Source organism: Sus scrofa, chromosome 9 (assembly GCF_054392235.1).
Source record: "Sus scrofa isolate SSC_HxYL_T2T_F1_AM1 chromosome 9, Sscrofa_HxYL_maternal_Yorkshire_Landrace_v2.0, whole genome shotgun sequence".
NCBI classification, from domain to species: domain Eukaryota; kingdom Metazoa; phylum Chordata; class Mammalia; order Artiodactyla; family Suidae; genus Sus; species Sus scrofa.
The window spans coordinates 46,801,962-46,873,012 of record NC_139391.1 but is presented as its reverse complement, the minus strand read 5'-3'; the positions used below and the strand labels follow the sequence as shown (position 1 = coordinate 46,873,012).

The 71,051-nt window shown below is 50.8% G+C and overlaps 1 long non-coding RNA gene across 3 annotated transcripts; it reads right to left on the bottom strand.

The window, feature by feature from the left end:
• Nucleotides 1–16,932: 16,932 nt before the first annotated feature.
• On the bottom strand, nucleotides 16,933–60,276 carry LOC102161637 (uncharacterized). 3 transcript variants are annotated; one of them, XR_014816730.1, is made up of 9 exons: nucleotides 60,085–60,276; nucleotides 59,759–59,872; nucleotides 59,205–59,452; nucleotides 58,731–58,964; nucleotides 40,064–40,207; nucleotides 27,642–27,826; nucleotides 27,022–27,103; nucleotides 26,185–26,245; nucleotides 16,933–18,973 (listed from the first exon to the last, which is right to left on the bottom strand). It is a non-coding gene; the product is annotated as an uncharacterized LOC102161637 (long non-coding RNA). The 3 variants fall into 3 exon arrangements; XR_001298841.3 differs by lacking the exons at nucleotides 16,933–18,973; nucleotides 26,185–26,245; nucleotides 27,022–27,103; ... (1 more) ...; nucleotides 40,064–40,207; nucleotides 60,085–60,276 and having other exon boundaries at nucleotides 58,730–58,964; nucleotides 59,759–59,987; XR_014816731.1 differs by lacking the exons at nucleotides 16,933–18,973; nucleotides 26,185–26,245; nucleotides 27,022–27,103; ... (1 more) ...; nucleotides 40,064–40,207; nucleotides 60,085–60,276 and having other exon boundaries at nucleotides 58,730–58,964; nucleotides 59,205–59,395; nucleotides 59,759–59,987.
• Nucleotides 60,277–71,051: the final 10,775 nt, after the last annotated feature.

Sequence of the window (71,051 nt, the reverse complement as noted above, 5' to 3'; positions counted from 1 at the left end):
AAAAAGAGAGAGATGAAAAAGGGAAACAGGTGTCTCCAAGTTTCTGCTGGGGGGATATTCCTGAGACTTTGCTGGCTCTGAGCCCTCTTCCCAGCCCTGACCCCCAGGGCCTGGGGCAGAACCAAGAGCAGGGGACAGTGGTGACCCCAGGATGGGGTGCAGCCCCCTGCTCTTCGGCCAGGCCTGCCCTCCAAGGGAGGCTGCTTGGAAGTTGGCACAGGGCTCTGGAGTTAATAAATGTTGACATTTGAAGAGTAGGAGCCATGGGGGTGTTTTATTGGTGTTAATGTGATGTGGGCAGGATTAGTGACTCCCCAGATTGCTCTCTGGAATAGAGCAAGTATAGACCGAATGGGTCTCCTCTCCCCCTCCTGCCACTCAATTTAGGATTTGATTAAAAGTGCCATCCTGGTGATGGAGACAGAATTGAATTAGCGGCCTGTTGTCTCTGCATCTGCCATGGGGGGAAGGGAGGGCAAGGGGGGGTGCCTCTGATCCTCTCTGCCCTGCCTCCCTGCCTTTCTTCCTGGGAGCTGGGGTGGCCAGCACCCCAAACTTCTCTCTGCAGACCTGCACCTCCCCCAGACCTGAGGCCCAGAAGCGTCTTCTGCCCCCCACCCTTCTCTCCCCCTCCCTCCTTACCACGAGGGCTCAGCCCTCCGCACTTCCCTGCGGCTCTCTGGCAAAGGATCCTGCAATTATTTTCCCTGTAAGAGAATTGCTAACTGGGCAGGTGAGGACTAATCCTCCTATCACACCCTAGGGACCTGTTTCTCCTGATCAAGTGTTCCCTGCTTGGTCCTAGAGGCCAAATGGCTCTCAGATTAAAAACCAGAACGGAGACCAAGGGTCCCAGGAGGCCAGGCTGGCTTGCATTTCCCTGGCTCCACCACAAAGAGAAAACGGGCTGCCACCTGGGGCCAGGCAGGAGCTGGGGGCAGCAAGGGGCCCGTGAGGCCATCTAGCCCTTGGCTGTTCCAGATAAGCAGCTCCAGCACTGTAAACAGGCCTTGTTTTCACACTGCTTATAGGTTTCTCAACACTTTCCTTGCTGTTCTCCAAGATATTCATAGACTTCCCAGCCAGGCCCTTCCTCCGGCTGCTCCTGCAGGGCCCAGGCTGCAATCCAACCCCCTTCTCACTACCCTGCCTCCTCCACCCTGCCACTACCCCTTGCTGCTACCCTCACTCCCACATGGGCCACCAGGTACCCAGCTTCCCATGGGCCACACAGCCCTGCTCCCTCTGAGCTTCACCCCGTTGGGTCTTCTGGGTCCTCTGGGGAGGACGATCCCCAGTCCTTCCTGCAGGTCACATTCCAGACCTGCTCAGGCCAGGCCAGAAGAAGGCCCCGGGGAGGGTGTCTGTGTGTGTGTGCAGGTGCAGGTGCGTGAACGGGAGCCAGAGGCAAGGTGCGTGTAAGGACAGGATGGCTTGTGTCCTGTTTGGCCTCAGCTTTCTAAACACTGGAGACTATCCCCCAAAGAAGCCTCCAGAATCCAGCCAGGCTGTGCCTCCACCCAGTCTGTGCTATGCCCACAATGGCCACCAGGAATTGAACAGTAACCATTGCCTCGCACTGAGCTTGAAGATTTGCACGAACTCTTTTATTTAATACTAGCAACAACCCAAATGAGAAAGGTTCTGTAACTATTCCCATTTTACAGATAAGAAAAACTGAGCAGTTCTGCCCAAGGAAAAGAAAGCAATTGACCAACTCGGAAATGGCCCCAGGTCTGTCTGCCTCCATAGCTCAAGGCAAACCCCTTGGCTGGGGGAAGGCTGGCCCACGCCCAGGGCAGTGAGTTAAATGTCCACAGCTGGTTCCCTATTAATTCCTTCCCAATCACCCCCATGAGGTGCCCCAAATGTGCTATCTTCCAGGCCGATGTCCTTGGCCCTCAGAGAGACCCACACTCACTTGGACCAGGTGCCCGGGCTCTGCACGCCACATCTCAGCAAGCCAGGGAACTTAAAAAAATTTTTTTTGACTTTTTATTATAGAAATTTCAGAAGTTGATATAATGAACCCCATGTACCACCACCCAGCTTCAAAACTTATCAACACTTTGTTAATTTCATTTCATTTTTATCCCCACATATATTTTTTTCTGAAGTACTTTTGCTTTTTTTTTTTTGGCTGGTTTTTTTTTTTTTTTTGCTTTTTCTTTCTAGGGCCACACATGGAGATTCCCAGGCTAGGGATCAAATCAGAGCTGTAGCCGCTGGCCTACACCACAGCTACAGCAATGTCAGATCTGAGCCTCATCTGCGACCTCCACCACAGCTCACAGCAACGCCAGATCCTTAACCCACTGAGCAAGGCCAGGGATAGAACCCTCAACCTCATGGATGCTAGTCAGATTCGTTAACCACTGAGCCATGATGGGAACTCCTCCGAAGTATTTTTTTTTTTTGCTATTTCTTGGGCCGCTCTCGCGGCATATGGAGGTTCCCAGGCTAGGGGTCCAATTGGAGCTGCAGCCACCGGCCTACGCCAGAGCCACAGCAACGCTGGATCCAAGCCGCGTCTGCGACCTACACCACAGCTCACGGCAACGCCGGATCTTTAACCCGCTGAGCAAGGGCAGGGATCAAACCCGCAACCTCATGGTTCCTAGTCGGATTCGTTAACCACTGCACCACCACGGGAACTCCTTCCGAAGTATTTTAAAGCAAATCTCAGACATTTTATTTCACCTGTAAATACCTCCATAGGTATCTCTAACAGATAAGGACTTACTTCCCTTTAACCTAATTGCAATACTTTTAACACACCTAACATAATTAGCAATGGTTCCTTAAGAATATTTAATAATCAGTCTATGGGCAAATTTCCCCAGTTGCCTCAATGATGACTTTCTACAGTTGGTTTGTTCAAATCTGGATCTGGCAAACAAGTTCTCCTGCCCATGACATCTGGCTGATGTCTCTTCAGTATTTAAGAGCCTCGCTCCATCTTCAGGCAGGTCTTCGGTCCTATAGAGTGGCCCACCATCTTCACAGCAGGTTTAGCATCCTCTTCGGTCCCAGAGATCCTCTGGGATCACATCTTTCTCCTGCTTAAAACCCCTGCGCATTCTTTAAGTTTTTGTTTGTTGGAAAAAAAATTTTTTTCCCCTTCTATTTTAAATGATATTCTTGCTGGATAGAGTATTCTAGGTTGCATATTTTTTCCTTTTAGCACTTTAAATATCTCTTGCCATTCCCTCCTGGCCTGTGGTGTTTCTGTAGAGAAATCAGCTGATCCGGACAAAACTCTACTTAAAAGAGACACGTGCACCCGCATGTTCATTGCAGCCCTATTCACAATAGCCAAGACATGGAAACAACCCAAATGTCCATCGACAGATGATTGGATTCGGAAGACGTGGTATATATACACAATGGAATACTACTCAGCCATAAAAAAGAATGACATAATGCCATTTGCAGCAACATGGATGGAACTAGAGAATCTCATACTGAGTGAAATGAGTCAGAAAGACAAAGACAAATACCATATGATATCACTTATAACTGGAATCTAATATCCAGCACAAATGAACATCTCCTCAGAAAAGAAAATCAGGGACTTGGAGAAGAGACTTGTGGCTGCCTGATGGGAGGGGGAGGGAGTGGGAGGGATCGGGAGCTTGGGCTTATCAGACACAACTTGGAATAGATTTACAAGGAGATCCTGCTGAATAGCATTGAGAACTTTGTCTAGATACTCACGTTGCAACAGAAGAAAGGCTGGGGGAAAAATGTAATTGTAATGTATACATGTAAGGATAACCTGACCCCCTTGCTGTACAGTGGGAAAATTAAAAAAAAAAAAAAAAAAAAACCCTGCGCAGCTTCCCCATTGCCCTGAAAGAAAAGTCCTCACCCGCTTTGGGCCCATGAGGACCTGCATATGAATGGTTCCTGATTCCCTTTCAAACTGCACGGGCCTCCTGCCTGCCCCTCCTGCTTCAGTCCCTTTAAGATCTGCTCCAGTCCCATAGGCTAATCTTCCTTACTTTGAACCTGGGGAGAGGGGGGTTGGGGAGGGCTCTGCAGGCATGGCCTTCTCCCTTGAACCCTCTCTCCAGGCTCCACGCTGTGGCGCCAGCCAGCTCTTCCTGGTCCTTGGTCTTCCACCGCCTTTTCGTCCCCTCCCCAGAGAGAGGCCTGCCCGGGTCCCCTTGCCTAAACAGAGCCCTCCTCTAGCAGCTTGTCTCTGTCTCTGTTTTGTGTCCTTTGCACTTTTCAGCATCAGTAGTTAGTTTTGCTGTTTGTTGCTTTCGTTGTTTTAACTGCCTCCTTCCTCCTCCACTAACCCAGAATGCAGGCTTTCTGAAGGCAGTCTGTGTCTGTCCAGTATCTCCTAGACCTAAAACAGGACTCAGAACAGAGTAGATGCTCCAGAGAGAATAAATGGAAGAAGGCGGGGAGAAAGAAGAGGTTTCTATTTTAGAGCGTTTCAATCTGGTTGGAGAGGCGGGACCGCAAGAATGCAAGACATTTTAATCAGTCAAAATCTATGAAGCACCAGCTACTAACTTCCACGATCTTCCAAGCGTGGAGGGAATATCTTGGGTGTTAACGGTGCTCAGGTTGAAGGATAACGGGGCGCACTTTCTAAGTCTGGGTGGAAATACTGACACAAGACTTCACAGGGGAGAGGGTCCTGAGCTGAGCCTCCGTCAGAAAAGTCTCTCAGGGAGTTCCCATAATGGCTCAGTGGTAACGAACCCCACTAGGGTCCATGAGGGTGCAGGTCGATCCCTGGCCTCGCTCAGTGGGTTAAGGATCCGGGGTTCCCGTGAGCTGTGGTGTAGGTCGCAGACATGGCTTGGATCCGGCATTGCTGTGACTGTGGTGTAGGCAGGCAGTTATAGCTCCGACTGGACCCCTAGCCTGGGAATCTCCATATGCCACGGGTACAGCCCTAAAAAGACAAAACATATATATGTTAGAAAAGTTCCTCAACTTTGCTTGGGGTCCATGTTTTCACAGGAGGCCTGGAAGGGAGGGAGGGCCAGGGTTTGTGGGTGCCCCCTTTCGAGAGATGAGGAAGTTGAGACTCAACTATTTGCCCAGATCCCAAGGCTGGTAGGGGACAGAACTGAGACTGGAGCCCATGGGTTGTGACTCCTCCCCGCCCTGCTGGCAGGCAGGCACAGTGGGGAGGAGGGCAGAAGGGAGGAAGGGGCGGGGGACCCCTCAGGAGAAGGCCAGCAGAACAGGATAATAAACTAAGCCAGGGAGGGTGCCTCCCGAACTGTAGACCCAGGTGGGAAAGACTCCATCAGTCCTGTCCCATCAGGTGGGGCCAGAACCTAAGCGGGGGCAGATGGGAGCACTCCCTGTGCCTGGCTCTGGGCCGTAGCCTCTGGAAGCCTCCTTCTCAGAACCTCAGGCTCCCTCCTTTATGGCATAGTTATTTTTAATTTAGACAAAAGACCTCACTTGGCCTTTTATGGTCCCATTCAGTTAAGCTTTTTGTCTTTTAACCAGAGCTGACTGTTTTTACTGTTTTGATCTCTACTGTTTTATTAAGTAATCCTTTAGCTTTTTTTTTTTTTTCCTGATCTTATTTATTTTCCTTTTTGCTTTTTGCTTTTAAATGCAACCAGAGAGGCAGCAGTATCAGCAAAGTGAGGCCAAGAGGAGGCTAATGAGACCGGGGGCCCTAGACCCCAAGCCCTGGCTCCAAATGTAGCTCCCCAGAAAGACCCAAGTTCCCACTTACAATGAGCCACTTTAACAGCACAGAGATGCACAGGGCAGAGGACTCACGGAAGATAAGGTCAGCCCTCCATGGCCCAGGGGTCTTACTGGAACAGGGCATTTTAGCTTATTTCTGGGAGGGTAAGTGACATCTTGATGAATTTATTTTGACATGAAGATACTTGATGTGGCCTTTAAAGCAGCCATTAAACTTAGCTTGCTCTCGGGGCCAAGTCGCATGCAAAGCAGACAGTTCACCAGGTAAGTGGCAAAGGGGTCTCTGTGGCAAACATTCCTGGGGAGTCAGTATCAGACCCACTACCTTTGTGGGCAGCTGCATCACTACATCTCCTGTGTCAAACCTGAGTTAAATGTCCTTCCATTCTAATGCTTGGGGTTTTGTTTATTTAGATATATGGGCACCCTTTAAACACTTAGTGTTGTCTGTATTTTGAAATCTATGTAAATGGTTTAAACCATCACTTCTTTCTCCTCTGACATTTTTTTTCTCTGGGTTGCCTGCGAGATCTTCCCAAGTTGCTGAACAGAGATGCAGGTCATTACTTCTGACTGCTGAGTGGCATCCTGTCACATGCCACTGCCACATTTTACATACCATCCTCAGTGAAGGACACCAGGCAGGCTCAGAGCTCCACTATCACAACCGGTGCTTCCTTGTGCACGTGTCCTGGGGTCGAGACTCCTTGAGGCCGTTCATCCACCAGGGTAGGGCTCATGAGGGCAGGTGGACCCTCAGTGCTAAGGGCAGCCTGATTCCTCTGTGCACAGCTCACTCTTCCCACCAACAGGGGCTGGGGGCTTCTCTTCCCCACCTCCTCACTAGTACTTGATATGATTCCAACTTTCTCATTTTCACCCATGCCAGGGGTAAAATGGTACCTTATTTTAATTTGTTCAAAGAGGTTCAGCTACTCTTTGGAGAGTTATTAGCTCTTCAAGGGGCCACTTCTATGAAGGGCCCATTTATAGCCTCTTCCCTTTTTTCTACTAGATCCTTGTGTTTTTCTTATGGGCTTGCAGTTATTTGTATAAGCTGCGTATTAAACCTTTGTCGGCTTTAGACTTCTAAAAATATCCCAGTCTGTTACCTCTCTGTTAATTTTGTTTATACTGTTTTTTAAAAAACAGAAATCTCTAAAGTTGATGTGATCATCTCCATTTATTTTCTGCCTTATGTTTGGGGTTTTTTAAAAAATCTTTTCTAAGAAATGCTGACTGTGAAGTTTATAGCTATTTTTAAAACTTTTTCATCTCTTTGTGTTTATAATTTTACCTTTTACATTTAGATCTATCTCCTTTTAGATTTTTTTTAAACACAGTATTGAGTAGGAATCTAACTCAATTTCCAAAAACCGAGTCATTTTTTCCCAGTACCCTTTAATAATAATTCATCATTCTCACTAACTTGTGATGCTACCTCTATCATACTAAGTTCCCTTGTAGGTTTGCTTATTTAGACTTGTTTTCATTCATTTAGTTTGTTTATGTATGTCTAGATCTGGTCTTGGTCCCTTCTCTGTTCTTTTATCTTATTTGTCTGTTCCTATGCCAATAACATCGTGCTTTTGTTATTATACTTTTATTGTAATCAGTTTGGTTGTCAGCAGAACAAATGTTGCCTCTTTGTTGATTCTGTTTTAATTGGATTAATTATTTGTGGGGTTCAATTCTTCTACATAAATTTTATAATCAATTTTTTAATTCTCTAAAATTCCTACTGGAATTTAATTGATGTGGAAATTAATTTGGGGCTAATAGACATCTTCCCAAGATTAAGTCATTCCAAATATGGATATAGTATTTCTTTTTATTTAAGTCTTTCTCTTAATGGCTTTAGTAAAGTTTAATGTTTTTTTCCCTTCGTGGTCTTGTGCCTTTGTTGTTCATCCCTAGGGCCTTTGTGGTTTTCATTGCTATTATAAGAGACTAGTCTACTGTCCTCTCCACGGTCCTGGAAGGGACCTAGAAATGTGACCATGTTATTGTCAGATTGTGAAAGTAGAGTATTTTACCCGCAGATGGTAAAGTCTGCTGTCTCTTTCCATTCCAGCCTCCTCTCCACTGCACCTCCCCTACTGTTGGGCAGAATTGGAATGATCACAAGTATTTGGGGTGGGGGGTGAGGCCGGCCAGCTAAAGGAAATGTGAGCTGGGGATACATCTAATTTGGGATTTATGGGGTGTAGTCACATGGTCACAGTCACTTCCATGTATGGTTAACTCATTGCTAGGCATGACTAGAATGGCTTCCAAGAATTCATGGAATTTCTTCTAGCCACCATCTTGACTTCTCAGACATCTAGATATAAAGGTGCAGAGCTCTAAGTGAGGTGGTTAATTAATTTCTTAAATAATATATTGCTTTTCTGTTTGTGCCATTCATTGTGCTGTTCGGGGGTTTTTTGTCTTTGTTTTTTTTCAGTTAGTTGTGATTTCTTTTTCTTTTCTTTTCTTTCTTTCTTTTTTTTTTTTTTTTTTTTTTTTTTTTTTTTTTTTGTCTTTTTGCCATTTCTTGGGCTGCTCTTGCGGCATATGGAGGTTCCCAGGCTGGGGTCGAATGGGAGCTGTAGCTGCCGGCCTACACCACAGCCACAGCAACTTGGGATCTGAGCTGTGTCTGCAACCTACACCACAGCTCGCGGCAACGCTGGATCCCCAACCCACTGAGCAAGGCCAGGGATCGAACCAGGAACCCCATGGTTCCTAGTCGAATTCTTTAACCACTGAGCCATGACGGGAACTCCAGTGATTTCTTATTCTAAACAAATATTTATTTTATACCTAATTTTGGATGTGTGATTTTATTTCTCTTAAAGAGGGCTCCCCAAATTGCATAAACTTCTGCCCTCAAAACTGGATTCGTACTCTAGATATTGTCAATGATATTAATGCTTTCTATATTCAAATGTCTACATTGATTTAGATCTAGCAACTTAGCTAAACTCTCTTATTAGTTTGAAAAGTTGTCTGTTGACTCCTTTGAGTTTTCTCATTCAATTATCATATTATCTGCTAATAGTAATTATTTTATCTCTTTCTTTCAAGTAGTTATATTTTTAATTTCTTTCTCCTAGCTTATTGCATTGGTCAAGACCTTCAGTATTTTGCTGAACAGAATGTCAGCAATAGTGGACATTAAAAGGAATATATCAAAGGTTTCTTATTTAGGTATGATGTTTACCAAAGGATTTGGTTGGCTAGTCTCTATCAAGTTAGACAAGTTCCTATTTTCCTGAGAGTTTTTAAAAATTATTTACTAATGAAATAAAGTTTAATTGAAATGCAGCCTTGTCCGTTCATTTACATATTGTCTATGACTGCTTTCACCTCGCAGTGGCAGAGTTATAAGACAGACACTCTCTAGCCCATAAAGCCTAAAATGTTTATTATCTCACCCTTTCCAAGAAAGTTTCCAACTCCTGCTTTAAAGTGATAAATTATATTGATAGACTTTCTAATAGTGAACTATTTTCAAACTGCTGAGATAAATTTTTCCCATCCAAAGTGCTTTTTTAATTCATTGCAGCATAACCTACATTCAGTAAAGTAATCTTAGATGTACAGCTTGACAAATTTTTACATATGTATACATCCATTTAAATACCACTCAAACCAAGCCAATGAATATTTCCAGCATGGCACTGACTCTCTCATTCCCCCAACTGTCTGTATTGCTAACTGCTCACCCCCCAAGGTAATGACTCTTCTGAACTCTCTCTCTCTATAGATTGATTTTGCCTGTCTTGAAATTCTCAGAAATGATACATAGAGTAGTCTTATGTATCTGGCTTTTCATTCAAATATAGACTGTTATGTATAGCGGTAGTTAGCTTTTTAAAATATTATTTAATATTCCATTATTTGAATAAGATGCATTGATTTTTAATACAGTATTAGATTCCATTGATCTTTAATGAGGTTTCTTTTACATCTATATTCTTAAAAGTGGTCTAAAATTTCCTTTTCTTCTAATGTTCTTTTCTTTTTGGTGTCAGGTTCATGCTAAGTTATATCAAGATCATGAAATGATCTGGACATCTTTCTAGCTTTTCTATTTTTGGAACAATTTGTGTCAGATACTAATTATTTATTCCTCAAAATTTCAGTAGAATTTAGCTAGAAAAACTTATAAAATATCCCAAGGTTTTTGTGGTAGCAGGGTGATTTTTAATTTGTCATTTTGGTTAGTCTTCAAGTATTCTATTTATCTTGTGCCAATTTCAGCATTATATATTTTCCAGAAATATGTGTCTTTCACCAAAGTTTTCAAATGTATATTGTTGTATTACACATATAGCTGTTCTAATATTTTATATTTTAAAATCTTAGTTCTATCTCCTGCTTAATTCTATAGTTTGCTAATTTGAAAAACTTCTCTCTTGTTTCTTAATGTTTATTTTATGAGTCTTTTCCAAAAAATTTTGGTTTTTTTTAAAGTCATTTGTATTGTTTTGGCTACTCCTAGTATTGTTCTTTATTTCACTGATATCTGCTCTAATCCTTATTATTTCCTTCGTGTTCATTTGGGATTTCTCTATTGTTTTTTCCCTCCAGATTTGAATACATAGCTCATTGTTCTCAGTCTTTCTTGTTTTCTGATGGATGTGTTTAAAGCTATAAATTTTCCTCTTGGTACTGCTTTATTTGTAGTACATAAGTCTTGACATACAGAGCTTTTCTTGACATTCAATTCTAAGTAATTCATAATTTTCCTTAAGACTTTCTCGTTAGTCCAAAGGCTCTCTGGTAGTATGTTTTTATTTTTCAGACATGTAAGATATTTTGGCTATTCTTTTGGTCTCTTCCTACATCTTGTCTTTCCTGACTGCTATCATGGATGACATTGTCTGGATTTTAATGCCAGATTTAATATATATTTATCATTTATTCAGGTAACAATAAAATTTAATCAATTCTTTTTCAATCTTATTTTTCTTATATAAGAAAAAATCACTTTCTTTTTTTTGTTACTGGAATATATTCTGCATACATCTTTATGCCTGAGGATATCTTTATTTTGCCTTCACTGTTAAATAAATATTTAGCTGTATATAAAATTCAACTGTTTATAGATATAATTTGATTGTCACCCCATTGTCACTCTGATTCTACTTATTTGTAGGTGACCTGCTTTTTCTCTATGGAAGTTTTCTCTGTGTTTCTGATGCTCTCAGACTTCTCCTTAATGCATCTGTGTACGAGACTTTTCTCTTCTCTGTTTAGTTCAGCACTCTCTTAACCCTTTCTGTCTGAAGGCTTATATGTTCCTTTAATTTTGGAAAAAGTTAAGTCACTGTTTCTTTCAATATTTTCTTTCTTCTATTAACTCTTTTATCTTTTCCAGAGACTCAAGACAGACATTTATTAGTGCTTGTATTTCTATCCTGTGTCTCTTAATTTCCCATAGTCTTTCTTCCTATCTGAATTGAAAAAAAACTGTTTTCCCCCCAGTGTCTCTTTCACTCTCCCACTATTACCTCACTCACAACATTTCTGACACCAGATGAGTAGGTGATCCCCACACCAAGCAATTCTGCAACACCAGTTGAGTGTCCTGCAGTTTCACTCAGTTCTGACACCATCTAAACAGAGATAGTGTCACTTCCCACAGGTTAAGGGCCCAGTCCCACAAGCCCACCCCCCATTTCAAAAGCCCATCAGAAGTTGGACACAACTTCTGTCCAAGCTGGCTACAAATCAGAGGTTCCCACACCCCCTTCCTCACATCTGGTTAATTTGCTAGAGTGGCTCACAGAGTTCAGGGAAACACTTATTCATATTTATTAGTTTATTAAAGGATATGATAAAGGATACAGATGAACAGCCAGATGGAGAGATACATCATGCAAGGTCTGGGAGAGTCCTGAACGCAGGAGCTTCTGTCTCAGTGGAGCTGGGATGTCTCATCCTCCTGGTATGTGGATGTGTTCGCCAATCTGGAAGCTCTCCAAAGCCCACACTTGGGGGATTTTTATGGAAGCATCCTCAAATAGGCATGATCAGTTAACTCTATTTCCAGCCCCTCACCCCTCTCTAGAGAAGCAGGGTGGGGGAACCGAAAATTCCAAGCTTCTAATCATGGCTTGGTCTTTCTGGTGACCATCCCCATGCAGGAGTCATCTGGGAGCCCACCCAGAATCACCTCATAAAACAAAGGACACCCCTGTCGCTTAGGAAATTACAGGAGATTTAGGACCTTGGTGTCAGGAACCGGATCAAAGACCAAATATTAGAAAAAAGATGTTCCCATTACTCTTATCACTTAGGAAACCACAAGGGTCTTAGGAGCTCAGTGCCAGGAACCCAGACCCGAGACCAATATGTGTATTTTCAGTTAGCTCACACTATCCCTGGAAGAGATCCTTGACCCCTGCTTATCCTCATATTCCACAGAGTTGGGTTTAGTTGAAATGAATGTTCTCCACAGCCAAGTCTCCATCCCAGCTGGTCCCTCTGCCACTGCTGCTGGAGATGTCGGGAAGAGTCCATTTCTAGGATCCCCGTTCCCAGGACCCTTCATTCACTCACTCATTCAAGAACATTTATTCCTTTCTGCTCTGTGCCAGACCCTGTCCTGGGTCTTGGAGGCACTTGGTCATAATTATTTCTCCAACACACTCACTGCTCTCTTCCTTGCTTAAAATTCTGCTCCAGCCACTCCGCATGCCAGGTGTGCTCCCCTCACAGGGTTCTTCCCCTTGCTGTTCCCTGCGCCAGAATGTCCTTCTCTTTCTCATCCTTCCTGTCCCTGCCGATGTTTGTATTGATGACTTCCTCTCATGATTCAAGTCTCAGTTCAAACACTACCTCCTCAAAGAGACCATCCCTGGACACCACCTAAAATAGTCAGCCCTCTGGCCACTCCACTTTATCATGTTTAATTTATATATAAATGTGTGTGTGTGTGTGGCATTTACCACTCCTGGAAATTAGGATAGGCCAGGCGAAGCTGCAGTATAAAACAGGGGATCTTTCCCTAACAGTGGTGGGAGTCAGAGTCAACATTAATTCAGAATTTATCATGTGCCGGACACTTCACTTAGCATCTTCTATGTCATCGTGTTTAATTTACACAACATGCATACAGTGTACATATTACTGCGATCCACACTGCACAGATGGGGACTCTGAGTCTCAGGGCTCTAGAATATGGTAGAGTCAGGATCTAATCTGAGTCTGTGTGGCCCCAGAACCCCTGTGTTCTCAACAAGGATGAAATGGGATGGAGGAGAAGGGCTCATCTTTCTCTCTGCCTCTCTCCCTTCTGCTAATGCTCAACTCTCAGAGCCTATCTGGATGTTAGCCCACAATGACCAGGGCATCTGGAGCTTGGAGGGCACATGGTCTGGGAACTTTCCTATGCAGTGGACAGCTTGCTCCTTGAAAGGGGCTTTTCTCTCTGATGGTCCCCATCTCTCTCCCTCCAACAGTACAGGGTTGGGGGAAGGATTTCAAAAGACCTCCTTCCATTAAAAATCTAGAAAGGACTTCCTGTTGTGGCTCAACGGTAACAAACCCAACTAGTATCCATGAGGACAAGGGTTCCATCCCTGGACTCACTCAGTGGGTTAAAGGATGCAGCATTTCCATGAGCTGTGGTGTAGGTGGCAGATGCAGCTTGGATCCTGCGTTGCTGTGGCTATGGCATAGGCTGGTGGTTACAGCGCTGATTCAACCCCTAATCTGGGAACTTCCATATGCTGTGGGTGCAGCCCTAAAAAAAAGAATCTAGAGAAAAACCCCAGGCTCCTCACTAACCACAGGTTCCTTTTGGCCATGATCTTGTACAGGTTTAACCTTATCCCCCTTCCCAATCCTACAAGCTCAATACACACAAGGAAAATCAGGGCTCCCCAACCTGACCTGAGCCCACCACTTCCATGGGTTCCCCATCGAGAGGGCGCCCCAGGCCCTGCGCACCACTGAGGGGAGAGGCCATAACCAGAGCTCGCCCAGTGCTCCTGGTTTGTTTCTCCTGCTCCCTCTGGGTGGCGGAACTGCCGTGTCCTTGGGTCTTTTCCTGCTTGTCTCCCACATCCCTTCAGACAGAGGAGGCCCACACCTGCCCCGGGGCTAGAAAGGGCTATGCTCAAGTGGACAGAGCTATGGCCAGTCCCTTCCCAGGCACCTTGGCTCTGCCGGCTGCTGGTAGCAGAGGCATGGGAAGCTACCATGGTGCCTGTCCCTCCCTGGTCAGGAGAGGCTTGGGTAAGATGACATCATGATACTCCCTGGGCCTCACTGCCAAGAGATTTTCCAGTCTGCAGAGATTTCCTGCCCTTTCTTCTGTCCCATGACCATGGCAACTCTTGGAGGTCAGCAGAGAAGGGAGTATTCATTCCCATTGTATAGATGAGAAAACTGAGGCTCAGCAAGGAACAGTTACATACCAAAGGCTACGCTGTGACCTTGAATCAGTGGTCCAGCCTGAACCGTCTTCTTCCATCTCACATGAAAGCGTGCGTGTTCACATGGGTGTGTGTGCCCAGATGTGTGTTCACACATGGGCACACGTGAAGTGTTTAAATATCCTTGTTATGCAAGCCTCCCTGACAAGAGCAGTGTAAGGGTCATGGCCAGGGAGTGTCTCCTTAGGCCGGGCCCCGGGGCTCCAGATTCTGTTCCCTGCAAGTATGACCTCCTCCCCCACTGCCTGCTGCCCCCCTCTCCTGCCCAACCTCCCCCTCCCTCCAGCAGAGGTCTTCCTCCTCCTCCTCTTCCTCCCTCAACCGGGATCCCTAACAGGCTTTGCTTATGTCGCCAGCAGAGCTATGCAGGCACTGAATGGCCACCAGCCCACTCACACTGCAATGCACTGGGCCCTGCTTCTCCATGCTCTCTTCCCTCTCTGAGTGCAAATATAGGATGTTCACCTTGGATCTGGCCTATGTCTCTCCTGAGAAAACCACCCCTCCTCTCCATGTCAATGCAACTGGGCGCCTCCCCCCCGCCCCCCGCCCCCGGCCTCTCATTCCCCCCAGCCCAGGATGGCCCTCCCTCACGGGGAGAACAAAGCACATCCCCTCTACCCATGCATCATGTTTGGGGGAAGCCTCGCTCCACTCTCACTCCCTCTGCAGCGAGCAGAGAGCCAGGGCCTCCTTTCTTGCTAGTCAGTTTTCCAGTTCAGCTTATCTGCATCTTCATAGGGTGTTCTCTTGTCAGAGGAGCCCGGGGCTGTGTGTGTGACACCAGGTTAAAAAAATGCTGCATCCTTCCCATCCCCCCAGTTCCCCATCCTCTTGCTGAGGACAGTCAAGTGTCTCTCTGGCCTTCACAGAAGATGCTGCCGTATTGTCACCTGTCTTTATTTGATTAGTGTCTTACTCAAAATGCCTAGGGCCATCACTCCACAGCGAGAGACAGAGAGAGGACAAGTGCTCCCTTTGCCTTTTGCTGCCTGAGCGGCTGGCCCCTGAAAGGCAGCTGGGGTGGGGGAGGCTGGACCACAGGAAGCAGGGTGGGGAGATGGCGCGGTATGAGGTCAGGGAGGCAGGCAGAGGAGAACGAGAGGCCAAGCGTTTCAAAGATCGAGGTTTCCAGAGTATAAACATTTCCATGCATCTTGTGTCCAACTCCACTTGCTGCCATGACCCACAGAGGCCTCGCCAAGCTCCCGTAATAGAAGCTGATGCAACACCGGTCACGCAGGAGAAAACTCAAGTTCTGGTGGCTCCCCTGGTGAACACTTGTGCCACTGCACCTGAGGTCCTGGATCCTCCATGGCCTCTGTGAACACAGGCAGACCAGAGGCTCAAGAGCCATCTGGCAAATAAGAACCTCAGAGCCTCAGAACCCCAGAAAGATGTGGCTCTGTCCAGGCAGCCCTGCTCCACAGCCGGAAAATCAGCTTGCAATTGCTACCTTCAATGACGGGTCCTTGGCACCACCCTATCATCTTATTCCATTTCTGAGCAGTCCTATGAGAGAGCTGGTCTTCTTCTCATTTTCCAGATAAGGAAACTGAGGCTCAGGAAACCAGAGGACTTTCTCAAGGTCACAGTCAGCAAGCGGTGGAAACAAGATGCAAAACTGAATCTTCTGACAACAGTGGCAATCCCACCCCCACCATGACTCGAGCTAACCCTGACAGTGGCCAAAAGGATGGGCCCTGCTCACCTTCCAGGGCACATCGAGAACAGAGCAGTCAGGAGCCAGGAGGTCCACCCACCAGCTCAAACAGGTGTCTCCTGGTGCGGCCGTCTTCCTTCACAGGTAGCTGTGGACCGAGCTGATGTTAGCTCGGTCTCAGTGAACAACAGCTGTGACACACAGCCTCGCGCTCACTCCCAGCAGCCTGGCACACGCACCCGTGCACCGAGCTCGCCACCATCCCCTCTCACACCCCCACCTGCATCCCCTGGGAATCTATTCAAATCTACTCAACAGAACAGCCAGGAGACGAAGATAAACCCGTATCAACACTGTGTTTCTCTTCATCTCTTTCCTTGTGAAAAAAAAAAGGAAAAAAAAGAGGAACCATACAAAGCCTCATCCAATATGCACTGGGAATCATCCTGACATGATCCCAGGAAAATAAGTTCTTTTCAAAGCCACGGTTCCAGCGCATCCTCTCCTGAGACTGAGAGCGGGCGGAGCGGGCTGTGTGCGGGGCTCCGTGGCTGGCAGGGGCACTTGGCGGTAAGGCTTAATTACGATTCACGGAGCTGCGTGGAGGAGATGGTTTAAAGCCACTTAATTAGTGTAGGAATATACCACCATAATTATGCTGAAATATGGCCGAATTAACCTATGGAATTAACCATTCCCTGGTCAGGAATGCCAGAGACATTAATAGTCTATGAAACCACCCAGTCCTCTCTCTGGCATAGCTTTGGGGGTCCACAGGCCTGGGAGGGCACAGACTGAGGAGAAGGGGGCTTGCCCTGCAGGATGATGATTTTCCAAATATATGAGGCGGGCAGGGAAAGGAAAAAGGGAATCATATTTGCCGAGCACCAATTATAAGCCAAGCAGTGTTGTAATCCATTTCTTATTGGATCCTCAACATAATCCTTTAAGACAGGAATTAAAGCTTAGAGAGGTTCATTAACAAACCCAAAGTCACACAGCCAGGAAATAGCCAAGCTAGAATTCAGTCTCTAGTCAGGCTGCTCCAAAGGCCACGTTCTTCCCGTTATTCCTCACTGCCTTTGGCAGGCACGAAAGAGTTGGGGAAATAGACGAAATAAAGAAAAGAAGCCCTTTCAACTCTAAGGAGGAATCATTTCTTCTGATATTGTCAAAAAATAGAGTCATTCAAACTTCCTACAGGCAGGTTCCAGTTACCAAGTGTGTTGTGCAGGTTGGACACAGCACAACCCTAGGAATCCCCGCTCACTTGGGCCACCTCCGGAATGACATCTCCTAGGGAACACAGTGCCTGCACAGCCATTCACACCAGTCCTTGGAGATCACAATCCAGGTGACTCTAATTTGCTTTTGCACTTAAGTCTCCAGCCCCAACCCTACTTTGAGCCCAGATGTTAGCCCAAAGCCAGAGAAGCCACATCTCGGATAATACTTAACAAAGCAGCATTTGAACCCAGTCCTCCCCCTGGGGACCCTCCAGTGCCCAGGGACACTCAGACTCCAGGGATGAAAGTCCAGAGCCCTCCAGGGGGAGCCCGAGAGCCAGACTGCTGCCTCCCAGCCTGTCTGGCCGGCAGGTCGAGGAATATTCCAACAACGTCTTCATTCTTCCCTGATCAAAGGAGCTGGGATTGAACCTGCTGTAATCATCCGTCGGGGAGTTTGCTTAAAATTCCCCTAATTACGGGAGAGCAGAAAATTGCTACGCCTCAGACTGAATAGAGAAATCGAAGGCGCCCTGCTCCCAGCTGCCTTGGGGGGAGACAAGCCAGGATGGGAACAGAAAAGCTGCGAGAGGCGAGGGGGGCGGGTACTACGGATGACAGCGATGGGAGGGAGAAAGGCACTCCCGGTCCGTGCCAGGCAGTGGGAGAGGAAGGAGAGAGCCAGCTGCAAGGGGGTCACCCAGGCTGGGTCAGGTGATGCGCACCACCCACCTCCCACTCCCCTGCCCAGAGAAGGGTACGGGGAGTGAGAAGGGTGGGCTCATGGGGAAGAATCTCTCCTCAAGGGGCTGCCCTTCAGGAGAGACTAGGGGACACTGCAACTCTGGCTTAGTTTAGAAAGTAGATTCTCGAACGTCCTCTCTGCCAGGGAAGGAAAGGAAAGAGCAGGTGGACAGGTCTGGCTGGGCAGGCTGCCCCCAGGCACCCTCTCTGGGCTCTGCCCTCTACACGCAGGAGGAGGGTCTAGAGAGAGGGAGGCGATAGGATCCCACCTTCAGGGAGTCCCTGTGTCTAATGGGGCAGACTGAACAAGCATCTCAACCAAACAAAAGACTCAAGCCCTAGACATAAGTGATGGCACACGATGGCCCTGAACCTCAGAAAGAGGGGGTGGAAGGTGCTGCACTGGGTGGAGTCAGGAGGGGAAGGCAAGTACTGAGCAGGAGAAGACAGGGGTGGAGGAGGAAGGACGGGGAAGGGAGGGGATCGCTTGGAGGAACCTGCAAAGTACAAAGGGGTCGTGGTTACCATGTTGAGGGAGGAAAACAAGACCCAGGGAGGTGAAGTCACTCATCTAAGTGACAGAGCTCTTCCGTGGCTGAGCTGGGCCTCAAACTCCTAGTCTGTGCATTATACCCCTCTCCCCAACAACCCATGCGGCAGGAGTGGTGGGCAGGGGGCTGGCCAGGAGATGGACCCCTAGAAGGAAATAAGAGGCCCATTCTCCGACCAGTAGATGTTGATTGTAAGGAGCAAACCGAATTCCAAAGGGGGTCCCCTTTGCTAGCCTGGCCCCATGCAGAGCTCCCAGGCTCCCCACCCCCAATACGTTGAAAAAGGTCGATGCTCCATGACACTCATGTCTTCCCAGGGACTTAGTTCCTCCAGCGGGTCCCTGCACCGGGCCACCTGGGTCCTCTACGGCCCCGACGGCACTCTTGTGTTTGTCCCAGTTACAGGTGTGGCTGGGACTCGGGGACTGCAAGTTATAGAATCCACTTGGGCCAGCATTTGAATAAAAGGGGAAGTTTACAAAAGGGACACAGGAGTGTGGTACAGAGCAGGAATGCAGTCAAGACTCAGTCAAGGACACCAAGGACAGGGGCTCCTGCACCCGCTCCCCATCTCGCACCCACACCCCTGTCTCGTCCTCAGCTTCTTCTCCGCACACCTGGGCGGACCTCCAAATCCAAGGTGGCCACTCAGGGCTCCCGAACCTGCAGGGGGAGAGATAAAGAAGAGCATGGAGAGACCCAATCCCAATAGCCCAGAGACAGAATCCTGAGCATCTCGGCTTGGCTCAAGCACCTGTTCTAGTCTGATCCGCCTCAGGCCAAGGGGTCTGGTTGCACTGAACAAAGGCTGCAGCATGCCCTCTATTGTGTGTGAGCAGGTCGGCTCAGAGGCCACCGGGAGTCAGCCAGTAACTAATTCCACAGCCAGATGTGCTTGGGACAGGCCTGGGGGTGGGGATGCGGGCTTGCCTGTCTCAGCAGGTGCCCTCAAGGGAGCCGAAGCCTCCACCTGGTGTGTCAGACACCACAGCTATGGCTGAGGCAAATCCTCGAGCAGGAATGAGGGGTGCGGGCTCGGTCTGGGCCCCTGGCCCCAAGGGAGCCAAGCTGTGCCACAGCAAGCCAGTCTGTGAGGGCTGGAGCCTGGCCCGGGGCCTGTGGGAAGGCAGGCCAGCTTCTTGGGCTCCAGGGTGGTTATCTGAGGCTGGGAAACCTGTACTTTAGAAACTTGACTGTTTTCATGGTGTTTGTATTTTCTGTAATTACTTCCCTTTTGTTCTCCCTCAGTATTTATGGAAGTCCTTTGTGAAAATGCCAGCAGATCCCAGCAATGCGGAGAGGAACCAGCAAAAGGGTTTGTGTCTCTTCCTGGGCTCAAGGTAAAAGAGACACATCCCCTGGAGCCTGGGAGGGGTGGTGGCAGGAACACGGCCAGGAGAAGTGGGTGGGGGGGACGATGACGGCACTGGGAGGGTCCCCCTCCCCTGGGGTCTTTCCAAACTCTTTCTCACATGTGGGGAGGCCCTGGGCTTCCTTTGAACAAAGTCTGTCACCCTGAATTGGCGACTGAGCAAGCTGGCCGAGCTGCCCACTGACTGTCCAACCCATCCTGGGGGGCAGCCAAAGCCACCTCAGGCCAGTCTTGCAGGTGAACCCCTGAGGAAACTGTTCCCTGAGCCCTGAGTGCTCCCTGGATGCTGGGGCAGGGAGGGGTCTTTATAGGTGCCAGCCCAGGAGAGCAGCCCTGCCCTGGGACCCCGGGGATGGGAGTTTGGGCACCTGGGATAAGCCTTCCCTTGATCCCAGTCTCCGCTTGGTTCTGAATCTTCCTCCAAGCTCATCTTCCCCAGCCCTGACTTTTTGCTGGACCCCCTTTAAAAATTCCACACAGGTATCAGAGCCAAGTTAGGGTGGGGCTAGTGGGGGGGGCCCTCAGTTTCACCCTGAGTCTAAGGGTTGCCTGTGGCAAGGAGATGGACAAGGCTTTGGGGTAGATCAGAGGTACCTCTGTGGTTTCGAGAAGAGGAAGAGATGAAGGTCCAAAGCGGTAGAAAGGACCAGGGATAGAGTCACAGAGGCCTTCACCCTCTGGCGTTCAATTATTTGTGAGCAAATTGTCACCCATGTGTCATTGGAAGGTTCTGGCCCTGCCCCTCCCCCCCACCAACGCCCCCCCCCCCCCAGCCGCTATGGCCATTCCTGGCCAGATGGAGTTGTCCTAGGTGGCTGAGCAGCCCCCAGGAGTGAGGTGTCTGCAGGCAGAGAACCAGCAATGACATGGGACATTAGGTGCTGATGGCTTTGCCAAGCGAGAGATTTGCAATTAAGGATGCAGTGGGTTCCTCTGGGGGCTGTTGTCAGACAAAGATCCAGAACAAGAGCCAGGAAGCTGGGGCCTCTTTGAAAGCAGCTGGAGTGAGAAGCCGGGACAGGGCTGTGTGGGTACAGCCTCCGTTTCCTCAGCAAGTCCGCCAGCAAGAGAAACAAACATCATAATAACACTTGCATTTACTCAGTGCCCAGCATGCCCCACTGGAAGGTGGGAGTACGGTTATCTCCAGTCTACACAGAAGGCAAGGAAACCAGAGGTTGGAGGTTAACTTGCCTGGGGCGCAAAGTTAGTGGAGATGGAATTCAGGCCTGGCTCCATCTGGCACCAAAGTCAGGACTCAGAGCCGCCCCCAACTGCGGCGCCCTCTTCTAAGAGTTCCCCAGCCTGCGCTCACCTGGTGCCCAGGGACACAGGCAGCACTGCCCAGCCTGGGGCTTGAGGCTTCGTGGGGGTGGGGAGCTCACCCAGACTCCCAGCAGCCTCTCTGCTGACACCACCTCTCCACCCTGGTGTGAGGGAGGAAGAGGAGGAACAGCTGGCCTGGGTGACAGGTGGAGGCCATTCCAGGGGAGGTGGCTGACCCAGGAAGGTGAGAGGTGAGGAGGGGCACATATGTCACCTCGAAGCCTGTATCTGAGCTCCCCACTCACCTTGCTCAAACCTCCCACTTTGGGGAACCTCTAACCCCAGTCCTCTCGCCTCGGGCTTCGTGCAGTGACATCATTGTCACTAACAAGCTCTTCCTTATCTATCCCAAACATGCGCAAAGGAGGGGCACCTGCACTGCCACCCCCAGCCCTGCGCATTTGCACATGCCTGCCATGCCCTAAAATGACCTTGAGGATCAGGTGATGTATGGGAAGCAGCCTGTAAAAAACTGTGCCCTTTTTAGGAACCAATGGTTTCGCAGAGTGGAGAAGGTGGAGAGGGTGGGGGAAGGGAGAGGTGAGATGGGAAACGAGATGCTCAGATGCCCCCACACTAGGCAGGGTTGCCTCACGGCAGAGCTGGCAGCTGTCAGGGCACTGACCTGGGCATTGGGGAGCAGCTGAAAGGAGGCCAAGGGCCAGAGAGACTGAGTCATCCAGTCTTGGCTCAAACCTGCTCCCTCAAGACTGGGCTCTGAACCTGTCCTGGAAACACTCTTCCCACAAACTGCCCATCTGGGGCCCCGTTCCATCTGGTTGGAGCCCAAGGAGGTGAAGCACCATTGAGTTCCGAGGCTGCCCATCCTGCTGGTGCAGGATCCACTCTCAACAGCAAAGCCCCACCCAGGGGCTGACGAGAACCCTGAGAGAAGGGGAGAGCATCTGGGCTCAGCAAGGGAACACAGAGGGAGGGACTTCAAGAGGACACCCAGCTTGGCCTAGAATACCAGGCCCTTCATCCCCAGCAGCCCAAACCTTATCCATCTTTCAAAACCCAGCAGAAATGCCACCTCCTCCGTGAGCCTTTCCTGACCTCCAAGAGAAGTTTTCTCTCTTCCTGAGTGCTTTATATAACCCCACTGATCTCGCGAGACTTGTCACTTTCTTCCTTACCTTGTGCCTACCTGGACAGACTTGGAGCACCACAAGGCAGAGCCATGAGCCCATCACAGGAGCTCCATCCCTACCTGTTGGATGAAGGGAGGCTGGTGGAGAGGAGAGGTTCACTAAGGAGCTGGACAGGAGGAGGCGTGCTCACGTCAGGGGGCCCAGGAGGGAATTCAGGAAACATCCGCGGAAATAAGACTCTAAAGAGCTCTGCAATCCGGCTACCTGAAATCCGGATTGCATTTGGGGGCCAAATACAAAAGAAACCTGTTTCTCCAGACCCTGGAGAACTGAGAAGTAGGACCCTCACAGAAGGGGCCAGTGCTGGCTACTGGGAGAATGAGCTTTAAGGGGAAAAATTCCTCTATCCTCCAAATGGCTTGGGTAGTGGCAGAGGCAGAAAGAAAATCATTTATTTGTTCAAGAGTAATTTCCATTTTGGATATTCTGTTTTCATCTTTATAAGGTCATTTGTTAATCTCGCATTTTCCTCCTCCTGTGTTCACCTTTTCCTCTACACTTCTGAGCACATGGCGCCTATTTATAACCAGTGCTCTAATATCCTTGTCTGCCAATTCCAACATCTTTCTCGTTTGGGGGTCCATTTCTGTGGATTGATTTTGCTTCTGGTTCTAGGTCCTATCTTTCTGCTTTTTTGCGTGACTGACCTTTTTTTTTATTTTTTATTTGATGACATATATTACGAATTTTACACGGGGTTCTAGATTTCGTTGAAGAGTGCTGAATTTTGTTCTGGCTCTGTTTTAAGGAATCACTGTGACCCTTTTAAGTCTTGCTTTTAAGCTCTGTTAGGACAGGTCCAGGGCACCCTTTGGTCCCGGGCTAAGGTAACATCTTTCTGAGGACTCCAGGCAATGCACCGTGTACATAAATGACAGCTCTCTCCACACCCACTGGTGGGAATCTGAACCATTCCCAGCCCAGTGCGGGCTCCAGGAATTGTTCAGTCTTCTGCTTTCTGGCACTTCTTTCCCTAAGATCTTGTGGTGCTTCACCTCACTTGTGTGTAAATCAGTGTTCGGCCCAAGTTTTGAGGCCCTTCTACAGATCTCCAGAACTTCCCCATTCAGCAACTCTCTCTCCAGGGTCCTGCCCACAGGTCTGGCCTCCTCAGCCTCAATTCCTGTCTTATCTACTCAACTCCAGGCTCTGCTTGGGATTCCCCGCTCCTTTGCCTCGGCCTGGAAACTTTCTCCAGGGCAGTCAACTGACGCGGTGAGTGGGGCTGTTTCTGGCTCTGAGGGACCACTGAGCTACCCATTGCCTGCTGTCTGAAAGTAGTGGTTTCCTATATTTTGTCCAGTGTCCAGTTTTTTCCATCGGGTGGGCAGTTACCATAGCAGCTAATCTATGGGCAGAAGGGGAGGCTTCCCATGCAATCAACATTTATTAGGGAAACCTCCAACGGGATGGCCACTGTGCCAGGCCCTGCTCTGTGTGCTGGGGATAAAGCACTGAACTAACTGGGTAGCTCTCTGCCTTTATGGAGCTAATATTCGAGTGGGTGGAGGCAGACAATAAACAACAATAAGTAATTTTGCGGCTTGCTAGAAAGTGAAGAGTACTTCAGGGGTGTGGGGGGAATAGACCTGGACAAGAGACAGAGACAGAGAGAGAATTGGGGAAGGGAGCAGTATTTTTTTTTTTTTTTTTTTTTTGTCTTTTTAGGGCCGCACCTACAGCATACGGAGGTTCCCAAGCTAGGTGTCGAATTGGAGTTGTAGCTGCCAGCCTACACCACAGCCACAGCCAGCCAGATCTGGGCCGCATCTGCGACCTACAGCACAGCTCATGGCAACCCCGGATCCTTAACCCACCACTCAAGACCAGGGATCGAACCTGCGTCCTCAGGAACGAAGCTAGTCAGATTCGTTTCCGCTGAGCCACGACGGGAACTCCAGGGAGCAGTATTTTAAAAAGAGTGTTCAGGGACTATCTCACTGAGAAGGTGAACTGAGCCAAGTGCTGAAGGAAAGGAATGAATAAGACACAGAATCAAAGGCCCTGACGTGAAGCAGGCCTAGCTCGCTCAGGAAACCGCAGAGAGACAGGCATAGCTCTCAGGGTTTGAGTGAGAAAGAGACACAATCCGAGACCATGGGGAGGGACTAGACTGTGACAAACCTTACAGGCCACAGAAGGACAGCAGAGAGTTCCTGTGATAATCGAGACAAGAGAAGGTGAGGGCTTGGACCTGGGTGGCAGTCACAGAGGTGGTAGGAGGTACATTTAGAATAATCTGAATGTTGGAGCGCCCATCCTGGCTCCTCGGAAACAAATCCGACTAGGAACCATAAGGATGCGGGTTTGATCCCTGGCCTCGCTCGGTGGGTTAGGGACCCAGCTTTGCTGTGAGCTGTGGTGTAGGCTGCAGACACGACTCGGATCCCGAGTTGCTGTGCCTCTCTCGAAGGCCAGCAGCAACATCTCCGATTGGACCCCTAGCCTGGGAACCTCCGGGTGCCATGGGTGCAGCCCTAAAAAGACAAAAAAAAAAAAAAAAAAAAAAAAAGACAGAATAATCTGAATGTTATGTTAAAAGACTGAAAGAGAGAAGAGCCAAGGATGACCCCATAGATTTCTGGTCTGAGCAGCGGGAAGGATGGAGATGCCATTGACAGGGAACGGGGTGCCATTGCTGATACAGGGAAGGTTGCAGGCCAAACACGTCCATAGGCAGGCAGTGCGGGAGGTCAGCTTGGTTGAGGACGCATCAGGTTTGAGAGGCTCCTAGACACCCACATGGAGGTAACCAGTGGGCAGCTGGTCACTTATTAGGAATTTGGGGGAGAGATCCAAGGCCGAATGGAGGGGATGAAGCTGAGCTGGGGACCCACTGGGAGGTCTTGCCTAGTGACACCCAGTCGCCAGAGAGCACCTTAGGACCCTGCTTCATGGAATACATCTCTGCCTCCACAGAAGGGAGCAGGAGCTGGCAAACCAAGACGGACCCTACAGAGGCCAGCTCATCCCTCCTCTTATTCCAAGAAAGTTGGCCCAAACCACTAGGGGCCAACTCCAGGAACCGCACTCCAGGGCCTCCAAGAAGCAGCAGCATCAGTGGCTCTGTCCCCCAGGGCCCTTCATTTGCTACTTTGCAGGCTCCCTCTTTCTCATCCATGACTCTGGATGATGACCTTTCCCCCCTTGGCTCTAGAATGGCTCACCTTGATACCCTGCATCGGACACTGAGTCTCCTAATTTTTTTTTTTTTTTGGCTGCACTCATGGCATATGGAAGTTCCCACACCAGGGATGAAACCCAAGCCACAGCTGCAAACTATGCTGCAACTACAGCAACGCCAGATTCTTTAACCCACTGCGCCAGAGCGGGAACTCCTCCTGAATCTCCTAACGCTTGTTGGCTGTGCTTCCCAAGCAATCCTTCGTGCATCTCTGGTCTCAGGCTGCCTTCACTCTGCCTCACGGTGAGAAGGTCTAAGAGCCCTGGGACCTGAAAGTCCTTCCAGATATCTAGCCTCCATCCTCGCTGCTTTTAGCCCACGTCCTTTGATTCTAACACTCTCCCTGGAACAGACGTCAGACGGGGGCCCTGCTCACCCTTTCACTTCCTTCTCTCTGTCTGTTTTCTCCCCTCCCCAGGTGCCCACCTTGTCTTTGTCCTTCGGTCTCTCCATACCTTCCTCTGGCCCTCTCCACGTGCCCCTCTCCTGCTCTCTCGCCCCACCCAATCATTCGTCTCAGGCTGTTAGTTTAGGGGAGTGGAGAGGAAACTCTCGCTGACTCTCGTGAATGTCCTTTCCTCTCTTCACCTTGGGGAGGCTGGCAATGGACTCGATGCCCCCAGAGCCCTCTCCCCTCCAGGCCCCTCCCCCTCCCTCCGACGGGTCCCAGCCCTGCCTACACTCTTGTGCTGCTGGGTCCTGCCGACCTTACATCATCCTGCCTTGGCCAAAGAGACCTGTCCCTCAAGAGGCGAACCCCTTCACCTCCACAGTGACCACCTCACCTGTCCCCCCCCCATCACACACGCACACGCATCCACACCCTTGCACCCACACGCACCCTGCTCCTTAAGTGATGGTGAGGACAGTGGCCAAGTGATCCATCGCTCCTTTCTCTTCTGCTGCTGCGGTAAAATATGGACAGCGGGAACCACGGGAGAAATGAGGCATGAAAATTAATCTGCTTTACAATCCTCATGAATATTTAAAAGCTGATGAATATGTAACTACATTTCTTTTCTCCTCCATTAGTGTCTGCTTTTGAGTTACTCTATAGCTCCCTTGGTTCCTTTGGGGGCTGGTCGGCTAGACTGATTTTTAAATTGGTTTTTCAGGTGCCCATGGCTCCTGGGTTCCCTCCATCCCCAATCCTGAGAAGAGGATTTGTCCCTTTCAAATTCCCCAGGAAGGCTTGGCAGAGAGAGACAGAGAGAGAAGAGACCCTCTCTGAAACTCACACGGTGGAGCCCCGAGAAAGGGCAAAGGTTGCGAAAGGGCACTTTGCAGTGGGATTCACAGAACACACCCTTTGAGGGATAAACCACCTCCTTCTTCCCTGAGCCTCAGCTTCCCCTTGCTGAGGGGAGCAAAGTGGGCCTTGCTCCCCCAACTATTACGGTTTGGGGGGCCCTAGTCCAGGGTGGCCTTGAGAATCCAAGAAATTAGGCGGCAAATTGCTACTTTCTTTCTGCTCAGAAGAATCTAATATTAAGCTAACTGTATGGTCCTTTGCAATCCTCTCCTGGCCCCTGGCACCTGCCACGTCATCTGGAACCAGGCTTTGGAGCATCCCTGGTCATCTCCCTGGTCTATCCTCCTCTCCGGCTACCCTGGAACTCTGCTTGCCACCCACTCCTACCATCTAAACTGGGCTGGGCGAGACAGGCTGCTCACCCACCTTCCGCAGCCATCAATCACCCGGAGTGGAGCAGAAGGAGCAGCAGGGCATCTTCCCAGAGCAGCAAGATTTGTCTTGGAGCCTGAGGCAGAATGCAACTCTGAATTGGCATCCTGTAGAGGGAAGGCTGGGTCCTGGCTGGGTGGGGAAGGCGCCGGGGGGTGGGGGGCATAGGCTGTGGGAGACATTGATCCATAGGCAGCGTCTGGAATTCCAAGGCAGAGTGGGAAGCTGCTAATTCCCCAGTGTTCATCAGCCCACACCTGTCCTCAGGCTCTCCATCCATTCCTCGTTCTACACAAAGCCTTGCGAAGCATTTCACACTGTTTTCATCATATGTCTTGCTTTCTACCCATCCTCAGGGGCTCCTTAATTTCTAGCTTTTACCGAATTCACATCTAACCAGCCAGCTCCATCATCAGCAACCCCAGGCCCCTCGCCCACCCCAAGTCCCCCCACGTCTAGCCTTCCAAGCTAACGTGCTCACCATTCCAAAGACACTGGCATTCCTTTGACTCAGGTCTTTCATTTCCCCTCTAATGGCACCTGTCCTCTCCTTTCCAGACTCTGCTGAGCACTGCCTCTAACAGGAAGCCTTCTCTGATTTATCCCAGCCTTACTGAATGATCCTGTCATCTTTTCTGGTCTCTCGGCTTCTCAATACAGAATCCGCAGGGTGTTCATTGGCACTATCTTCACGTGTGCAGCGCACAGAACGGGCTACTTGTCATGCAGCGTCTCTTAAAGCAGACCCGCACGCAGATGGCAATCAGTGTCGAAGCCTCCTCGAATGGCAGGCTGGTGTCTGCAGAAACACGCATCGCGCCATCCTCTCTCGTCACCTGCGCCTTCAGATCAGCCTCCCTCCACCTCTGGTGCATGCCTGTCCTGCTGCAAGAGCCTCCCACTGTGGGGACCCGGCCCCTCCTCCCCCCTCTTAACTCCCACGCGGAGGGGCCTCACACACACAGAGGGACCCTGGGGTGACACGGAGCTGGACTCTCTAACAGAGGGATTGTCCAGCTCGGAGAGAGAGAAGGCAGCCCAAACAGCGAGTCAGGAACCAGGCTCTGGACCTGGCTCTGCCCTGTGATCTTGACCAAGCCACCTCATGTTTTTGGGTCTCCCTTTTTCATCATTCAAACGATGTGGGATAAAAGTCTATCCTGCATCAAAAGATGATGGTGAGAATCAAATGTGAAAATGCTTTAAATAATACAGAACACAAAATAAACATTCAGTATCTCTGCTGTTAAAAGTATTCACAATAAATTGTCATCATAACTATTACCATAGTGTGTGACATCCCCCAGCTCCTTCTGTTCCAAAGGTCCTCTGGCCCAGCCCCACGCCCTTGCTTTGCTTCCCTGGCCAGGGGAGGGACGGGGGCCCAGTTGGATGCGTGCCCCCTTGGGATCAGCATCTCATCATCTACAACGGCTTCCCCAAGCGGCAACGTCACCTTCAGCCCCTGGCCTCTCCGCTCAGCTCCCCGGCTGCCTCCGCAGCAAGAACAAGCATGTGCCTTGTCAGACAAGCCCTGCATCTCCGTAAAACACGCTCTAAGCATAATTACCCATCGGAGAAGTGCACAGGCCCCGCCCTTATCAGAGAGCTGCTGCCACCTCTGGATTGTCATGCTGCAGCAGCTGAAGTCCTGGACCAAAGAAGCAGGAGAAGTTCTCTAGCTAAGCAGGGCCAGGCAGGGCCAGGCAGGGCCAGGTCTCATAGGGGAACCCTAGGCCCTGGCTGTGAAAAGCTGGAGGCCTCCAGTGGCCCAAGCAAACAGCGAGCCCAGCTTCTCTCCTCCCACTCGTCCTCCTCCAAGTTAGCCCCCAACTGCCCATCTGTGTGTGTGTGTGTGTGTGTGTGTATGCGTGTGAGTGTGTGTGTGTTATTAGAGCCATGCTCACAGCATATGGAGGTTCCCAGGCTAGGGGTATAATCAGAGATACAGCCACCAGCCTAAATCGCAGTCACAGCAATGTGGGATCTGAGCTGTGTCTAGGACCTACACCACAGCTCACAGCAACCCCGGATCCTTAACATACTGAGTGAGGCCAGGGATGGAACCCAAGTCCTCATGTAGGATTCTTAACCCCCTGAGCCATGACGGGAACTCCAACTGCCCATCTTGAGGCCCCTTCTCTGTGGGGCTGTACCCACCCCCCCAGGCTCCCTGTCCCCTACCTGTGGCTCCTCTGCCCTGGCACCTGGGTAGACCCCTCATTGGTCTTGCCATCCTCTCCATCCCTGAGATGCCACCCATGTTACAAGTGTGGCACCAGCAGCAACCTAGACCTGTGGCATTGCTTGGAGATGCTGATAGGCAGTTAGGGTGGGTCCCATGCCCCAGAGCCAGGTGCAGGGCAGGGCAGGGCAGAAGAGCTGCCACCTCCCACCTCCCCCACCCCCAGGGAGACACCCCTAAACAACACTTTGTGAGGTGTGTTCCTGCCTCCCTCGCATCTCACCAGGCTGCTGCCTGGCTGACATCACGCCGTGAAGGTCACTCTTTCCACCTTCTGGGCATTCGGTCCACAAGGGGAATGAGCCAAGCCCCTGGGCCCAGCAGAGGCCTGGGTCTTCCACCTGCCTGTCTCTAGACAGCGACAGGGAAACCGAGCCCTGGGCTGGACACCCAACTCCTCCAACTCATTTCTCTGTGGGGAGCACAGGCCAGAGGGTGGGGGAGAAATGGAGGACCTGTGGGGGCGCTTGGGAGGCAGATTTTCAGGCTGTCAGGAGCATCAGGGACACCTAAGATGCTCACTGTTTGTCCTTCTAGCAATTTCACCTGTGGGAACAGATGCTCCCCAGGAGGGAGAAGCTGCTTTCCCCTTTCTTGTGGGAATAACCCGAAGAGGAAGGCCAAGTTCACCCCTTCCCCTCCATGACTTCCCCACATCCCATCCTCTGCCAGGCTGCACCCCTCCAAGCAGCCCCACACCTGCTCTGGGACACCACATCCCTGCCCCCACAGATACCCTGTCTGGTGCCATCTCAGGGCTTCTAGGGGATTATGCCTGAACTCTAGCTCCAGACAGAGACCCAAGCCAGACCCTTCCATCCAGGACGGGAGGACATTTACACCAAGGCCAGGGCCCTCCCTCCGAACCTTGAATCCTGAGCCTTATCCCAGCCTTACCCGCTGGAGCTCGGCTCTTGCGAGTGACAGCTCTATGGATAGGATGCCTTGAGACAAACAGGGCTGTGATTAGCCCGCCATCAATATCTCTTAAAGGCCCATTCCCTCGAAAGCTGGCAGGTCGCTCCAGTTCCCCCTCCCTCCCAGTACCAAGCAGAGATTCCCCAGGGCAGCTCAAGCCTCCCTCTCTCTCTCTCCTTTCCTCCCCGTTCTGGCCCTATCAGCCAGATGGATTATGTCTTATTTCTCTTGGATTTGGCTGCAGGAACTAAACAGCATTTAAGGCCATTGATTGTTCAAAAGGCAAAGTGTATAATGCACCAGAAAATTAGTTTGGAGTACCCAGCAGGAGAGCAGCTCGGCTCTGGCTTCAGATTTACTCTGCTCTAGTGGACCAGGAGAGGGAACAGGGTGGGGCCGGTGTACATTCTAGGAAGCCATCCTCTCCTCAAGGCCAAGCTGGGACATGGCCAGCTATTTGCCCAGCTGAGCTTCATGACAGCAATGCCCCTCCTACATTTCAGCCCCAACCCACTTGTCCTCCCCTCTGCACACAAGGCTATACTCACCATTACCCACACAGGGCTTTAAAAATACCTACATATATGTGCACACACAAGACAGGGACATGTTACACATGCTCTCACCCAGGTACACATGAAACTGACTGCGAGTCCAGATAAAAAGTGTTCCTGGAGTTCCCACTGTGGCGCAATGGGATCAGCAGTGTCTCTGCAGGGCTAGGACTCAGATTCGATCCCAGGCCCGGGCTCAGTGGGTTAAGGATCGGCATTGCTGCAGCTTCAGCACAGGTGGCAGCTGTAGCTCAGATCTGATCCCTGTCCCAGGAACTCCTTATGCCACAGGGCGGCCAAAAAACAAAAAAGTTTTCTCTTTGCCTGAGCAATCTGGTACTTAGGAAATTACCTGACACACACGCAAAGGTGATCATGGATGTTTCCTGAATCAATCAAAATAGCTTCTTGGCTAAATGAATCACAGCCACAGAGAGATCGCACTGGCCTCGGCTCCAATTCCTCTGGGATCCATTAGTCCACTTGGCCCAAACCAGCTCTGGCGCACAGCCCCCTGGAGCTGTAATGATTACCATTTCGGTAATCCTAAAAATGGCTTTCACTTCGGGGGGCCTATGGTGCCCTAGTCACGAGCCAAGCTTTAGCATGAATCATCTGACTTGGTCCTCACTACCTCCCAGAAGGCGCTTATTCTCAGTCCCACTCTATAGACGACAAAACTGAAGCTCATAGAGGTGGAATAATTTCCCCAGGTTTTCATTGAGCTTATCCAAAATAACAGAGGTAAGGGCACTTAACTCCAGGGGCCTCTATTAAATTGTACATACTTCATAGGACAATAACGTCACCAATGGGTTTTCCATGAAAGCAGAGGAAGAGAGATTGACAGGCATCAACCCACAGCAGCAATTCCTCCCTGTCAGCACGTGCACATATCCTGCCTCCACCGCAGCCCCAGCGGGCCTGATGGAGACAGGATGAGTCAATGAGTTAGTGCTTCATAGAGTGAATGAGTGATTTGGGGGGTGTTTATTGCTTTTTTGTTTTTTGGGGTTTTTTTTTTTAGGGCCACACCGTGGCATATGGAAGTTCCCAGGCTAGAGCTCAAATCTGAGCTGCAGGTGCCAGCCTACACCACAGCCACAGCAAAGCCAGATCCAAGCTATGTCTACACCACAGCTCACAGCAACACCTGATCCTCACTTAACCCACTGAGCAAGGCCAGGGATTGAACCCCGCCCCCTCATGGTTACTATTCGGGTTCATTACTGCTGAGCCACAAATTCACTCCCTGAGTGAATATGCTTAAAGCCTGAAAAACAAGGCTAAGCAGAGCCAAAGCCATCTAAATCTTGCAAAGGGGACAATTGAGAGGCTCAGAGAAGTGTGTGGAAGTGAGATAATGTCAAAACAATGGGATGTAAGAAGACCCATTGGGCTTAAAGAGAGGAGGACAAGCAGGACACTGTCAGAGCCACTGCCCAGCCCGCACACTTTCCCTCCCTGCGCCCAATGAATGTATTGAAAACGGCAAACAATCCAGTCCATCGAAAGAGATGATTAACAATGAGAATAAAGGCTAAAGAGTTCAGCTAAGGCAAAGTCCCACGAGAAAACAAGAAATCGTTTGGTCAAAGGTAGATGGACTCTCGTGATGGGCAGAAGGGACACGTTCCTGGTACTGTGTCCTCCAGAGGGGGTCAGACTGGGCAACACTTTTAGCAGAAAGATGATAATCAATAGAGCCACTTTCCCCAGCTGACCCAGGACAAGAGGCCCCATGTATCTGCCAGGGAACTCCAGCTCCCCTGGCCAGAGTGGCTCCAAAACGTGAGGAAAAAACCATGGGTCATTTGGTTTCAAGACCAGGGCCCCCCTTTCCCCTCCTTCTCTCTCCCACCAAAGAGCCAATCAAGCTTTATTGCACATGTCAAGATTCTGAAACATCTGAGACATCTCTGCACCACCCCAAAGCTGGGGCCTATGGACCAGAGAGTGTCTATACTGCACTTTGCTGAGAAATGTTTTCAGAGGGCTTTGACCCACAGCAAAACCACCTATTTTAGCACCACACCTTATTCTCCAGGCTTGAATCCAAATGACTTTAGACTATTTCCAAGGATGCAATTTACCCCAAGACAAACACCCACCAATATTCAAGACCACGTGGGGACCTGCGGAGGTGTGTTAACAGTGAGACATGATCGGCATACGTCTCCAACTTTCCAAGGGGGTTACCCTGAAGAGAACAATACCCACTTGAATGTAAAAGATCTGATGTCTGAGAAAAAAAAAAAAAAAAGAAAACATCTAATTTGTCTTGTCACACCAGCAGCAGCCACTAACAGTGGACCTGAGTCCTTTCTTGCAGAGCTGATTACTGCCTTGAGTTCCGAAGGGGTGAGACGACAAGGGCAGGTGGATGACTTAAGAGTCAGGAATCCTGAGTTTGATTCTGGCTTAACCTTTGACCACCACGTGACCACCAAACCCCTTGGAGGCTCAGATGTGTTTCCTTTAAAAAATAGTGCCAGTAATGCTCCCCACTGTGGGACTTCAAGTCTTCTCCAAGGAGATAAAATTCAAAAAGCCTCTGGCCGAGATAAGAATGGCCGAACCCTTATCAACCCGCGGGTCTCACTGTAATTGTTACAATGTTCCTGAGGACGTGCCCACCCCAGCAATTTGGCCTACTTACTCCTTCCTGCCCCCCCTGCAAGGAAAGGTATGTGGCCCCCTCCTCATCTCCTCCCCTTGATGAGCCTGGCCCACTCCCTCCTGCCCCCTCTAGAAAAGGCAGGTAGCCTGCTCCTTATGATGCCCCTACAGAGGCAACACAGGCCCCCAACCAACCAGCAAGGGTATCCAAAGACCCCATCCTTCCCCAACGAACCAGGAAGCGTATCAGAAGACCCCATTCTTCCCCAGCCAATCAGCAGGTCAGCAGGTGTATGGCAGGACCTCTCCTCCCACTCCTTTGTCTTTGGGTATAAAAACAGACACGACCATGCGCCCAGAGTCGGCTCTCCCTGGTTATCAGCAAGTCGGCCTACTGTGCGAACAGTGTCTCTTGCCTCCATAAACTTGTCTTTTCTACACCTTGGTTTAAATCTGGAAAATTGTTTTTCCACCCACATGCCTGGACCACAGCTCCCCACCACGGGATTGTGATTCTGGCTAAGTGAGATAGAGGACCCAGCACAGTGCTCGGTACGGAGTAGTCATTCATTATACAGTAGTTGATTCTTTAGGGGGAAAGGGTCAAGCAGCCACAGGTCCTGGATAGGAGCTTGAGAGCTGGCCTGAAGCCTGGAGAGAACAAGGCAGATGACAGCATTAAGGAGAAAGAGAAGAAGGGCAGGAACAGGGAGGAGATGGGCAGAAACCTACATAAATATTTCATCCTGTATCCGCAGGGATACAGGAAGGAGGCAGGGTTTCATCACTTCTCAGATTGAATCTAGGACCTGAACTCAGCAGGAGAAAGAAAGCCAAGTGTTCCTAGAAAGAAAGATACTCCTCATTATCCTAGCGAAGGATTCTAACCGGCTTACATTGCAGCAAAGAGGGCAGTTAGACAGGAGGAAGAACTTCCATCTAGATCCACCAAATCCCTACCTGGGTTGCTGAGAGAGGCTCTAGAAGTAGGACAGGTAATTGTCCAGAGACAGGGGAATGGATAAAAGGACCTGGGGGGACTAGTTCTTCCCTCTCTGCAGGTCGCTGCAAGTCGAGGTCCATCTTAAGCGCAGCTCTCCAGCACTGGGAGGGGGCTCTGCAAAGCCCCGGGAAAACACCAGTGTGGCAATTTAGTGGTGAGCAGAACGCTAATGAGTGCCAAGAATAACAGTGGCTTCTTAATGGAGCCCTTAATGAAGACTCATTTCGGGTTTTATTAACGTGGAGGAAAAGCGCCCGCTCCCGTCAGCGCTCAGAGAGCAGACAGAATAAAGAGCAGCCCCAAACCTGGGGCTGATCCCATTTCCTAGAGCCTGCTTGGGGTACCAGAAGTGGGGAAGCGGGGTAGGAAGGGCCAGCTCAGACCCCTGAATGTTCCTCGGCCCTTTGGGCCATCCATTTAGACCCCTAGACCTCACACAGTCTCAGGCGGAAATTTCCAGCTGGGCTCAGCCCTGCAATTTACAGGCAAGCTGCAAATAAGAGCACAAAGGAGACCCATCCCCAAGGTGGTGGCAGTGATTTTAAAGGCAGACACATCTCATTAAATATTTAATTAGAATACAATCCCACCAAAGCTCTCCCACCTTAAGAGACTAAAACCCATAGCCCTCTAGGATTTATCCAGTGGTGCTCACTTATTACCAAGTATACAGTCTCGGTTGGTTTCCAGTGCAGCAGGGAGACTCGGAATTTTAAAACTGGTGGATGACCTTGGAGATCATAGTCTAGTCCCTTGTTTTATGAGAACACAAGGTCCAGAGAAATTAGAAAGTCATTCAAAAATCAAACAGCCAGCTGTGTCTGAGCCATCATCCAGGTCATCCATATGACACCAGCCTCTGCCCCTGCTATGCCCAGGGCTACATAATCCCATTAATCCACCACCCTTGGGCCTGGCTGGCATGAGCAAGATGGTACCTGGGAGTGAGGGCATTTGTGGCTGGGATCTTGAGGTGTCTCTAATGCCCAAATACTAGCGCGGGATGCAGCTCAGGGGTGGCTGTGTTCAACCCTTTAGATGCTCAGAAGCTCTCTGTGGAATGAAATAGGAGATCCTTATTTTGCAGAACTTTGATAGCCTAAACTCAAATGGGAAACCTCAACATGGGGAAGAAAATCACCCCCAAATAGCTCCACTGCTATTCTGGCCACACCTGCAACCCCTCCACCAACAGTTTATACACAGTCACCAAGTTTGTAAGTGCAGCCTGAGAGTCTATGAAGGGAGTGCAGGGGGACATTTTTCCTATTAGCTGAGCCCTCCAGCATAGGGACTGTCTCTGCTTGGTGCCCAAGGAGACCCAGGACAGAGAGGAGGTAGCCCCTGCCTGGGGACACCCAACCTGGTGGGTGCCCCACCACTATCACCCCCCCACACACACACACACGAAAAGATAACAGTCCAATTGCTGAGTGACTACTGTGTGCCCTGCATCATATGAGGTGCTTAACACAAGTTATTTCTCATGTAATTCTCACAACATCCTTGTAAGGTAGGTATAATTTTGTCTCTTTTAACAGAAGAGGAGAATGAAACACAATGGCTTAAGTCAATTGCCCAAAGTCACACAGCAAGAAATTGATGGAACCCAGCTCCACCTCCAGTCACACGCCAGCACCTGCAAACTAGACCTCTCAGTGCCCAGGGGATACTAAGTAGGTGACAGTCATTACAGGTAGTGAAATTTTGGAAGGTCTCCTAGACAAGGTTCCCTGGGACTTTTGAGAAAGGCGAGCAATAGATGGAAGGACCTCATCAATGGCGGCAGACCTACCCGAAAAAAAGCTGACATTTATTGAGCAAGTGCTGTGTGCTGAGTCTATGCCATGTGGCTTACTAGCCAATCTCATCTAATTCTCTCAACAACCTTCTGATGTCAGGGTTAGGATCTTAAAGCAGGTTCAGAGAGGGCAGGCGATTTTTCCAAGGTCACAGAGTGAGCAAAGATAAATTTGGGACCTGAACCTTGATCTGTCTGGTGCCATAGGAGGGAACCTGACTCTCAGTGACAGTGGGTGCTAGGGGAAGCTAAGAAATAGCTCAAAGGCCACCACTGGAGACATCTCTTTCCTGGAATAGAGGAGCTTATTTTAAAAGCCTTGGCTATGAAAAGGCGAGAAGGGGCCACGTGTACCTTGACCCACAGACCCTTTTCACTGCTGCACCCGACCCTCCAGCCTCAGGAGAGCCTATGCAGACGACAAAGGAACACATGGATAAGACTCCATTAATGTGCAAGATTACTGCACAGCTTTTAAGCACCACCACAGCCACTTTCATCTGTTTCCCACGGAGGTTTATGCTGCATCTGCTCGCAGAGCCCCCGGCACAGAACTGCTCCCCAGAGACGGCATCCCGGTGAGTCCCGAGACCCAGCCTGTCGGCAGCAATGCAGGCTCTCTAGGCAGAGAGAACACAGTGAAATCCTGGTTTCCCTGGCTCAGGCTCCATGTCCTCCTCTCTTAAACAGAGCCAACTCCTAGGTTTGTCGCAAGCACTAAAATTTTGTCCCCAGCCTCCCCCGAGGCCACCTTCCCTGTTCCCTGCTCCACCCCGCCTCCCTGGCCATTTGGCCTTCAGTCCTGAGTCACATGGGTTCTGCTCTATGTCCAGAGCCCGCCCTCCCTGGCAGAGAGGCAGGGGGCTGGAGCAAGCACCATCGGAGGGGAGGGCCAGAGGGAGGGGATCCCGGGGGTGGGGAAGCAGGGAGACAGCCCAGGAGATCCTGGAGGCAGAGGGACCCCTGGGCCCCCAAGACTGAGTGGGCTGATGCCAGGAGTCAGACCCCCTCTGCACTGGGGGGAGCCTGCGAAGAGCCTCCAGCTTCGCTGGCCCGTTGGTGGGGAAGATGAGGCACTTGGGCATTAGGAGCGCTCCCCATCCTCGAGGGGCCTAAAAGCTCTCAGCGTGCCATAAAGGGAAACTGCCATGGCAATGCCACCAAGCCCAGGCAGCAGCTCTGCCTCCGGAGCCCGCTCATCTCCAGCAAATCCTGATGGATGAAGCCCAGCTGACTGCTCCATCCTTCTTCCCCTGAAGTCACTCTGGCCTCCTCAGGCCCCAGTCCATGAACCCGCTCACCTCTGAGCCTTTTCTCACACTGGTCCCTTCTCAGTGATGTCTTCTCCCGGCTCAGCACATCCCTAAAGTGACCCAGCCTTCAAGGGTCATCTACAGCCACCACCTCTGTGAACCCGGTACAGCTCCTCCCTCCTCCTTGTCCCTCCTCCTCCCTCCTCCTCCCTCCTCCTCCTCTCTCCTCCTCCCTCCTCCTCCCTCCTCCTCCCTCCTCCTCCTCCTGGTCCCTCCTCCCTCCTCCTCCCTTTCCTCTCTTCTCCTCCCTCCTCCTCCCTCCTCCTCCTCCTTGTCCCTCCTCCCTCCTCCTCCCTCTTCCTTCCTCCTCCACTTCCCCATCCTCTTCCCTCCCTCCTCCTCTGGTGGGTCTCATCTCTCCCACACTCTTGCTCTGAGCACACATGGCCTGTGTAAAAGGCACTCTTCTCCCCCGTTCCCAGGAGCCCTGGAAGGCAGGGCTGGGGCTGGTGGTCCCTGTGTCCCCAGCACTCAGCACAGAGCCCGGTAAAAAGCAGGTGCCTGGGAAACATCCATAACTCACTCATCGCTGGGGAAGCCCTGTTCTCTCTTCCTCTTGCCCTTTTTCCCTGGCACCAGAGGTTGGGTCTGCGAAGGCTGTAAAGGGAGGCCAGCTGACCCAGGTCAACCTTGGGCGAGGCCCTGGTCTGGGAGGTGAGGGATTGGTCCCGAGGCCCTGCTCCTGTGCTAAGAGGACTATGTTTTTGCCCTTCACCTCCCAGTTGTAAAGTTCTTAAAGGGACTTCAGCTTATTAGCTCCCTCTTTCTTCCTGCCAATTCTAAGACAAACGTCTGCCTCCTCGGGCACTCGCTCCCCTCCCCAGGGCCTGCCGCCCCTCCCAACCTCCCACACTCCCCCTCCCACCCCAGCCCTGTAGCAGGGAATGTAATTAGGCCTTTCCCCAGGATGGCACCCCCTCCACGCAGTTGAACTGCCCGTCCAACGGGGGATAATTTATGGAAATGGGTAAAGGTGTTTTAAATTATTCAATTTAAATGTAAATAGGGGAGATGGTTTCTCTGAATAAATTGTCTTATTTATGTTCCACCGACTCCCCTCCCAGGGAGATACGGAGCCGTGCAGAGCCCTCTGGAGCCCAGGGCCCTCCAGATCTCTTTGAGTCATATGGGAGGGGCCAAGGTCCCTGGGGTTTGGTGAGTGGGAGACAGCTGCCCCGGACAGCTGCCGTTCCTGCTGGGGTCACAGGACAGGCCAAGTGCTCCCCAGAGGTTGTTTCACTCCACTCCACCCTGGAGACTTGTGGCCAGACCGGGACATGGTTGTGGGCAGAAAGCAACTCTTGGTTTGCTGGGGAGTGGCAATGGGGCCAGTGTCTCTCCCCCTACACCCATCCCCGCTCTTCTGCCCAAGGTCCCTTTCCATCTGAGTCCGGAATGACAGGGGCTTTGCACCTCCCTGATAAAGTCCTTCATGCTCTGGGATGCTAACTGACTGTGGCCATCTCTTGGAACATATCTGTACTAATCAGGGTCCCCAGACACAGGGCTGCCTTGAAATATCCTTGCTCCATCTCAGGCACTGCCACAAGTGCCAATGAGAAGGGCTTTGAGGATGAGGAGAGGGTGCCTTGTTTAGCCCCCTCAGTACCACCCAGATGCCAGCCTTGCCATCTCCTGGGGTGGGACCACCCTTACACATGAGCAACCAGTGATCTACGTAGCTGTTAGGGGAATTTCAGGGACAAAGGACAGAATATCCAACAGCGGAAAGTGACTCAGAGCACACAGAAATTTTCTAGCCCTGGGAACATGGAGGCAAGGAAGAATTCAGGTGCAGATCTAGTGTGATATGGAAACCTGGTCCCATGATCTTTTTTCGTGTATCCATCATCCTCGGACTAGATTATGAGACAGCTGGGGCGGCTAAGAGCCTTAGATGCATGCATGGCAATGTCCAGAGAAAACCAGAAGAGGACAACTCTCAGAGACTCTTCCAGAAGTGTGGAGAAGGCTTCCCCCCACCCCTCAGAAGAACTCCCCTTGCATCCCCTTGGCTCATCCTGACCACATGTCTGCAAGGAGATTGGGATTTACCTTAGACCAGTTGGCATGTCCAGGGGCTGGGGGTAGGACCAGTTCTGCTCTAGGGAGCACACACACAAACATGGGGTCCTGTGAGGCAGGAGGACGTGGGGGCTGGTGCTGGGTTAACAGTACCCACTGGAGTAACAGCTGATTAAGTGTGTAGATAGTGTTGAAATCAGTATGTTTTTATCATTAACCACGTTTGTTTCAACCCCCCCCCAACGTGAACTCAGCCAATTCCTTTCCTCCTAATCCTAAGAACCAGCTCATTGCTCAGCCCCCAAGGATAGAGAATCAGACCAATGACCCAGATCACAGGATTGTTGGCAAAATTGGGCCAAATCAGACACAAACTGCTGTCCAGATGCCTTAACTCTTAACTCATAAGTGAGGGAATAGTTTGTCTAAACCTCACGATCAGCGTCACCCCTTCCCTGTCATTTATTCACTCATTCTGCAAGTACATCTGCAAGCTAGAGGCAGAAAGTTAACTGACAAGAAAAAAAAAAAGCTCATTTTATGTTCTTGCAGACTTACCTTCCCTGCAGTGGACTTTATCTTGTTCGGTGCTGGTTGATTTGGCTTCCCACAAAAAATTTTGCCAAATTTGGGAGTTTCTAGGCTCATGAGTCACATCTTCCCAAGGTAGAAACCAGAAACTTGGTTACCCAGCTTCCTTTGCTGCAGGAGTAGAGACATGTGACTCAGACCCCACCAATCAGAGGCACTCAAAAGAGAACCTGCTTCAGAAGGGAGGAATTTGAGCAAGGAAGCAATGCCCAGAGCCCACTGTGCTGGCAAGGGTGGAAGGGGAAGTGTCCAGCTTTGGGGTAGACATGACAGCAGGATTAAGTGCCTGGCCCAGAAGTGCATTCAGTGGCAGGTGACAGCAGAAGTTCCCTGGTGCCTGATGGGAAAGCAGCAGCAGCGGCTGTTTCCCCATAAGTCTGGCTCTGTGTGCAGTGGGGCAGCGGGCCTGGAAGCTTGGCCTCGAGTCTGCCTCTCCAGCCCTCTCTGTGACTAGGTGAGCTATCCTGTATTCTTCTAATAGATTCCTCAACGGGTCAGAGTCATGTTTATTGCCAATGGCCATAAACGCCACCTGATGCAGAAGCATTCCCCATCCTTGGTGAGAGTTACTCATTGTGAAGACCTCACCCACGCGGCCCCTTCCCCAAATCCCCCTGAGCCCATAAACTTTGCTCATGCCTCTTATATCAGTCTTAAAAGAGGCATGAGCTACCACACACACACACACACACACACACACACACACACACACACACACACACACACAGGAACACGCACTAAACTCTGAGTTCCTTGGAACCTGGAACCACAATTTTTGCATCATTATATCCTCAGATCTAGCTTAGAACCTAGATCAGAAGAGTGCTAAGTATTTGTTGCGATGTGGTCATTGCCATTGTCTTCATTAATGACATCAAAACAGCCTGTCAACACTTGACTCTGGTTTGAACACTTATAGAAAACGGCCCATATCTTGCCCCTACCTCCTCCAGAATCAGCGACGAGGTTCACACCCGTGGGCTCCAGGCACTGCAGTCCCCACCCTAAAATACCACAAGGGTGGGAAGATGTCCACCTTGGACATGGAGAGGACATCCTGAAGGCCCTGGAGAGATGTGAGTTACTTTGCCAAGCCAAGGGTATCCCTCATCCTGGCTATCCTTGAGTGCGCACACATGTGTGTGCGCACGCGCACACACACACACACACACACTCTCTCTATTCCTCTTTGCAGGAAGAGCCAGAGGAAACAGACAAGCTTCTTGGAATCAATTTCACGCCTTGGGCATGATAAACAACCAAGCAGAGGGCAGCATCCACTGAGGGAGCTAATGGCATTGGCACTTGAATGATGCATCCCTTCCTGAAAAAGGAAGTCTAGCCTTTTCTCCATACACTGTTCCACTTGGAGCAGACGCGGACCAGCCCCAGCTGCACCTTCCAGGGCATGGATGAGAATTCCCCCTTCCCCAGGCAGCACACAGCCTCTCATCAGCGAGGGACCTGGGGGCTAAGACAGAAAGCACTAGCCCCTCAATTTAGCTAGCAGTGCAGAGCTGAGGTAGAGTCCAACCACCCGGGTTCAAATCCCAGCTCTGCTTCCCACTCTCTGTATGACGTTGGACAAGCTCCTAGATAGTACCAACCTCACAAGGTTCTTCTGAAGATTAAATGAGATGCTTATTGCAAATGACCCAGGAAGTCCTCAATAATCTTAGCTATTGTTATGACTCCCTGTAGCCAGGAAGTTCTTGGTTTATCTAACCTGAATCCTACCCACTACATTTCAAAGGCCATTCCAGCTTGTTTTCTTCCCCTGGGCAGCCGTCTCCAGTGTGACCCAATAGAAAAGGAATGGCACTTCTGTTCAAACCCCATCTCAAGTCTGTTGGCCATGATTCTCTTTATATCTAATCAATGTAAGACAGATTCTAAATGCATGACTACTAGCTGTGTGGGTGGATGTCACTCTGCTTCTCTGGGTCACAGGCTATGGTGTCCTTGGTGGTACAACAGGAAAAGAACACCATTCCCAAAAGTCACAGGACAAGATCAAATGTAGTAACATCTAAGAGAGTGCCCAGGATGGCAAGAGATTGGAGATGTTAGTTGAACTAGAATTCAACAGAAGAACATGTCAGAATCAGAAGTATTGTAGGAGGTCATGTGGTCAAGGCCTGCCAGTCCTTCCCTGATGATCAAAGCCCAGTTCTCCTGCTTGGAACCTGAAGAGGAGACAAGAGGTTTCAGAGGCTGGCTATAGTACACTGATTTTAAAATATTCAGTTCCCATCATGGCTCAGTGGATTAAGAACCTGACTAGTATCCATGAGGATAAGGGTTTGATCTCTGGCCTTGCTCAGTGGGCTAAGGATCCAATGATGCCACAAGATGTGGCATAGTTTGCAGACGTAGCTTGGATCTGGCATTGCAGTGGCTGGGTGTAGGCCGGTAGCTGCAGCTCTGATTTCACCCCTAGCCTGGAAACTTCCATATGCCACAGGAGAGCCCTAAAATATTCTGACCAACTAGCTAACTAAATAAATAATCTAAAAAATTAAATAAAATAACAAGATTCCAAGTTATAGTGTTGAAGAAGTTGAGGCCTGCGCTTCTGCAGGGCCTTGAGGAAGCAGGACCCTTTTCCGCAAATAGCCTGATTCGGCTTCCACCTAGCCTATCCAGTCCCTAGGCCTGGCCCAGCCCAGGACCAGGAAGGTCAGTTCTACCTCCAGCCCTACTCTTCCCACCCACACAGGACAGTATCCAGCATGGGTCAAGGCCCTGGTGCTCCACACAGCAAGGGCTATGATGAAAGTTGAGCCCGTCCACAGCCCAGGAGAAGCTCACCTCAAAGACAAAGCCCGGCAAACCCCAAGGTGGGGTGTCCATGGTGGAGAAGCATCCAGGGCCAGACTTCCCCCCACCCAACACCCAGTGGGGAGCAATCAGCCCTGGAAGAGCTAAGCAGGCCGCTTGACATTTGATGGGAGTCATTATCAGACACTTATCCCCAATCAGGCCTCAAGTGTCTCTGAAGGCCCCTGCACTGCCTTCTCATTGCAGGGAGCAGTAATGGCAGGAGGGGAGGTACAGGTCTGGGCAAAGGCCCTCAGACCCATCCCTCTGGCTCCAGGCCCCTCCTTCGCTCCCGAGGCCCCCAAGGGCAAGCTCCCTCATGCCAGAGTGTGGAGAAGGGGGCACTCCAGAGTGGGGAGCTTGTCTCCCGGGTCCTCGGAAAGGCCAGGCACAAGGAGGCTCAGAGGGATATGTGCAGGAAGGCTGGGTCAGAGCTCAGGTTCCTGCAGGGTCCAGGGAAGGCTTCGTCTCCAAGCTCATGGTTCTGAGGGTTCTGAGTCCCCGCCCCAGACAGCTACCTCCTCCCTCAGGCAGTCCTCCAGGACTGAGGCCAGGTTCCTGCCCTCACACACAGACCAGAATTCCCCTCCTGGCAGCTGGATGGCCCAGGAGAGCCATGGCTCAGAAGAGAGCTCCAAGAGAGCCTTAGCTCAGAAGTGTGAGGGCCTTTTCAAGAGGGATCTTGGGCAAAAGCCACCTAACCTGTCCTGCTCTGAAAAAAAAAGGACAATGATCCTTGCCTTGCCTCTCTACACAGGGCAATTGTGAGAATTCTATTCTTTTTTTTTTTTTTTTTTTTTTTTTGCTTTGTTTGGGCTGCACCTGCAGCATATGGAAGGAATCGAATTGGAGCTGAAGCTGCCAGCAGAGCCTGTTCTGCAAACTACACCACAGCTCTCGGCAGTACCAGATCCTTGACCCACTGAAAAAGGCCAGGGAGTGAACCCGCATCCTCACGGATACTCGTTGAGTTCGTTACCCACTGAGCTACCGTGGCAACTCCTTGAGAATCCTATTCTTTAATGTATGGAAAAGCCTTTTCTAAACAATCAAACAAGGGCTGGGAACATTGTCCCCATTGGATCATTATCACAATATAGGCAAGCTCAGATGAGCCAGGTGCAGGCATGATGGTAGGTGTGTGTGTGTATGTGTGTGTGTGTGTACAGGTGTCTCAGTGAGTGCTTCAGCACTCCAATACCAATATTTCATGGTTTGGGATTATCTGCACGTTTTCACCATCTATGTCTCCATTCAGGCAGTGAGTCAACTGTATTGACGTGTTACAGCCTGAATGCGGAGGCAGAGTTTTGAGATTACAAAAGAAAGAGAGCAAAACACCTTATAGTGGGGTTTGACAATCTAGAAAGAGTGTACACACACACACACACACACACACACACACACACCTGTGCTCTCTGTGAACTTAAAGACTCAAATAACCAAATGCAAAAAATAGAGAAAGAACAGGGTGGAGAGTCATAGAAAAATGGGCTCTGAGAGTGGTCAATCCAGAAGGCTTCCTGGAAGAGAGGGCAAAATCCGAGCTGGATTTTGGTAGAAAAGCTGGGCCTGCAAGCTGCGGGAAAAAATGGCTTTGGGAGAATAGAAATGAATCCATTTTAAGTATTCTGTTATCAACAAATGGTAATTATACTTTACCCTTGCTGAGCAATTGAGGATTTACAAAGTTTTTCACATGAATTTCCTCATTCAAGTCTTGTGATGATCTAGACAAGTCAGTTTTTATTAATAGATGAGGAAACTGAGGCTCAGAGAAGATGAGTGATTTTTCCCAGTGTCTCCAAGCTCATAGGTAGTGGAGCTGGTTGAAGTCCCCAGGGCCCCTGGGTCTTACCCAGGCCGGTGCCCTTTCCAGAGTTCCTCTGCAATCCCGCCCCACCATCATGCCTGGCTCCGTCGTCGGCTCCTTGCGGGCAGGGACCACATCTGTGTCATGGACTCTGGGCAGTGCTTGGGAAAAGTCAGCAAAGGGGAGCGGTGGCTTTAGGGTCAGACAGAAATGAGGCTCAACCCAAGTTCTGCCCTTCACCTTGACTTGGCTTATCTGTCCCTCTCTGAGCCTCAGCCTCCACATGTGCAGAATAGACTCTTATGAGGATTAGAAGAGAGGACTTAGCATTTAGCGCTGTGCCTGGCACATAGCACTTGCTCAATTAATGGTAGCTACTGTCATTAACCTCTTGGCTATTCGCTTATTATTGCTAATCAAGAAAACTTTCTTGATGGTCATTTTTCACCCTTTTCTCTCTTCCAGGATAGATGGGTCTGTCATTCGCTATCCACAATGGCCTTTCATCACTGTTATGAGAGACGGTCCCCGGCGAGCACAAGCAATTCACTTCTCCCTCCATCCACCTGGGCCCACATGGCCAGTCCCAACCCCACACCTGGAAGGGCCCTAGGAACGCTCCTGCACCCACTGGGGTGGGGCCTGACCCCCACAGCCACCTGTGGAAATCCAGTTCAGTCGCCAGAGCTCTCATTTCTATTAAAACTTCATTTGCCAAGAAAGCGGAAAGGTAATTATGAATCCTAGTCTTAAATCACTCTGCCGCTGAATTATTAAAGGGAAGAATTAAAAATAATCAGGCTTTTTCATTACACTTCATAGCAGGGAAATTAAAGGTGTAAGAATGTATTTTTTTCCCTCGAATTTAAGTATTCATTTTGGAGATTTATAGGGGAGTTGAGAAGATTCCCTACATGCCCAGCTTTCCCTTTTATAGAAGGGGGAGAGAAGGAAAACCTTGTAAAATTAAAAGGGAGAGAGAGCAAAGAAGGGATTTAACATAAAGAAGTACAACTGAGTGTTTTGCATTTTAATACATTTTTTTTTCTGCACAATTACACCATGGAGTGATATGGCAGGGCGAGATTAGGCTGCTGCTCATTTCAGCTCCTGGGTGGGGAAACAGTAAGGTGTCTCGCCAGTGGTCGGGTCAGAGAGGGATGCTGAGGTGTCCAAGCTGGGTCCTCGGCTCTCCAGGCCTCGTGAAGCAGGGACCATTTCAGCACCAAGCCCCCCGACCCTCTCTCTTCTTCAGGGGGCAATGGGATGAAGGACCTGGTTCATTTCACAGGGCAGAAAATCCAAGGTACCAAAGCGAGGACAGCAGCCTCCTGGGGCCTGGGACCAAAGCAGGAGGAGCGTGACAGAATTTCCCAGCTCATTGTCACATCAGCGACATTCTCTCAGCATCCCCAGCCCAAAATCCAGGCCCCCAAGGCTGAGTGTGAGAAACAGAACCCATCTAGAGCTAGGACAGAGACAGGAGTATTAGAAAAAGCCTGAGAGGCCCTTATGGATGAGACCAAGAAATGACCAAGTCTCTGCTTCCCCATCCACAGCCCATTCTGGGAGATGCAGCCCAGGGTCTCCTGAACCTGTGTCCTCCCCTGGGACCAGGTACCAAATGGGGGGGTGGGGGATGACAGCAGAGCAGACCTGGAGGGGACTCATCCCAGGATGCTCCGGGAGGAAGGGAGCAGGGGAGAGAGGCTAGTTTGCAGGCAGACAGAGAGGTGGCAGAGGACAGAGAATGACGATGACGATGGCAGTGCTCCCCGCAATGTAGCAGCTGGAGACCACTGTGTTCTCTCCCTTGTGGGGGCAGTGCGACAACAGAACAAGCATCCAGGATGCCACCGACATACCAGCATCATTGGCAGCAGCTGGCTAGTCCCAAATCAGACCCGGGGGAGGGTGCTAAGAGCGCACCGTTCCCTGCCAGATATGCTCCAACAGCTGCCCCGCCTCTCCGTGGGGGACACCAAGGCTCTGTCCTGCACAGGCAACGAGAGGACATGGGGAGGGGGCAGGGCTCCCCTGATGGATCTGGGCCCAAGAGCCGCTCAGCTGCCTGCCCCCCTCCCCCGAGGTGGTAATGAATTGCAGGGAAATGCTGCTGAGAGGTGTCAGAACAATTTCTATTAAACATAATTTCCTAATGAAAAGGTTACGAGGGAGCCCGGTGGAGCTAATCAGGATTGAATGCTCACTCCAACCTGCTCCGAGGGAGGGGGCTCAAGCCCGGGGCCTTGGTTCCACCCGGTCTGGGCTGAAGGGAAGGGCCCCAGGGCTGGGTAAGGCCAAGAGCAGACCCCATGCCTGCCTCTCAAGGTCTTATTTGTCCCCATTGTCAGGAGTTGACAGGGTGCCAGGCACTGGGCTGTTCTCCTTGTATCATATCCTTACACACCCCTGCAAAATTGAAATTATATCCCCATTTCAAGAGGAGCAAATTGAGACTCTGAAAGGTCATGTGGCTTACCCAAGATCACTTCTCCAGAAATTAGGAAGCAAAGGCAGGATTTGAACCCAGGTCTGTCCTATTGAAAGAGGTACTACACTGCATTGTCCCTTCCCACCCACTGGGGCCCCATCCTAAACCCATAGTTGAAAAGGCCCTTGGAAGGCGAACGGAGCCCTAGAAATGGGGTGGGGTGCAGCAGAGTCTGCCAGCCTCCTGCTCAGGGATCCACACCCACTCCATGTCTGATGGCCATCTGGACGTCTATGAGGAAAGAAACCACAGCTCTAAATGGTGCTGAGTCTCCTCTGAGGCCAGCATGGTATCCTGCTGAGCCTGGAGGGGACGCATTTGTCCATGCAACGGGTTCAGGGGTGCTGACAGCCCTTTGGGTCTATATCTTGAGAACAGAAGACACTGACCCCATCCAGACACCACACCCCAGTCCTAGAAAGTGTCCCCAAGCCATGTTTGTCTCTGAACAGGAACCCTGCTTCCTTGTCTCCCCCATCACCCCGGATCTCAGATGATACATTGCTCCATCAGGGCTGTGCTGAGGGTGGGAGCCGCGCGGCCAAAACTAAGCAAAAGGAAGGGGCTTTTGTAGAATGTCTAGAGATTCCCCCCAAGCCCCCAATTGCCATCCACCCCAAAATGGCCTTGACCTCTACCTGTGGGAGGTTGGGAATGAGGGATGGAGGAGAAAGGGGCCAACCAGGTGTGGATCTCTGACCAAACAGTAACAAGCCTTACTCTCTTCAATTCAGAAATTCCTGATACCACCAGAGCCCCGTTGGAGGCAATTTCAGGAACACTGGGGTTTGGCTCTGCCAGAAGCTTCTGCAACTGTTGAGATATCTCTTTGGAGGGAGAGGAATGTTCCAGATGTGCCCCTGGGGATAGAGCCAGGCCCTTAGAGGCTGTAGCTGAAAATCTTCCTAGAAGCTCACCGCCTACCCCTACATCCTGGGGGAGAAGGGGACTGAGCTACACAAGGGCCCCAGATAACAGGTTCTCTTCCCTCCTCCGCCATCCCAAACCACCCAGCACCTCCCCTGCCCCTCCTGACTCCACAGCCCCACCAACCAAGCAATGAGCCCCAGGCTCTGCACCCCACCCCCAGCAGGGTGCCTCTCCCCATCCCTCATTACGATGAAGCTGTCACTGCCTGCCATGCGCCTGCCTTCCTGGGACCTTCAAAGCCTGGAACAGCATGAAATATGCAGCTGCCTTCCCCCAGCCCCCACTCCCCTCTCGGCTCCCTCCCTCTAATTGCTCCGCGCAGATTAAACTTGGATGTTGCAGCTCTGGCTGAGGACATCCAACAGCAATGTTCTCCAAAAACAGCAGAGGCTGCTTCTGCCTCTAGGCAAGTGGAGCTTGTTTCCTGGGTGTCTGAGGAGCTGCCCCTCCTCCACACACACTCCCCCTGAGAGGAGCTCTTCTCTGTCCATCCGCCCCTTAGACGGAAGGCGGGCAAGGTTTTTGTGGAGAATAGCAGTGGTTCTCAAAGTGTGGTCCCTGGCCCTGGACCAGTAGCATCAGCATCACCCGAGAACTTGGCCCTGCCCCAAATTTTCTGAATCAGAAATAGGGCATGGGGCCCAGCAATTTAAGGTTTATCAAGCCCAGCAACCATTCTTCCTTTTTTTTTTTTTAATGGCCACACCCACTGCATTTGGAAGTTCCCAGTCTAGGGATTGAATCAGAGCCACAGCTGCAACCTATGCCACAACTGCCACAATGGCAGATCCTTTAACCCACTGAGCTGGGCCAGGGACAAAACCTGCACCTACACAGTGACCCAAGCCATTGTAGTTGGATTCTTAACCTACGGCACCACAGCAGGAACTTCCCCAGCAGACAATTCTGATTCACTGGTTCTGATTCAAGTTTGAGACACATTGAACTAAAACTGATTCAGTTAAGATCCAGTCAACTTGATGGAGCTCCCCCAGGCACCCAAGGCCATGCTAAAGTTGACAGAGAGGAAAGATACCACCCCCCCTGCACAGAGCTGGCAGCCTGTGCCTGACATAAGGGGGTGATAATCAGGTATTCACTGCAAGACCAGCCTGAGAATCCTGGAGCGTGCACAGGTGGGTAGCTGGATGCTGCCAGAAATGAAGACTAAATGGAGGAGGGGAATTCAACCAGATTGGGACCTAAATAAATAAACTGAGATCAAATAAAAATCAAAATTGCAAGATATCACCTCATTCCCATTAATACGGCTACTACCCTCCACACACACATACACACAAACACACACACACACTCACACAAAAACCATAAAATAACAAGTATTGATAAAGATGTAGTAAAATTGGAACCCTTATAACCTGCTGGTGGGAACAAAAATAGTACAGTCACTATAGAAAACAGCATGATAGTTTCTCTAAATGCTAAAATAGAACTATCACATGATTCTGCCATTCCACTTCTGGGTATATATCCAAGAGAATAGAAAGCAAGTACTCAAGATGTTTGTATATCCGTGTTCATTAGCTCATCACTCACAATAGCCAAAGGTCTAAGCAACCCAAGCATCCCTCAATAGGAGACTGCATAAACAGAATGTGGTCTTTACACACAATGGAATATTATTCAGCCATAAAAAGGAAGGAAATTCTGACACAGGTTACAACATGAATGAACCTGGAGGACATTATGCTAAGTGAAATAAGCCAGTTACAAAAAGATAAGTACACTTCAATTCCATTTATATGAGGTTCCTGGTGTGGTAAAATTCATAAAAACAGAAAGTAGAAAGAGCTGAGGTTAGAAATGAGGATGATGTTTAAGTCAGGATCATACTGAAAAAGGGATGAGAGTAGGGCTGAATTCAGATTTGAATTGGGTTCAAGTCTGCATTCCAGTTGGAGTTCTGGTTAAGGTGAATTCTAGACTCTAGGCTGTGAGCTAAAATTCTTATTAGAGTTAGGTATACCTGAAAGTTCCGGGACCTGCAGCAGGGGTCAGTGCTATGCGCTTGGGCAGGGATTCTGTAGATGACAGGCCTGGCAGACAATGAGCCAGGAGGTGTGGTCAGCCAGGCTGTGCTAGATGAGATCGGAGGCCAGCACCGCGGACAGCTCCAAGGAAAGTGCCTTGGTAGGCAAAGACACCTGAGACCTTCCAATTGCCTTCCCCCAGTGTCTCCTTCCAAGCCATCCCAGCCTCTGAGCTATTAGCCCAAGACAGACCCTGGAGAAAGCCAGGATAGCACCATATCCTCTGGGGAGTTTGGGTCTCCCATCTTAAGGTCTTTGCCTTTCCTTCAGAATCACTCTCATCTTAGACCCCACATCCCTTGTGCCTAAAATCAAGATTCTAATTGGGAAATTTCTGGTTTAGGCCTTTACAAGATGATCGTTTTCTTAAAAATCAAAGTTCTTCAAATTCTACCCTTGACTGCCAGATTCACTCTGGTTTGTATGCCATAACTCTTCTTCCTCTGATCTCCCTTCCCCACAGGAAATCAGGGAGATACCCTGGCTTTTTCCTCTGCTCTCTCTCCTCTCATCGGCCCCTCATCTCCTGAAGCCCTAAGAGGTAGGATGGAACAAAGTGAGGGCCTCAGGGTGAAACACAGGTGAGGGCCTCAGGATGGGACACAGGTGAGGGCCTCAGGATGGAAGACAGGTAAGATCACACAGTGGACGGTCACTCAGAGGCAAGCGGGGCCCAGGAGTGTGGATTTCCACCCTTCCCTGTGGGACTGAGAGCTGCTTTTCCCTGATTATCCCCAGACACCCCATCACGAGAAGAGCAGATACAGAACAGGGACCTGCTGAAGGGCACCAGTGCCGCGCACACTCAGCCCCGGGACCCAGGAGGTCAGAGAGAAGATCTGTAAGGTCTTCCTCTCAGATCACCCAGCCAGCCGCACAAAGGAGGGAGAAGGGCCCCACCATACATGGAGCACCTACTGTGTGCCAGACTTTACCTGCCTTATCTCACTGAATCATCAAACAAACCCAGTGTGGGTTAGTAGCTATAACCATCCCCTTTCTACACACAAAGGACAGAAGCTCGCTAGGAAGTAGCAGATCTGGGATTCAAACCTAGGTCTGTCTGACCCTAAATAAGTTGGCCCCAAACCCATACTTTTTCCACCACACCATTAAGTCTGGTGGTTAAAGATGCCTTACTGTCAAGTTGGCCTCTCAGCCCTCATATCACAGGACATCATCCAGTTACCAGGTCTGGCCTGGTTTGCCACAGTCATATCCATGTGTCCTGGGTGACCTGAAGGCTGGGAAGAGGGGCCTTCTTCTCTTTCTGTGTGATCCCCCCCGGGGCCTGGAAATTCCTGAGCGCTGCCTCCTGGTGGGCAGTGGGTCCATGCCATGGCCAAACAGATCAGCACAGTTAGCTTCTTCTGATCCCTTTTCCCCCACCATCCCCACAGGGCATCTCCAGGAGACAGGTCTTCCTGTGCTACAGGTCCAGCCTGAAATTACCCCCCAGGGAGGGGAAAGGGGACCATCCCTGAGCCTCTTTATGCAGCCCTGGGGATCCATCCAAACCCCCCGCCCCCGGCCCCGAATGTCACTGGGGCTGGAGGCAAAGGTGAGCCTGGAGAACAGGAAGGTACCAGGCTGAGGAGGCTCTGGGGAGCGGAGCCCGCTCCCCTCCTGTCCTTCTGTAGTAATTAACAGGCCTTTGTTCCTGTCCCTGATCGCGTCTGGCAGAGCCTTAATCATCCTCTTCCCTGCAATGAGCAGCCTTCTCATTAGGGCCTTAAGAACCTCTATTATAAACATGTAAATGGAACTCAACGAGGAGGGAAATATTTGACTGCTCCAATTTCCTTTGTGCCGCTGCCAGCTTTGGGCTGCGCACGCCTGCGATTTCACTGCTCAGCAGCCCGGCGCCAGCACACTGCCCCCACCACCCTGTCACAGTGCTCCATCTTCTCCTATCGGAATTTAATTACCTTCGCCGGCAAATGTTTGGAGAACCTCTCTCCATCAATTGATTCTGAAGTCAGATTTTTAGTCCAAGATACTTAATGGCACTTGGGCTGTTAGGAGCCTGGGAGGAGATGGACCTGGGGCACAGGGGACTCTTCAACAACGGGGTTAGGAAGGGTTATCACAGTGAGTCCCCTGCCTCTGAGCAGGTCGATTATTTCAGCCAGCCCAGATGGAAGGGAGTCCCTCTTCTTTAAGATCCACAGAGAAGTGACTCCTAAGACTCCTGCTGGTCTGGACTGGAAGTTCTTCCTGATGTCTGCCCAAGGCTGGGGGAACTTTTTTCCTTTTCTTTTCATTTTTGTTCTTCCTGAGAAAGGAGGATAGAAAGCCCATCCAGTGCCTGAGAAAGAAGCTGAGGATGCAACCAGCATCACCTCCCAGGGCCACAATGGCACGTGCCCGTCACAGCCAGGATGGAGCCTCACTCCATGCAGGCCCCATGCAGCTGCGGGTCAAAGGCTCCCTGGGCACGGGAGTCTTGCATGCAGAAGGCTCCATGTGCCTCAGTCCCCCCTGACCCAGAGATTCTGGAGATGCTTGTCCCCACCTGCCTGCCGACTAAAGCCCTTTTCTAATTTAAAACCTCCATTCTGGAGTTCCCATCGTGGCGCAGCAGAAATGAATCTGACGAGGAACCATGAGGTTGTGGGTTGGATCCCTGGTCTTATTCAGAGGGTTGAGGATCTGGCGTTGCCGTGAGCTGTGGTGTAGACTGGCAGCTACAGCTCCGATTTGACCCTCAGCCTGGGAACTTCCATATGCCGCAAGTGCGGCCCTATAAAGACAAAAAAAAGAAAAAGGAAACCTCCATTCTGGAGTTCCCATCCTGGCTCAGTGGAAAGGAATCTGATTAGTATCCATGAGGACACAGGTTCGATCCCTGGCCTCGCTCAGTGGGTTAAGGATCCGGCGTTGCTGTGAGCTGTGGTGTAGGCTGGCAGCTACAGCTCTGATTTGACCCCTAGCCTGGGAACCTCCCTATGCCACGGGTATGGCCCAAAAAGACAAAAAAAATTTTTAAATAAAATAAAATAAAACCTCCATTCTGCTCATTCCTCAAAGCCCAGGTCACTTCCCATCCTCTGCGAAGCTGTCCCACACTGTATCTCCCACCACTAACATTAGGGCAAACCTGCTGCCCACTGTTGGTCCATTTAATGGGTGTCACCTGTGTGACATGTGTCTGTTGACACTTTGCTCATCCTATGTCTCCCTGATCTGGATAAATTACTCCAAACTGTTCCTCTTTCAGGGTGGAAAATATCCTCAGCACCATGCCTAGAACAGAGTAACATCCAGAAAACACTCACGGACGTAGAAAACAAACTTAGACTTACCAAAGCGGAAAGCGGGTAGCGGAAGGGCTAAATTAAGAGCATGGGGTTAACAGAGACACATCACTTGAAAGAAAGAAAGAAAGAAAGAGAGAGAAGGAGGGAGGGAGGGAGGGAGGAAAGAAGAGAACCAGGCTGCTAGGTTGGCTGATAGGTAGCTAGAAGGGTTGGTATGTTGGATTGCCAGTTGATGGGCTGTGGGGCCGGATGCTGGGAAGAGTAGACTTGTTAGCTGATTGACTGATTGGCCAATGGACTAATAGGTCAGTTAGAGGGTTGCTGGGTTGGGGTGTGGGGGAGAATGGGCAGTCTAGTTATCACCTTACTGCCTCACAGCTTCAAGTCTATTTTTCATTACCTAGATTGTGATCATGGCTGGACTCTAAATGTTTCTCTTTTACCAGCTGGCTTTCTGTTAGGCTTTGTTAGTTGCAGGGGCCAAAACACTGCAGGAAGAAGGGGCTTCCCCCCCAGGCCTCTGCAGTGATGCATCCGCAGCATTCAGCTTTCTCCAGCTAACTTCCCAGGTAGCCTCCCGAAAGTCCCACTAATGTGGCACCTCCGCATATTCTTCCGCCATCCCGTGGTCTCGCCAGCCGCCCCTTCCTTAACACAGTGGTGATGTCATGAGCCCTGGGTGCATAGAAGTGGACGGTTCTTCAGATTTCTTCCTTCCTTTAAGGCTCTGCCTCAGCCCCAGAGGCAGTGGCTACTCCCCTACCTGCCATTCCTTTGTTTCTTGAGAGTAGGTAAGCCATCTCCCATTATAGTTATAGGTAACCCCGAGCAAGTCATCCCCTGTAATATTAAACCTTTCTTGTTGATATTACTGGGTAGATTCTATCTTCTGATTGGAGAATGAAGAAATGGTTTGACTGGTGAGTTGGTTGACAGGCTAGTTAGTGGGGTGGTAGAAGAACAGGCAGACTGGTTGATGGGTTTTCTGGCTGGTGGGTTGATTGGTAGTGGCTTAGAAGGTTGCTGGGGTGGTGGGATGGCACCATGTAGGGTAATGTGTTGGCTGGTAGTTATTGCATTGGTTGGTGGGGTGATGGCTTGATTGGTAAGTTGGTAGGCTTGAGTACTCAATGGATGAGCTGGAGGGTTGGTGGGCAGTTTAGTGCTTTGTGATGTGGGGTTCGCACCATGTCAGAGGGAAGGACAAGCTGCAGGGAGGCCCCCACAGTGAGCCTCAGTCTCCATTCTGTCCCACCCATCCTGCCTCCCAAACTGGGATCCTCACAGAGGTGCCATAGCTGCTAGAACACGTCTGCAAACAGAACAGAAGCAGCAGCTGAGGAGGAAGCTTCTGGAGAACATGGAAAATGGCCTGAGGGGACACCTCCAAGCACAGGAGCCTGGAAAGGTTAAGGCTGTCCCTTTACCACCCAAGCTCCTATAGGCTATGACAATGCCCCTGAAGGACCACTTGACTACCTGGCACCTGGGGCCTTCCAGAAAAACGGATTAGAATTCACTGTCCTCCAGGATGGATTTGTGCCTCTGCCCCAAGAAATCTCCTGAGATACTGACCCAAACCAGGGATCTCCTGTAGGTGCTGGCACACCCCCCACCTCGGCAGACTGGGACTCTCCCCTGCACGTCCCCGCCCCCCCCGCCCTTCTGCCCATCGGGACCCCCAGCCCCTCCCTCTGCTCAGTCCCCGCCACCCTCACTCCTCAGCACTCCCTCTGCCACACTCTCTCCTCCTCAGCTCCCCCTCTGGCCTGGCCTTGAGCCTGGGCTGGAAGCCAGCAAGGCCATGGTCCCTCCCCACTGCCCCCACTGCTCCCCAGGCGCCCTGCAGGCCCCCACCCTAGTGCCTTGTACGTGGCCTGGCCCACACCACAGCCAGAACCACCAACACATTTCCAAATGGCATCTTCAGCCTCAGAAAAAGAGATTTCAGAAGGAAATTGCTTTCTCCCCTACTCCATCCAGATGGGCTATTTTTTACTTGTCTTTTTCTCCCACTCACAATCTCAGTAGAAAAAAGGGAAATCATGTCTAAAGGTTTTCCCTTGGTTCCCTTCCTGAGGCCTGGAAGAGGGCCATGGCCCCCTCGCTGGGCAGGGGGCAGGGGCAGGCTCCTGGCTTCTAGGCCTGCAGACAGCTCTAGTGAGAGGCTCCCCGAGCCCATAGGCCAGCCCCTGGGAGAAGCAGGACTAGGGCAGCTGGAGGAATTTCGGGCTATGCATGTAAGGAGAGAGAAGGCTGGGAAGAACCTTCTAGAACTTCTCAAATGATACTATTGGTGGCGAACGCTTATTGAGTACTCACTATATGCAGACACTCTGCTGAATTCTTCAATGTAAACTCAATCTTCACAAAACCTCTGGTAACCCACTTATCGCCAATGTGCAGATGGAAACACTGAGGCACACAAGTTCACTTGTTCGAAGGCACGTGACCAGGTAGCAGCTACCTCTCACAGCCTCAGCAATGGCATCAAGGAAGCTGCTTCCGCGTCCTAGACCAGGGGTTACGTGGAATGGGGGGCAGGGAGTGAAAGGGAGCTAAGGGTCCAGGTGAGAATCCCAGACCCAGGCCCTCAGGGAGAATGGGGGTGCCTCTGCCTCTGGCTCTCAGGCCAAAGTCCCCCTCCCTCTTGGTCTCACCCCTCCCCCACCCCAAGAGTGTAGTTGGTTGCTCAAAGCTGCGGTGCTGATGAAGGGAGGATAGAGTTGAAGGTAGAGTGACATGGATACACCTGTGACATGTCACCTGCTCCTCTATCTAGTTCCTGCCTCCCAGGGTCCCCCTAGAGTGTCCCTGCCTCTGGCCCTCTGGGCCAACCACCCCTGCCTCCCTTTTCCTGGCACCAAACTTTAGATGCAGACAGAGGTCACCCCAGCCCCTGCGAGGATAACGGGAAGCCAAGGACAAAAGGGACGGTGACTTCACCCGGGAATAAGGCTATGAAGTCCCAGAGGACTAGATCTGGGCTTCAGAGGGGGGAATGTATCAGGAGGTGGCAGTCTGGTGACCAAAGTATATCTGGGCCAAGCAATTGCTGGGCTGTGGCTGAGCTAATCACATCGACACTTCCAGAGGCCCTGTCGGGAGGGGTGGCAGCGAGGCACCCTCCCCAGCACAGGAGGTGTGTCACTCTCAGCTTCCTCTCTCTGGGACCCTCTATCTCTACATGGCCCCCTCTCTCCAGGCTCATCCAGACCCACCCCCCCCCGACACACATGCACATTCGTCCCTAAGCAATAATCTATGTACATCTTGCTCCCAAAAGATTTTGAAATAGTTTAAAAGAACGCATATAATACCCTAAGATTAAACCTATAAACGGATTATTTCATCAAAGCAAAAGAGTGGCAGAGCCCCATCTTCAGCAGTGTCAGTGGGGAGGCAGGTCCACAGGCAAAAGAAGGAAGCAGGTGACAGAGTCACAGAAGTAGAGGTGAAGCCCCCAGAGACAGCGACCCGGAGAGGTTCTGGAGACCAAGAGGAAGCCTTGGTGCCCAGCAGCTACCCAGAGTCCCGAGCCAGCCCACCAGACTCTGCACGCTGTTGTGATGAATGTCCCTTTTCTGTTAAAAACAATCAAGATGCAGGGAGAAGAAATGTGGAATAACAAGGAGAGATCAAAGGGGCAGTTTCAGTAATCAGAAAAATTCACAAAATTAGCTCTGGGCATGGGGGCAACCAAAGCTGAAAGGAAAACAGTGACAAGATCAGTGCCAATCCCCTGGGGACCTAGGAGATAAATACCCAGCCCTAGAAAACAAGCGGCATCCGCGCGTTTGCATTATTGCTGTCTCCACAGCGCCTGGGATGAGGCCAGGCACACAGTAGGTGGTCCATAAATATATTGAATAAATGAATGAATGAACATCAGTTTCTCAACACAGGCTCAGGTCTTTCCGGCACTTAGGTCTGAGGAAACATATCATCCATGGGCTGCCCTAAATGGACCACGGAGTAATGTCGCAGGGAATTCACTCATGTGTTTACTCATTTATTCATTCATTCACTCATCCATTCATTCACTCATCCATTCACGAGCTCATTCACTTCTTCACTCATTCATGCATTCACCCACGCATTCACTCACCCATTCTTCACTCACCCATTCATGCATTCACTCAGTCACTCATTCACTCATCCATTCATTCATTCATGCCCTCATTTGTTCATTCATCCCACAATATTTATTGAGCCCCTTCCTAGTGAGCACTCCTCTAGGATGAATCAGTGAACAAAATCTTAAAGTTCCTGCCCTCAGGGAGCTTTCATTGTGTGAGCAGGAAACAAAATGTATACAGCGATTGTGGACAACAGAGTAAGCAGGATGCTGGGAGACGATGTGTGCTGGGGGAGGAATTAAAAGTCAGGGGTTGAGGGGTGGGGCTGAGTGGCACCTCAGCAGAGACCAGAAGGAGGTGAGAGAGTGAGCCAGGAGGACGCTTGGGAGAGAAAAGGTGCAGAGGCCCAGGTGGAGCCTGCTGGCATGTGGGGGTCAGGGTGGCTGGCACAGGTGAGCCAGGTGCAGGCCAGGTGGGCTCATGGCCAGAGAGGTCACGGCTGCTGTGCTGAGCACAGGCTGTAGGGCACATAGGAGAGAGTGAGAGACCAGGCAGAGGCCACAGTGGGGCAGAGACCAGGTGGCAGCCAAAGGCGGGAGAGGTCAGATTCCAGAAGTATTGGAGGGTTAGCAGGTAGGGGTTCCTGATGGATCCGGTACAGGGTGTGATGAAAGGAGGACAATAGGACGCCTCAGCTGGCCCTCACGGAGAGAGGGGCATTCGGTGCTCTGCCTTTCTGCACAAGCCAGGGACAGAGCAATTCCTAGCCCCCACCCAAGGGCTCAGCTCAGCAGGCGCCCTGGACCCCAGTCCCAACACAGAGATAAAGTGCCAGCCACCAGCCACCAGCCTGAGAAAGACCCACAGCCTGTCCAAAGGCCACCTGAGAGTTACTGCTTCCATCCCGGCTCCACACTCTGCCAGCACCTCCAGGGCAGGACTGCAGGGCATCCCTCTGTGACCCCAGCACCCCTCAGCACCCACCACACTCACTCACACCTCAGAGGTGGCTCCCTGAACGAGTAATCCCATTCATTCTCTTCCCTCCACACCAAGAAGAGGAGATCTGACCTGCCTAGATTTTAGTAGTTTGTAACATTTTATGGCTTAGAGACTCCACTGAGAATCTGATGGAAGCCAGGGCTGCTCCCTTCCCTGAAAACACATATACACGTACACACACATACCCCATTCATGGCTTTAGTGATTTCAAGGGTTCACACCCCCTGAGAGAGGGTCTCCATGGACCCCAGGCAAGGATACAGGTAAGGGCCCCTCCAGATCTGAGGTTCAGCCCCTGTGGTCCTGAGCAGCCACACGGAAGGCTGGAGAGCCCCGAAGCAGACAGGTGAGATGGGCTGGGTGCTGGCGAAGGGAAGGTGTGCTCCTGAACTCTGGCATCACTTCCTTCATCCAACCGCCTAGAATGGGGGTGGAAAAACACACTGATTAACACCTGATCTAAGGGGAAAATGAAGGCAGGAAAATGAGCACTTGCCATGGGCCCAGATCTGTGCCAGGCACAACCCTCATCTCCTATCCTGACAAACCACTCAGCAATACGGTGGCAAAACCATCATGGCAACTACAGCGCCACCCCGCCACACACACACCCTCAACCCCACCTGATCCTGCTGGAGCCGCCTCCCCAGCTCACTTACTCAGAAAGCCTTCTGGCTCGGACGCTGGCTCTGCCAACGATGGCACGGAGAGCAGGCTGAGGGGCATCTGTGAGGACGCCCTGGGCTAGGCCCGCTTGCCCCCGCCCAGGGTCTTAGAGCGGGTGGGAGGCAGGAAGGGGGGAGCAGGAGGCTGGCAGGCGAGGCGAGGATGAAATATTGATGGTCGTGTCCTGGTAAAGCAGAGAACGCTGCTTGTCCATGAATAAAAGATGGGTCGGAGGAGCAGCCTGGGCAGCAGATTAATTAATCTAAGTGAGTGCTCTGCCTTGTGCCATGGAGGGGAGGGGAGAAGCGGGAGGGGGGAGCGGGGAGGGAGTGGGGCCGGGGTAGCGTGGAGTAAACAGACTCAACTCCCTCGCCGGCCCCAGCCCGAGGACCCAGAGGGGCCAGCAGAAGTCCTCTGTGCCAGGCAGGCAGCTGGTTAAAGCAAGGACACAGCAGAGCAGCAGCGCCAAGCCCAGATGGGCAGGGAGGGGGGGCAGAGGCAGCTGGACTGTCCAGGACCAGCCTGGGCCTCTCTGCCAGGTACTCACCAGGGGCCACGTGGGATGGCCGCTTCCGGGTAGGTGCGGGGTCTCTGAGGGAGCACCTGGGGCTCCTAGGTCCTTTCCTGCTGCCTCAGTTCCTTCCCCAGGGAAACTGAGAACCTGGATTAAAAGAGGGGCAAAGTAGGAAGGAGGCCAGAGGGAGCGGGTCTAAGATTTGGCAGAGCAAGTTGGGCACAGGCTGGGCTTCGCTCTGAGGGACCGCCAGAATCGGAATGGCTTCTGGATTTCAGCTTTCAGCGTAACATGGAAATGTTCACGGAGGGGAGTGGCCCACAGGCTCCCTGAGGTGGAGGTGGAGGTGGAGGTCTCACCAGGAGAGGGCGCTCACGATGTCTGCTTGTATTTGTCTTCCCTGTTATGTGGCTCCAGATAGAGGTGTGGTTCCTAAAGTTTACACCAGGACTTTGGGGGAAGGGTGGCAAGGTCCCACATTATGCTCCTCAACCCAGGTCCCCGCAGGAGGGCTTCAGCTCCAGTATCTAAAGTGTCCTAACGACACCCCCGAGAAGGAGCTCCCCATCCCCCACCCACAGCCAGCTCCGTGGCACCAGGGTGCCCTTTGCTCTGGACTTCATCCTGATCAGCTCTGTGTCTGAGGACAAAGTACTATCCCTAGAACCGTTCCCTGGGCCAGAGCCAGGTCCCACTCCAGGTAGCCTCTGCTGATCCCGGCCACAGCCCAGACAGAACCTGTCCCCAGCAGAACCTTCTTTTCCAGCCTGTCCCAAGGTCAGGAGCAGCTGCAGGAGACTGGTCCCAGGGACCCAACCTTGGCCTCCACCTGCCTCCTCTCCCAAGCCCTCCATGGCCTCCCACTGCCGCTCTGCCCCAGGCTCACAGCATTTCCTGACTGTCCTGCTCGCGGGGCAGTTCATCCTGATCGGCCGGCTGACATCTCCTGTGCTCTGACTCATATTTGTTATTTAACTTTTTTGCACCCTGTATCTCCCATGAGTTCTTAGCTCCTTGAATACCGAGCAAAGTCTTTCTGATCCCTTATAGTACCTCAAAGTCCTGCACAGCCCTGGGCTCACAGGAGGCACATTGCAGATATTAGAATAAATGAACGAACAGCAGTGGTCCAGCCACCTGCCCTCAATCCCGGTCTGATCTTGGTGCCTGGACAGCCCTCACGCTGCCTGCCTTTAAGAAGGGGATATGCTTACAGAGGGCACCTGTCTGCGTCAGCCCAGAACCAGGCCGTGTTTTACAAGCACCTAGCCTTCTCCACAAGCAGGCAGGCATGTCTCTTCCATCAGACAGATGACAATACTGAAGCTCAGCCCTTGGCAAGGTCACCCAGCTGGCAAGTGGCAGGGCCAAGAATGGGCCCCAGTCTGAACCCATGGTCCTTGCTCATGCCTCCTCATGCTGCCGATGAGAAGCAGCAGGAACGCAGGGCCAAGGGGACTTAGCTTTCCTCACGTCCCATGGACGAGGGAAGAAGGGCTCCCGGCTGCCGAGAATGGTCGGAGCTGGACGGTGCTGGAAGGAGCCCCAGTGCTCAAGACTGTCCCGGGACTGCGGGAGGGGTCCCACAGCTAAGAGCAGAGAGGAGGCAGGTGGTGGAGCCCCACCCGCTGAACGATGTCCCCCTAACAAATCTGCTCAGCTGCCAGAGGCTGGCTGCCCTGCTCCAGACACCTCACTGTCACCTGGGCCAGGAGCTGAAGTCAAGGCCAGGGTTGGAGATCCCCATCAGCCCGGAAATAAGCACAGGTTCTCTGAAATCCTGAAAGGAAACGACAACCTGGCAAAAGACTGACCTGGGAGGCACATATATTGTTACACAAACACTCCAGCATTTTACCTGGAATGCAGGAGCACCTCAGGGAGTGAATTTCTAGAGGGGGAAAAAAAAAGGAGCCCTGCTATTTCTGTAGTCACAGTGCCACCTGCTGGCAATACCTGGCATACCAAGTTAGGGGCTGTTCCTGAACCTAGACAGAACTTGGGACCCCCTGGCATCCATTCATTCATTCACAGAGAGTTATTTAGCACTTACTGTGTGACAGACATTCTTTTAGGGGTTGAATATATAGAAGTGAACAAAAGAGACTAAAACCCCCGCTCTTTTGTGTTTGATTCTAGTGGGGGAAACAAATAATACACAAGGCCAGCAGGTAAAATACACAGCACGCCAGAGAGGTGAGCACTAAGAAAAACAAATCAGGAGGCTGTCTGGGAGTGTCCCGGAGGCTGTGACCTTAGGTAACGTGGTCAGACATGAGTTCTCTGAGTTTTTGACATTTGAGTAAAGTCTGGAAAGAGATGAGGAGAGAGCCGTGTAGATTTCTGGGCAGGAACATTCCACACTATGCTGTGCCTCCTGTGTCTGAGGAACAGAAAAGCCCAGTGAGGATTAAGCGGATGGTGGGAGTGTGGGAGGTGGGACCAGACCCTGTAGGAGCTCCGAGATCACAGCAAGGGGGGTGACCTTGCAAAATGGAGCCTCATCGAAGGGTGCTGAGCTGAGGCATGGCAAACCCAGCTTGGCATTTAAAGGACCTCTTTAGGTCCTATATGGAGTCAAAGGTGGAAACAGGCACGCTAGTTGGGAGGACACTGAAACCTCCAACAGGAGATGGTGGTGGCTTGGCCCAGGGTAGCTAAGAGAGTGACAGAGTCGACAGGGCTTGCTGGCCAACAAGAGAAAGAGGTGCCAACTTTGACTCCAAGGTTCTGGCCTAAACTACAGAAAGAATGATGTTATCCTTCCTGAGATGTGGGATTGGCCAGCTTGATGGGAGGATCTGGGAGCTTCACTTGAGGTGTGGCCTGTCAGAGCTGCCCATTAGATGTCCAGGGGGCAGTTGAATGAATGAATCTTGAGCTCAGGGAAGAGGCCCTGCCTGGAGCTACAACCAGAGTCATCAGCTCTTGGGTGACATTAAAGTCATGAGACTGGATGAGATCCAAGAGGGTAGAAAGAAAAGTGAGGGACCAAAGACTGAGCCCTGTATCCCTGACCTATGAGGTCAGGAAGATGCTGAGGAAAATTCAGGAGGCAGCGAAGGGAGGGAACAGGAAGGCTGGGATCCTGGAGCCCAAGTCAGGAAGGAGGAGGGAGTGAGCAACCGTGTCAAAAGCTGCGGATCCCCACTGGGGCTGAGAAGGGTCTACTGCATTCAGCAAGGCAGAGGGCACTGTGACCTTGAGAAGACCAAGGAGAATTTCGGGGAGAAAAGGAGTAGATGCCGGCAAGACTGAAAGGAAAGAAAGTGGCAACACGTTGAGGCGATTCTTGGGTGGAGTTTTGATGTCAAAGGGAGGGAGAGGCAGGAAGGTCCCTGGAGGAGGAGTTGGGTCAAGAGAGGTTTGGGGTTTTTTTAAGGTGGAAAAAAAGAAGAAACCATTTGAACGCTGGTGGGGATGATTGGGTAGAGAGGGAGAAATCTGCTAAGAAGGGAGGTAGGGGACAAGTGGGGACACTGTCCTCTAGCAGGTGAGAATGTATGAGAGCTGGTTGTTGGTCCCAGCGAGGTACCGCTTCATACCCTAGGAGGCTAGGACCCAAAAGATAATAACGAGTTTCAGTGAGGATGTGGAGAAATTGAAACTCTTCTGCGTCACTGGTGGGAATGTAAACTGGTGTGACTGCTTTAGAAATAGTTTGGCAGTTCCTGAAAAACTTACGTATGTGTGACTATCGTTAAAAATATTGTATCGTATATACGAAAGTTGCCAAGAGAGTTGATTTTAAAAGTTCTCATCAGGCGTTCCCATCATGGCTCAGCAGTAAGGAACCCAACGGTATCCATGAGGACACGGGTTCGATCCCTGTCCTTGCTCAGTGGGTTAAGGATCCAGTGTTGCTGTGAGATGTGCTAAAGGTCACAGACCTGACTCAAATCCCACATTGCTGTGGCTGTGGTGCAGGCTGGCAGCTACAGCTCCGATTTCTAGCCTGGGACCTTCCATGTGCTGTAGATGCAGCCCTAAAAAGACAAAAAAAAAAAAAATATTCTCATCATAAGAAAAAATTGCAACAGTATTTGATGATGGATGTTAACTAGACTTATTGAGGTGATCATTTCACAATACATACGAATAATGAATCCTTATGTTGTACACCTGAAACTAACATAATGTTCTATGTCCATTATATCGCAATAAAAAACAGTTTTAACTTAAACATGGAGGTATCAGATGACCCAGCAATTCCACTTCTAGGTGTACCCAAGAGAAATAAAGACATATGGCCACACAAAAATGTATACACGAATGTTCATAGCAACATTGTTCAAAATAGCCCAAAACTAGAAACCCAAATGTCCATCAGCTGATGAGCCGATAAGCACAAAGTGATATATCCATACAGTGGAATATTATTATTATTATTATTATTATTGTCTTTTTAGGGCCACACCGGAGCCATATGGAGGTTCCCAGGCTAGGGGTTGAATCAGAGCGGTACCCATTGGCCTACACCACAGCCACATCAACGGGAGATCTGAGCTGCGTCTGCAACCTACACCGCAGATCACGGCAAAGCCAGATCCTTAACCCACTTATCGAAGCCAGGGATCGAACCTGCATCCTCTTGGATGTTAGTCTGATTCACTTCCTCTGAGCCACTATGGGAACTCCATATAGTGGAATATTACTGATCCATAAAAGAAATGAAGTACTGACACATGCTGCAATATGGACAAACCCTGAAAACATAGTGCTAAGTGAAAAGAGCCAGACATCAAAAGCCACAGATTGTATGGTTCTATGTATTCTATGAAATGTCCAGAGTAGGTGAATTCACAGATGCTAGACTTTTCCATCAAGTAAATGAGCAGTTACGAGGCACTGGGGGGAGGGGGGAGAATGAGGAGCGACTGCTAACAGGCATGGGGTTTCATTGAGGGGAGATGAGAATCTTCTGGAACTAGGTAGTGGTGATGGTTACACAACTCTGTGGCTTTGCTAAAAAAACAAACCAACACTGAATAGCACATTTTAAAGGGTAAACATTGTGCTTTGTGAATTTTTTCTCAATAACAGCTTGTTTTAAAAGATCTGGATGTGCCGAGTAGAGGGGCTGCCTTGGCCCCAGTGAGGAGGCAGAGGACTCGGGCACTGATGCAGATGGGCAAGTGGGCGCGGTGGCGGGCAACCATGGACGCTCTCCCCTGGTGGCTTGTCCTTCTCACTGAGACGGGAGGTGAGGCTGTCCGCTGAGAGCAAAGTTGGGGGTTTTCAGGCAGAGCAAAGAAAGATGAGAGGAAATGCCTGGACTCTGGACACTGAGTAGGGATGCAGGGCGGCGCTGGGGCCCACGTGAGGGAGGCGTTGGGTGCTGGTGGCCTCCCAGAATGAATTCGGGGGTGTTCCTTCCTCTGCAACTTTTTGGAATAGTTTCAGAAAGATAGGTGTTAACTCTCTTCTGAATACTTGATAGACTTCACCAGTGAGGCCATTCACTCCTGGACTTTTGTTTTCTGAAATTTTGGGGTTTTTTGTTTGTTTGTTTGCTCTGTCTTTTGTCTTTTTAGGGCCACACCTTCGGACTATGGAGGTTCCCAGGCTAGGAGTCTAATGGGAGCTGTAGCCATCGGCCTACACCAGAGCCACAGCAAAGCCAGATCCAAGCCATGTCTGCAACCTACAGAAAAAAAACAGCTCACGGCCATGGTGGATCCTTAACCCACTGAGTGAGGCCAGGGATCGAACATAAAACCTCATGGTTCCAGAGCACCACGACAGGAACTCTGTTTTCTGAAAATTTTTAAACACAGCTTCAGTTTCAGTACTTGTGATTAATCTCTTCATAAGTGGTGCTGGAAAAACTGGACAGCTACATGTAAAAGAATGAAATTAGAACACTCTCTAACTCCATACACGAAAATATACTCAAAATGGATTAAACACCTAAATGTAAGACCCGATACTATAAAACTCCTAGAGGGAAACCTAGGCAGAACACTCTTTGACATAAATCACAGCAATATCTTTTCGGATCCACCTCCTAGAGCCATGAAAATAAAAACAAAAGTAAATGACTGGGACCTAATTAAACTTAAAAGCTTTTGCACAGCAAAGGAAACCACAAAAACAATGAAAAGACAACCCACAGAATGGGAGAAAATATTTGCAAATGAAGCAATGAACAAGGGATTAATCTCCAAAATATAAAAAAAACCACATGCAGCTCAATATCAAAAAAACAAACAACTCTATCAAAAAATGAGCAATTCGCAGCTGTGGCTCGGATCCCGAGTTCCTGTCTGTGGCTGTGGTGTAGGCCAGCAGCTGTAGCTCCGATTTGACCCCTAGCCTGGGAATTCCCATATGTCGAGGGTGCAGCCCTAAAAAGGAAAGGGGGGGGCAGAAGACCTGAATAGACATTTCTCCGAAGAAGATAAACAGATGGCTGAAAAACACATGAAAAGATGCTCAACATTGCTAATTATTAGAGAAATGCAAATCAAAACCACTATGAGGTGCCTCCTCATGCCAGTCAGAATGGCCATCATTAATAAGTCCACAAATAACAAATGCTGGAGAGGGTGTGGAGAAAAGGGACCCCTCCTGCACTGCTGGTAGGAATGTAAATTGATACAACCACTATGGAAAATAGCATGGCAGTTCCTTAAAAAACTGAAAACAGAACTACCAGATGATCCAGCAATCCCACTCCTGGGCATATGTCCAGAAAAAAGTCATAATTTGAAAGTATATATACACCCAGTGTTCATTAAAGCACTATTTACAATAGCCAAGACATGGAATCAGCCTAAATGTCCATCAACAGACAAATGGATAAGGAAGATGTGGTACATATATACGGCGGAATATTACTCGGCCATAAAAAGAATGACATAATGCTATTTGCAGTAATACAGATGGACTTAGAGATTATCATACTGAGTGAAATAAGTCAGACAAAGACAAACATCATATGATATCACTTATGTGTAGAATCTTTATTTTTAAAAAGATGCCAATGAACTTATTTACAGAATAGAAGCAAACTCACAGATAATTTAAGAAAACAAATTTATGGTTACCAAAGAGGACAGGTGAGGGGGGCGGATGAATTGGGGGTTTGGGATTGGCACATGCACACTATTGTGTATGGGAAGGATGGTAAACAGGGACCTGCTGTGTGGCACAGGGAACTATAGGGAACTATACCCAGTATTTTGTGATAACCTATATGGGAAAAGAACCTGGAAAAGAATGGTTATGTGTATGTGTCTAACTGAATCACTCTGTTGTACAGCAGAAATTATCGCAACATTGTAAATCAGTTATACGTCAATAAAACTTTAATGGGGGGGAGGAAGCTCCTGCTGTGGCGCAGCGGTAACAAGCCCGACTAGGATCCATGAGGATGTCCGTTCAATCCCTGGCCTCCCCCAGTGGGTTAAGGATCCAGCATTGCCGTGAGCTGTGGTGTAGGTCACAGACACAGCTCGGATCCCACGTTGCTGTGGCTGTGATGTAAGCCAGCAGCTACAGTTGCAATTGAACCCCTAGAGCCTGGGAACTTCCATATGCTGCAAGTGTGGCCCAAAAAAGAGGAAGGAAGGAGGGAAGAGAGAGAGGAGGCAGCACTGACCCCGGTGGGGAGACGGGGTGGTGGACTGCAAGGGCCAGAGCAGGAAGATAAGAGAGCTTCCAAGATATCTTTGCTCCTGGGCCTTGAGGAGCTAAGACTGCAAGGCTCACCCAGCCACAGGTGTAGACATTTCACCTGACATAGTCCACCAACATGGCTCTGGGCGAAAACAGCCTGCACCCTGTTCCATGGGCTCAGCAGGGGACACCCTTCCCAGCTTCATGGGCTTCTCCTGTCCACAAAAAGAGTCTTGGCATCCAGGTGGCTGCACAGTGGAGGAGGGCACACACCTTATGGGAGGCACATGGTGGCTGCATGTGGCACCAGCCAGGTGAGCCTGCCTGTGACTCACAGACACGGGGGATGGGGTGGGGCTCAGCAGTGTCTCCTGGTCCCCGTGGGCTGTGGCAGCTGGGGGAGCCCTCCCACAGCACTTGTCCTCCCAGCTGGAAAGTGCCTGGACAACCTGGGGGACAGAGAGCCAATGGAAGGAGGAGGGAGGGGACCCCTCAGCACTTTCACACACCCATTCACAGTGTCCCGCAGGTATCGACCTCCCCATTCCTCACAGATGAGGGGCCTGGGGCCCAGAGAGGCCAGTGACGTGGCCTGGGTCACCAGCTGGGACCTGAACTCAACTCCTGGGTCCAAAGTCCATGCCTCTTCTCTTGCATCACTTCTAAGTGAGCCGGGATCCTGAGCTGGGACCCAGGTACAATACCCAGCCCTGTCCTGCCCCACCCTGGGCTTCCAGCCTCAGCTCTGGAGCCAACCCTCAGTTCCAAAGCAGTAAGTGGCCTCAGGTCTGAGATGCAAGGGGTCCTGGGCTACGAGATTCCGCCAGTGGATTCACCATCAGCTCCTGAGCCCTCCCTCACCCGGCACATCCTCCCACCACCCACACAGCCTCATCACTTCTCAACAGAGCCCCCAGCCCCCAGCGCCATCGGGGGTCATGCGGCCTCCAGTGGCAGGCCTCGGCTTTCAAAGAAGGTCCAAGTGACCCACTAATAAATAAACAAAGGGGGGTGGGCCCCTCGCCCTCAGGCACCAGGGGTCACCCTCCGAGTGTTTCCTTTCCCTCCCCTGGGATATATTTGGGAGCGCCAGGCCCCGACCTCTTGCAAGGCACCAGGGAGGCCCTGGGGACAGCTCCAGGCTGCCGCAAATATACGACAAATGTGAGACTGCGGGAAGGCTGTCCGTCCTGCCGGCCCCATGCCGCACAACCATGCTGAGACATGGCCACTCCCCCAGAGAGGACTCAGGCTACAAGTGCCCCGGCCCCCCACCCCTGGGCTGCCCACAGGGAGCCCCCACCCCTGTGCTGCCAACTCAGAGGACTTGGCAGACAGGCAGCCCTTCCCCGCTGACTCTTCAGGGCCTGTTCCTGGGCCAGAGGCCAGACAGGAGATGGCCTCTGGCACAAAGACCCTGAAAAACCTGGGGGAAGAAAGAACATGACAAGCAGAACAAGGAGGGGTGGGGAGGTGTTACCACGTGGGTTGTCCACGTCCGCCCTCCTCTGGTCCCCGGGGCTTGCTGCTTCCCTGCCTCCCACCCCGACCCCTCTCCAGAACAGCCACACAAGTCAGGGAGATGGAACTGCCAGCAGGTAATGTTAAACCAAGGAGAAGACACTGCCCTGGCACAGAGGAGGGCCCCCAACTCAGACACTGAATCCGGGAGGACTCCCTGAAGGAGTCGGTTTCTAAGGCCTTGGGGGAGAGATGATTTCAAGGAGAAACAGTTTGTGCAAAGGCCCTGAGGCAACAGAAAATGAGGATTGAAGAGAGTGGATAGGCTCTGGGCACAGGCAGCAGCCAAAAGAGCCCCGCTCCATACTGGTGGCCAGCCGCTCGCTCGTTCTGCTTCCTAGACATCCACAGGAATGCGCCCAGCCTCCCGCTGGCCCCATGAGCGTATTTTGGAAAAAATCTCTTGTCACAGTCCCCAGCCCAGCCCGAGGCTCCTTCAAACTCCTGCATCCTCTCTGAGGCCACTGCTGGGTGGAGCCTCAGCCCTCAGCCCTCCAGGAGTTCCTGACTCATCGAGGAAAAAGCTAAAAAGACCAAGAATCACTCCAGCTCTGGGGGGAAGGCAGCCATGACCTCAGCTCCAGGACACAGAGACAGAGGATGGGGGCAGGAAGCAAGGCAGAGACAGAAGAAGATACAGAAATAGAGACCTAGGTGGAGACTGATGGAAAGAGACATGCTGATCACAGACCGCCCAAGGAAGCAGGACAGAGATACACCAGGCAGTGACAGCTAACAGAAGCCAAAAGCAAAGGGACACTCCTAGGTACACAGGACAGGCTGCCAAGGACTATAAAATCAGCTGATCGGCTGATCCAGAGACAGCCTATGGATCTGGGAAGAAATCGGGTGGGGTGCCTTGACTGCACTTGCAAGAGAAGGCCGTGAGGGGGCGATGTTGCTCCAGCCACTGCCCACCAGCCAGCCCGGCAGCCAGCTCCCCGAAAACAAAAGCAGACTCCATCCATCAGAAGCAGCTGCTGTCTGCTCACTGGAAGGTGTAAGAAACTTGGACGGGGGAACCCAGAGCATCCACACTCTAGGCTGGAGACCCCTCCTCATCTCAGCATCTCCTCAATCCTGACCCTGCCCTCCACATTCCCCGTCACCTTCTCATTCTCCATTTCCTGACCCCTGCCTTCGAAGCACAACATGCCTGAGGACAGGGGGGATGCTGGCTAATTTCCCTGTTCTTTCTGGAAAGGACGCAAACAGATGCTTGGTCTGCTGGGTCTGAAGACTGCCCTTGGCTCCTGCCACAGGACTTGGTCCCCTCCTTTACATCTGACCTTCCAGGCTCTTGGTTTCAAAGCATCACTCACGAAGAGACAATGGTCTTGTATCCACGCTTAACACCAGACTGCAGAACAAAAATCACAAGTGCAACTTTGGGGGAGTTCCCGTTGTGGCTCAGCAGGATACCAACATGACCAGTATCCATGAGGACACGGCTTCAATCCCTGGCCTCATTCAGTGGCATACGGTGTTGCCATGAGCTGGGGGCAGATGTGGCTCAGATCCCATATTGCTGTGGCTGTGGTGTAGGCCTGATACAGCTCCAATTCGACCCCTAGCCTGGGAACCTCCATATGCTGCAGAAGCAGCCCTAAGCAAGAAAAAAACCAAAAACAAGTGCAACCTTGGGTTGTATTAACAGAACCAGTTGTCTGGTGGAGGACGGCGGACAGCAGCAATAAAGTCCAGGCCTCTGGTCACATCTTTTGAAGGGTCGTTAATAAACCTATGTAAGCCAGGAGGAAGGCCACTATAGAAACGTGCTACCCACCCAAGATCCATCAAAGAGCACCGACACCAGGTCAAACACTTTATGTAATCATCTCACCTTATCCTACAGCAACTCGCATCATCATATCCATTTTACAGACGAGAAAACTCAAAGTCCTCTTCCAATGACTATCATGCAGGTGTGGATATTTCTCAAAGCTCCGTCTCAGGCCTTTTCTCCTTTGTGCATATTTCCTAAGTGGTCACATTCCTTCCCATTACCTAGACTTAGTTCTCAAATTAAGTCTTTTGCCTAGATATGTCTCCCAAGTTCCAAACCAGTCTAGCCACCTGCCTTCTCCTGATCTCTTCCTGGATGTCTTCAGGGACCTAACATTCTATGTGCCCAGCGCTAACCCCTGATCTTCAGGTGGTGGGTGACCTGGGCACCCAGCACCCC